Source organism: Onychomys torridus, chromosome 6 (assembly GCF_903995425.1).
Source record: "Onychomys torridus chromosome 6, mOncTor1.1, whole genome shotgun sequence".
In the NCBI taxonomy this organism is placed as follows: Eukaryota; Metazoa; Chordata; class Mammalia; order Rodentia; family Cricetidae; genus Onychomys; species Onychomys torridus.
In genome coordinates, this window is record NC_050448.1 from 69,002,984 (window position 1) to 69,074,877 (window position 71,894).

The 71,894-nt window shown below is 44.2% G+C and overlaps 2 protein-coding genes across 2 annotated transcripts; both read left to right on the forward strand.

Annotated features, from left to right (window-relative positions):
• The first annotated feature begins 13,394 nt into the window (after positions 1–13,394).
• On the forward strand, positions 13,395–17,831 carry S100a11 (S100 calcium binding protein A11). Its single transcript, XM_036190841.1, has 3 exons — positions 13,395–13,465; positions 16,529–16,681; positions 17,538–17,831. The coding sequence occupies exons 2-3, from the start codon at positions 16,535–16,537 to the stop codon at positions 17,691–17,693; spliced, it is 303 nt and encodes a 100-aa protein (XP_036046734.1). The 5' UTR covers positions 13,395–13,465; positions 16,529–16,534; the 3' UTR covers positions 17,694–17,831.
• A 19,459-nt stretch (positions 17,832–37,290) lies between these two features.
• S100a10 (S100 calcium binding protein A10) lies at positions 37,291–47,211 on the forward strand. The gene is made up of 3 exons (XM_036190714.1): positions 37,291–37,487; positions 43,666–43,818; positions 46,803–47,211. Exons 2-3 carry the CDS (start codon positions 43,687–43,689, stop codon positions 46,962–46,964), a joined length of 294 nt encoding a protein of 97 aa, XP_036046607.1. The 5' UTR covers positions 37,291–37,487; positions 43,666–43,686; the 3' UTR covers positions 46,965–47,211.
• Positions 47,212–71,894: the final 24,683 nt, after the last annotated feature.

The window sequence follows — 71,894 nt, forward strand, 5'->3', positions numbered from 1 at the left end:
GAATGTGAGGAAGACAAGGTTTTTATAGCTCAAGGGTAGAGGGGTTTCCAAATGGGGGATTTGGTGGGAAAAATAGGTGGGGTTATAGGAGCAGAACATCATAACAAGCTAATCCTAAGGACCTCCTGAAACTAAGACATGGTTTCAAGATAGCTGTAACAAGGTAGTCATAACTATCTTTTTAAACAAAGGTAGGGTTGCCAGATGGTTATTAACTTTTTGAAACATAGACATGATTGCCATTCCTGGAACAGGCAGTACCAGGATCATTTGTAGTTAAGGTTACAGGTGGGGCATCGCCCAATCCTTGAGAAACAGGTTTAATCATAAAGAGGAGTGGACCTAGTTTGTCTTTACTATAAGATGACTTTTAAGCCTAAAATGGAGGCAGGCTGGTTCTTCAAAGCCTTGAAGTAATAAAAAGCCAGAGCAGGCAAAGCAACAGCAACACCCAGCCTTGATATACAAGAGTAACTAAAGTCATCTCAACACTTGATCCTTAGAAGATGGAGATTCTTGCGGAGTGGTGGTGGAACATACCTTTAATCCCAGCACTCAGGAGGCAAAGCCAGGCAGGTCTCTGTGAGTTCGAGGCCAGCCTGGTGTTGAGAGCAAGATCCAGGACAGGCACCAAAGCTACACAGAGAAACCCTGTCTCAAAATCCACCCCCCCACACCCAAAAAGAAGATGGAGATTCTTCCTTAACTCTGGATCTGGAAGCTCTCTTCCTGCTATCAGCTGGACTGTACTACATCTGCCTGTGTGTTGCCAGATTTCTGGGTAAAGGATGTGAAGAGACAGCAGGGCCATTTCCAGGAAGAGGTACGTACCTCTGCAGACTTTGTAAAAAGCACTCTGTGTGGAGCGACATCTGTGTTTGAACAGTGTGTAAGCCTGCAGCTATAAGTAGTTGACAACAGGACTCAGGGTTTAAAGTTTAGGGACTCATAGATACACCTAGACTTCTCTGCAGAAATTGCTTTGAATAGAAGGAAGGGAGGGATCTGTAGCAAATGATGGGGGAACAGCATGCCAGGGAGAGAGGTCAGGGAACAAAGCCAGGATGATAAAGCAGAGGACCTAGAAAGCAGCGATTCCTTCAGCCACACTGAGTTTGGGAGCTTAGTCAGATCCCTAAGGATTGTTTTATTACTATTATTTTTATAGATTTTTCTTAAATGTATATTCTCTACTTCAAATAAAATAAATACAACAGCCCATGTGAGAAATGTTTACTACAATTATGTGGAAACTTGTGACATCCACACTCATGATCTTTGTTTCTAGAATAAGCAAAAATGGATAGGGAACCCTGCTGAGAGAGAAGTGTATCTTAGAAATGCTCCTCCTTCCAGGGTTATTGCAGTTAAGGTTTAAAGAGTACATATTCATCATGCCTGTTTTCCTTGGATTCCAGACATTTAAATTATGAACAGTCACCTTGCACTGAAACTTGTCAAGGAAAATGTACAAAATGTTATAAAGTTGATGACACCCCTTACCCCCAAACCCCGTGAGGATCTAAGAAAGTCCTGAATGTGTAAGAAGCAGATGAAGTCCTGAGTGAATATGTGTTGCTGATATGAACCCGGCCATGTCGAGGACCCAATGCCTCAGACCCATGGGAATGGCAAAACCTTCCCACTGGTCCACATGCAAACATTGACAGTATGTGCAGAAAATGTCAATCACAGTTTCCTCCTCTCAGATATAGACTGCTTTCCTACAGAGACCTCCTACCAAGAGTAAGCAAACCTGCCTCCTTGTTCAGCTGTATACAATAAACCTGCCTCTTGGATTCAGATATATAAAATAAAGCATCATGTTTCGAGGTTGCTGCTGGTGGCATGTCTCCATCAGAGCATACAACCCACCTAATCACAGCTTTTCTGTATGTGTGTCTCTTTCTTCATCCCTGGTTACCTCAGTTAGATCAACCTAAAAGCTGTGCAGGTCACAACACTCCTAATTTCTACAGTCAGTGAATAACTCAAGCTTAATGACACAATTTCAGACTCCTCCTGGACATCTAACCCAATGACAGAGTGAGAAACACGAGGAGGCACTGAGGATTTCTACACTGCACCTCCATTCCCACTGTCTACAGCTACATAACAAACCAGCTTGTAACTGTGGCATAAAGCGGCATCTCTCGGCCTCACATGGTCTCAGCAGATATACAGTAGGACTGGGGCTGGAGGATCTATGGCTGAGTTGGCAATCAGTCCTCTCCCTGTGGGGCTGTCTTTCAGACAGCATGAGAGAGTGCCCTGAGAGAGTGAGCCTGGAGAGACTAAATCACACTTTTATATCACATCTCAGAAATCGGGAAGCAACACTTACAAACCCACCCAGATTCAAGGAGAAGAAATAGAAGGGGCTGCAGAGATGGCTCAGAGGTTAAGAGCACTGGCTGCTCTTCCAGAGGTCCTGAGTTCAATTCCCACCAACAACCATCCATAATGAGATCTGGTGCCCTCTTCTGGACTGCAGCTGTATATGCAGACAGAACACTGTAAACATAATAAATAAATCTTTCAAAAAAAAAAAAAAGAAAGAAAGAAAAAAAGAAAAGAAAGAAAGGAAGGAAGAAAAAAAAGAAAGAAAGAAAATAGCCGGGCATTGGTGGTGCACACCTTTAATCCCAGCACTCAGGAGGCAGAGCCAGGCGGAGCTCTGTGAGTTCGAGGCCAGCCTGGGCTACCAAGTGAGTTCCAGGAAAGGCACAAAGGTACACAGAGAAACCCTGTGTCAAAAAACCAAAAAAAAAAAAAAAAAAAAAAAAAAAAAGAAAGAAAGAAAGAAACAGAGGCCCCCCTCTCTGTTTGTTGTTGTTTTTTCTTTTTGTTTGTTTGTTTGTTTGAGACATGAAGCCCAGGCTAGCCTGAAACTGATAATGTAGGGGAGGATGACTTCAAACTCCTGATGCCCCTGCCTCCACTTCTTCAGTCAAGCTGAGATCTTTAGGCGTGTGTGACTAGAGCACACTGTAGGTCCCACCTCTTGATGGGAAGAATTTGAAGTTTCGCTGGAAGAAGAGCGTGTGAGAGGCAGGTAGTATTGCAGCTACTTTTTTAATTTTTGTTTTTGTTTTGTTTTTCTCTGCGTAACCGTCCTGGCTATCCTGGAACTTGCTTTGTAGACCAGGCTGACCTCGAACTCACAGAGATCCACCTGCCTCTGCCTCCAGAGCGCTGGGATTAAAGGTGTGTGCCACCATCGCCTGGCTATTGTAGCTACTTTAAAACTACAATCTTCTATAGCTTCCCAGCATCCATTCGACCCCTAACAAATGGTCGCAGCTAATTAAAGGGATTCTGTCCCTCTGGCCAGCGATTAGTCCAGGGACAGGCATCCCTAAGCCATTTAGACAGCGTCTCTGACAGAAATTTGTACCATGCATTTCTGGAGGCTGAGAAGTCTAAGGCCAAGGAGCCGACAGGCAAGTATCACCGAGGCCTGTTTGCTGGCTCACAATTAGAAGCTTCTAGTTGTCTCCCCACCTGGTGAAAAAAGTGAAGAGAGGCCTGCACAGGGCTTCTGGGAAAGAGAAGCAAAGCTTCACTGGACATGAAGGAAGTATGCCTACCTCTGAGGTGCCCCTGCTACTGATGGCCATTCAGTGATTGTAAGGTAATGTAGACCAGAGTGTGGAATAGAGAAATGCCTGATGCTGGTGTTATTACTAAATCTAAGAGCCCTGGAGACTGTCATTTCTGGAGATAATAAATGATAATTTCAGTAATTTTTAAGGGGCCAGAGAGATGGCCCAGTGGTTAAGAGCACTAGATGCTCTTCCAGAGGACCTGGGTTCAATTCCCAATACCCACATGGCAGCACAAAACCATCTGTAACTCCAGTTCCAGTGGACCCAATGCCCTCTTCTGGCCTCTGAAGGCACCAAACGTGAATACCATGCACAGACATACATGCATGCAAAATATCCATACACATAAAAAGAAATAAAAATAAATGTTTAAAAGAAAAATTTTAAGTCAGCTCGAGTCAAGTTCCCATAACTTGCACCCACATGCCCTCTAATAGTTCCTTCTTGCTGTCTTGATGTCTTTCTGTATGCTGTGACTATGTGTTGCTATGATTGGTTAATAAAGAAGCTGCTCTGGCCTATGGTGAGTCAGGTTACAGCCAGGCAGAAAATCCAAGAGACAGGAAGAAGAAAGGAGAGGCAGAGGAGATGACAGCCTGCTGCCCGAGGAACAGCATGCCGGCAGACTGACTAGTAGCACATGGTCACATGCAATACATAGATTAATAGAAATGGGTTAATTTAAGATGAAAGAGCTAGCTAGCAAAAATCCTTAGCCATAGGCCATACAGTTTGTAACTAATACTAAGCCTCTGAGTGATTATTTTATAAGTGGTTGTGGGACTGCAGGTGGGAGAGATTTGTCCCAACCACAGGCCGGCAGGACACAGGAAATCTTTCAACTACACCTTCTAAAGACTAGGAACAGCTGACCAAGCCTATCCTCCCCTAACTGCGTCTAACCGTGGCAGGAAAGGGTTAGTGCCGAAGAGATGAGGCCAGAGGACAAGTGTTAACTAACTGGTTTCCTGTTCCATATAAGGACTTTGTCCTCTGGAGTGTGTCCTGAAGGAGCTGACAGCCTAGTTAGGAAAGATGGTTAGCTGTCAAGATTGACTGTATCTCAAGGCACAAGAAAAGTACAGATAAAGGGCACAGCAGTGACATATCGGGAGAGAGAGAGAGAGAGAGAGAGAGAGAGAGAGAGAGAGAAAGAGAAAGAGACAGAGAGAGAGACAGAGACAGAGACAGAGAGAGAGACAGAGAGACAGAGAGAGACAGAGAGAGACAGAGAGACAGAGAGAGACAGAGAGAGAGAGAGACAGAGAGACAGAGAGATTCCTCAGTTAGAAGATGAGTGAAGGCTTCCTAGAGAAGGTGGTTTTATATTGTCATGTTTTCATTTTTAAATTACACGTGTGTGTGTGTGTGTGTGTGTGTTTAGGGAAATGTTTGACTGTGCCATGGTGTGGAGGTCAGAGGACAACTTGTGAGACTTTGTTCTCCCCATCCACTATGGGGGTCCTGGGAATTGAACTCAGGATATCATGCTTGGCAACAAGAAGCTTTCCCTGCTGAGCCATCTCACCCACCTGGGAAGGTGTTTTGGTTAAGTCACTGTGTAAGTACTGTGTCAGCTTTCTAACGCTGAACAAGTGCCCCATAGAATCAATTAGCAGAGAACATCGGCTGGGACAATTGTTTTGGGAGTTTCAGTCCTTGCTCAGTTGGTCCTGCTACACTGGGGCCTATGGCAGGTAGCACAGCATGCCAGAGAGCATGTGGTAAGCAAGTTGCTCTCAGCTTATGGCCAGGATACACAAGCACACACACATACCACATACACAAATATACACACACAACCAACATACATGCAAATATATACACACAACACACATACAAAAATATACACACATATACACACAACATATATACAATTATATACAAACAACACATACAAATATATGCACATACCACACACATATATACACACAACACACATACAGCTATATACACACAACACACATACTAATATATACACACATACTAATATATACACACAACACATATACAATTATATACACACAACACATACACACAATACAAACACACACACACACACATACCAAAATATGCATTTCTTCAGGAACCTCCTGATAGGAGCCAAAATGGCTGAAGCCCTGAGGGTGTCCATAGGGGGAACTTGTCTCCAGGGAAAAGATTTATAGCTGTCAGATGGCCTTGCAAGACAGACTGAGTTGAGACAGGTGGACAGGGGGAAATCATACCTTGAAATCCACTAGTTTCATGTATCTCTTGCTTTCTGTTTAAGCCCTACCCTTGTGAGAAATGGTTTTGTTTTCTATTAAAGGTGACTAGTCCATGAAGGGCTGATATTTTATAAACACCCCATCCTGTAAAATTTTGCTGTATGTGCATGTCTGCACAGCCTTGGGACTGGACTCTCTATTACTCCCTTCCCCTTTGCACCAATTATGAATTAGTCAATAGCATCAGATTGTGAAGCCCAGCTCTGGCCAGTGGGGTAAGACACAGTTACTGTCTGAGTTAGACTAAAAGCCAGGTGAACTTCCTGCTGTGGTGTGCTTGCTAGCCTGCCTTAGGTTGTGCCTTGCTGGGTTATTTTCACTTAGTTGGTGTATTGACACTAAGAATATTTTTTTATGATGACCTCATGTCAGGACCCTTGAAGATGGACTTGTGGGTTTCAGGGGTTGGGGGTAGGGTGTGTCACTGGATCTTTTTGCCCCTCTTCCTAATGTTCCTCTTCCACATTGAATAAATCTCCTTTCTCTGCTTTGCACTGTAATTTGGATCCCTGAGGATATAGACTGTGACCCCTAAGTCCATGAACATTGATTAGCATGGCTAGAAACCAGTGATAACTGGTTCTTAACAGTGAATAGTAGTTGGAAAGTCAACCCTGCCTACAGGTAGCAGAAATTAAACTTGACTAGAGCTCATAGTGAGCAAAAAGAAAACAACAACAACAGAAATAGTTGAAATTGAGCCACAAAAGAGTTTGAATTCCAAGATGAAGAAACCAGATTTTAAAAAATAATTAAGCAATATAGAGACCCTCTGAAAATAATTCACTAGCATTGTTAGGTCACAATTGAGTGGACATGTGTCTTTTATGTCCTTGGAGTATATGTATGTCACAATTTTCTGTCGATCATTGTGAAAGAGCAAATGTCTCAATTTTGCCAACAGCAGTTGAAGACCTAACAGTAGTTTTAAAGGGACAGTGTAATGGCCTCTAACCACCAGCAGGAAAGAGGTCTGTAAAAATAGGAAGGAATATAACTGTGCAGGCAGGAGAGGAGGAAAGCACACACTTAGCTCTCACCAATGTGGATAAGAATGCTGATACTGCCCTAGAGATGTCTCTGCAACAAGATGAGGGAGAATTATGGGTGCCAACAATTAAGGCAGCGGCTGTAGGAAGTGAGAGTCAGGAAGAGTCAGGAAGAGCAACAGTAAGGATACCCTAAGTCTGCAAAGTGGTTACAAAGGACATTTTCATTTAATCCACACAGCAATAGTGTGAGTAGCGATTAACATTTGCATAACACCACCCCATTTAAAGAGCCCTTTTATATTAGTTATCTTCCTAATTATTAGTCCCATTTAAAACATAAAAAGCCTGAAGCTCAGAATTGGAGAACAGCTGCAACTCACTAAGACCTTTGCTTTCCTTGTGCAGCATGTCCATTTCCGCCATAGTGACATCAGAGACCCTGGGTCATTTCTCAGCTTTGCTGATGTGGCCTTAGTGCTTGAGGGAGCAGGTAGGTCTCATCTTTAAGCGGTAAAATTCTAGCTGAGGAGAGAGCCCCACCCTGAAGACTGGGTCAACACCTCCTGACTCCGGCGGCTGTTTTTTAAAAGGTCTATTCTTGTTGTATTAACCAGATTACACTTGAGTATCTTCCAAGTGTATACTCTGAATCCTACCTATCCAATAAATACTTGTTAAATAATTTGATGAATAAAAGAACAAAAATTTAAGACCTTCGAAACATCTTGAGAGTCTTCCTTTAAAAAAATATGAAGAAGCAAACAGTTATTGGGAGTGAGTTATTTAACATTGCCATGAACTTTAAATGGCACATCCCTTTCAATCCCATGGACAACCATTGTGTCTTCCCATGTGCAAGTTGCTACAAATAACACAAAGATGAGCATAATTCTATGAGCTCAAGGAATTCAGGTGGTGACTGAAAAGATAAAGCTCTAACATCAGTTCTATAAACATATAACAGAACATTATAAATTCTTGGGGTACAAAGGAGAGGGCATATGGATCAGCAAAGATTCATAATGGAAGAGAGTGGTTGAAGGAGCCATTGAATTTCACTGCAGGGAACTAACACTAGATCTGCCTAAAATGGAGACAACACAAGGAATGGCAGAGATGTACAGAGGATCAGGGGTTCCACTTGATTAAAGCATTGATACCTGAAAGAAAATGGCAGGTGACATTTTGACACCCTCAGCACCAAACTATGAATGCCACACATGAGGCCCCTGAGATGCTGTAATCTGAACACATCCATCAGTGCAGATGGCCCACTCAAGCCCCTTTCTCCCAGCTGCTGACTCCTTTCTGTTCCTTCCAGCTCTTCCTTTCCATCTCTGTGGAGTAAGTCCAGCTGCCACCAACTCCTCTGGGACTTTGTCACTTTTTTCCTGTGCATTTGGAGTCTTATTCTGATACCTTTGCCACCATAGATAAACTTACTTGAGTGTGTTTTTATGCAATGTCTGACTTGTCACATGGGTGGAAGGATCTGAACTCTGGTCCTCATAATTGCACACTGAGCACTCTTAAACAGTGGGCCATCTCTCCAGCCCTTCCCATAAGTTTTTAAATTGCCACTTCATCCTCAATTCTCTCTGGCTGCCTCTCCCTCCCTCCTTCTTTCATACTCAATGAGTTCATGAACACTCTACACTTCCCATCCCCACTCTTCACTTACCAATTGTTCCTCAGTCCACTGCCATCTGTCATTCTCCTTATCCTATGCCACATCTGTTCCATCAAAGGCCTCTAAGGATAGAATTGCCAAATCCATTGGATGTGTATCACCTTGTATTGTTCTCTGGCTCTGCGAAGTCTTTCTCCTTGTGAACCTCTCCTGTGCCTTTGATGACACCAGAAGGTCTCCTAGTCTCTGGTCATTTTTCTCCTTACTTCTGTGCTGGCACATCTTCCCACACTTGCTCTTTAGTTGCTGTTTACTCACCTGTGTTACACCTATAGAACAGAGCCTTTTCTGGCCTTGCTAATCACTGTCACCTCAGTGACACAGAGACCTTCCTGCCAGAACTGCTAAATGTTGGAAACGTAGTAATCAGGGCACCATCTCGGTCCTTCCTCTAGGAAGGAAGATAAAGTGAATAGAAGATGTGAACAAAGTGTAGAAATAACGATGATACCAGAGGCTGTGGGAGCATGAGCTGGATATAGGACTTGCTTAAGCCCATCCACAATGAATTGTCCTGCTGGTCTCAGCTTCATATGGAAGCCAGGTGCCAGTATGGAACCATGATCTTCTACCCATCCCCAAATGTCACACACTTTGTATTCTGTCCCTCCTCCATGCCCAGTTACCAGCTGAATACCCAGCAGAATCCTTGATTCTTCTCTGTCTCTCACACACATCCAAATAACAGCCAAGGGTCCTAGTTTGGTTTTTATCATTTTGATAAACAGCAACTTTGAGGAAAGCATTTATTTCAGCTTACAGTCCATTATGAAAAGATGCTAGGGCAGGAACTTAAGGCAGAAGGTGAAGCAGAGGCCATGTAGGAATTCTTCTCACTGGCTTGCTTCTCCCGACTTGCTTAGTTTACTTTCTTACACACCCCAAGACCACCTTCCCAGTGATGACTGACCATGGTAGGCTGGACCCTTCCACATCGATCATCAATCAAGAAAACACCCCTGCAGGCTTGTCTACAGGATAATTTGATGGGGACATTTTCTCATCTGAGGTTTCTTCTTTTTAGATGACTCCATATTGTGTCAAGTTGAAAACAACAAAACAAAACAAAACAAAACCTAGCCATCATGCTGAGCAAGGCTGAGAGTGCCTTCTCAGTGTTTGGCAATATCCTGTCCACATCACCATGGCCATCCCACTGTGGCTAGTACAATGCCCTACTATGTTTTTAGCCTCTAGTCTCTCCTCTCTACTACCTTTTTTATACTTATAAGAGTGAAAAAAGATCACCTCACTCTCCTGCTTAAAAATCTTTGGTTAGAATCCAAATTCCCAGGCATAGTACTTAATGACCTGCACCTGTATTTACCATCATCTCATCTCAGGAAATCCAGTGCTACTGAAACACCGCATCTACTGATAACAGACATCAGGTCCCATTCTTCTTTATAGTTGCACCAATTATTAAAACTTCTTCTGGAGATACTGATCAAATCCTTAAGCATTCTACACGAGTAACTCTGAATCTATATATCATTATGCCTCCTGTATAGATGAGAGCAGGCAAATTAGTGTAGCCAACATATCACAAGCACAGATGATTGAACCCTAGCCTAAGTGCCACAGTCTGTAACCCTAAAATGTTCCTATATGGCCTGGCCTCACCTTGCTTCACAGTGGTGCCCATTAACTGGTGACTTCTTATCCATTTTTGAATGCCCAACTCAAAATTGACTTTTCCCATGATACTTCCATTACTACGCCAGAGTTGGTTACTCACCCCTTCCCAGCAATGTCATGGTAGCTGGCCATGATCCTGTCAGCACATTCATTACACTCTTGTATGCCCATTAGGGATGTGCTCAACCCTATACAGGAATCAACTTATATATGAGAATTATTCTGGACCGTGGAAACTCCCACATTTATTTCCTGATCTGCCCTTTCAATCACCTGTGTTACCTCATTTTTTTTCTTGCTACCAACTTACCAGTTCTCACGCACCCCCAACTTCTTAGCCCTTTTGATTGACTGATTGGTGGCCAATCTTGCCAAACACACTTTTTCCACAAATCTTCCACCTTGGTCACACAAGAGCCCTTTTTTAAATTTTCAGTTACCAATTGACTTATTTTCTTCTCTCTGTCACGTACTTTTTCTAAATCTCACAGCTTGCACTTACTCTTAGTGTCCTGTTCATAATTTCACTTTCTCCTGACTTCCTAGTTCTCTTTGTGCCTCAGCTTCTCTAACTGCCAAATTCTGCATGTGTTTCTAATTGCAGCTTGCAAGGATAAAGGACTGATTTGTCCCAGCTTATTTTAGGATGAAGCCTTTACCACCTGCAGGCCTTGAATCCAATCAGTTGTGACAATGGACACAAGGTCAAATCACATGCAAACCTTGTACACCAAGTCTGTTCCTTCAGCAGAAGCTGTAAGGGAAGCATTTTCTCCCTAAAAAAGATTATGATATGGGCATGTCCATGATTGGGGTACATAGTAATTTAGACTAATGGCTCTTTGGTAACTTTTATTATAGATTTTTTTGAGAATCTGATAAAAAGCTATATATCTTTCTTTGGGAGAGGGGAAAATCTCTTATGCAGAAAACTGCTGTTGAATATTATTTTAAGACGGGTGAAATTTGTTTATTCTGTATTATTCTTTTGTTTTAATGATACAAAGATATGTTGCATTCTTTTATGTTGCATTTGTTTAACTCTGTGAAGGTGTGTTACTTTGCCTGTCTAAACACACGATTGGTCTAATAAAGAGCTGACGGGCAGAAAGCAAGGCAGGAGAAAGGATAGGTGGGGCTGGCAGGCAGAGAGAATAAATAGAAGAAAGTAAAAGAGAGGAAGAAGACTGAAAAGCAAGAGAGATCAAGGAAAGAGAAAAGCAGGGGCCAGCCACCCAGCCACCCAGCCACCCAGCCACCCAGCCACCCAGCCACACAGCCACACAGCCACACAGCCACCCAGCCACCCAGCCACACAGCCACACAGCCACACAGCCACCCAGCCACACAGCCACACAGCCAGCCACGGAGTAAGACTGAAAGTGAGATTATAGAAGTAAGAAAAGGGAAAAAAAAAAAAAAAAGCCCAGAGGCAAAAGGTAGATGGGACAATTTAAGTTAAAAAAAAGTTGGCTAGAAATAAGTAAAGCTAATTTCGGGTACTATAAGAAAGAATAAGCCTCCATGTATTTGTTTGGGAGCTGGGTGGTGGGCCCTCCAACTACAGCAAACCTCACACATACCTTTAGGATTTTAAAGAAGCCTAGCAGCCACCTTCAATGGCCCGCCCCGTCTGTGTGAAGTCCATCCCTGGAGATCCTCAAAGGCAGGCACTATATCACACACTGTTGGTGTTTGCAGAGCCCAGAACAATGTTTGGCACATAGTAGGTTCTCAGATGGAATCAAAAGAATACGTTGACACTTTAATTTATTCGTTAGGGCTGAATGGGTTATTCAGAGCCAAAAGGGGCTAAGAAATTTAGATTTTAAAAAGTTATTTATTTTGTTATTAATTATTGTGTGTGTGGTGGACTCATCATAGCTCACATGTGGAGGTCAAAGGCCAAGGAGGTGGCTCTCTTTTTCCATCATGTGGGTTCCCATGATCAAGCTTAGGCTACTGGCTTGGAGGATGTACCCTTACCCTCTCAGCCAGCTCACTGACCCTGGAAATTTTGTTGATATAAAGGTACTAGAAAGTCACTTTGTTACTTTTAGTATATCGTGTGTTCCTTGGAAGTAAGCAGTTAATCAGAATTGCACATCAGGAAAATGTGTTTTTTATTGATTAATTTTTTTTTATTGGAGGGCAAGGGCAGAGTTATGAAATCAAAGGAAAAGGGGAGTGAGAATGTAAACTAGATCACTGGGAGTGTGGTAGAAAAATGATGGGTGGGTTCAAGTACAATAAAGCTGACATTACAAGGGCTTTGATTTAAAAAAATGTGTAAGAAAGACTTTAAAAAAAACATGGTGGTAACGCTTTCAAGTAAAGAAAATGGAAAAATGGCCACATCATTGGCAGAAATGGAGAAATGGAGGGAGGTATTGGGAGATCTAATTATTTCTTGAATTTTTGAGTTTGAAACACAAATGGGATTTTTGAGTGTGTTTCTTTTGGTTTGGATTTTAGTTTTCTTTTGAGACATGGTCCTACTCTGTAACCTCGGCTGGTCTGGAACTCACTATGTAGCCCTTAGGTTGGCCTCAAACTTGGGGCAGTCCTCCTGCCTCAGCCTTGAATGTGCTCAGATTACAGGCAAGAGCCACCATGTTTAATGGGGTCCTAAAGCGCGCTAGGAACTGTGAGTCGGAGGTAAGGATGAATTTGGAGAAGAGGGTTTGGCCATCATATACCCAGGAGTCAATAGCAGAAGCTGGCAGCCGACCCTAGGACACATTCACACAATGCTCCACTCGCATCTACTCTGCAGCTTTTGGGGTCCCCTCGAAAGCATCACTCTCCGTGACAGTCCTACAAGTCTTACTAAATAGTAAAGGCGACAGGACTTGTTTCTAGATGAGGAAATGGAAGCTCAGAGAGGTGAGGGTTCTTGACAAAAAGTACTGCAGTGATGTTATGGATCTAGAATTAGGAGCCAGAAGTGCTTCATACAATCCCCAGGCACGGAAATGACCTAGGAGTGTGGACAGACTTCCCCCAAAGGCAACGATCTTCGAGATTACAGGGGAGAGAGGCCTGTTATGTCTCAGGAACGACACTGGCTGTGCCTGTGCCTGAGTCTAGGCAAAGCGAGTTGGGAAGCAGCGGGGACAGGCCGAGGCCTGCGGAGGGGCGGGGGCGGGGGCGGGGACCGGCCCAGCCTGAGTCAGGCTGAGGGGCGGGACCAGAACCCGGGTCGCCACTCCTGTCCCCGCTGCCATCAGCTGCAGTCGCCGCCGGACCCCGCTCCTCACCAACTTGGTAAGCCTAACTTTTGAACTTTTAGATGTTTTCCCCTTCCTTTTCAAAGAAAAGAGCAAAGGGCAAAGCTACGCGTGCTCTTGGCCGGGTGTATCTTGAACTAACGTGTGGACGTGGCCGAACATAGATCAGGAAGAAGAAACCGTGTAGGAGGCAATTTGAAAAGAGTGGAGGGCACGACTAAGTACTCAAATTACACCCTAATGACAGCCCGGGGGAAGAAACGGGGATCTTTCAGTTCTCTCGGGCGAGATGCGGTCTAGGACTGGGTGCGGTCGCCTGAACGGCCCCGGAGCCCGGGTGGGTGCGGCCGCCGGAGTCCCCGGGCCGTGCGCCCCTGTACTCAGCGGGCATGGGGGACCTCGGCCGAAGCCACCGATTCCGGGAAGGCCAGGAACTCCGCCTGAGAGCTGGAGACGTGGGGGAATTCTGGGCGGTGTCTCCAGGCGTTCGTGCAGACCAGAGAGTGAGCGTTTCGGAACTTAAGTCTTGCCGAGTTCTGGGGAAATCAGCTGCGGGAAGCCGCGGGCAAAGGGCCAAGGCACAGAAACTGCAGCCTGTTGCAGCCCGCGGAAGCGCGGGCAAGAATGTGGGAGGAAACCAGTCCCTCCCAGCCCGCTCTTTTCCTCTCCCCTTTCCTCCCCTCCCTGCCGTCTCTTTTAGCCACTCCCTGCATCACCTGCCTGTCTCCTCATTTTTTTCCGACTTTCCCATTAGTTCACCCCTAAAGTCTACTTCCCTTTGTCTCTCCAATGAAGAGGCTCAGCAAACTTTGGAGAGCAGCCCAAGTGGGTTTCTGCCCTAGACCCAAGCTAAGCATAGGTTTTGTTTTTAAATGGTTGGAAGACAGTCAAAGGCAAATGATCCCTTGTGATACATGAAAATTATATGAAAATCAAATGTATAAAGTTGACAGGCACCGCCACACCCTTATGCTGTATGCATTGTCGCCAGGCTACTACGGTGTAAGAGTGACAGGAGCATAGAGAGCTAAAAATATTCACAGCTGCCCCTTGATTTAAAAGGAGAAAAACATGCAGACCCTGCTTTGGTGTGTCAATGCCTTATCACTTCCTACTTATGCTTTCCTTCTTCCCCTTTTTATCACACAGGGTGCCTTGGGCCCAGCACCAACGGGTTGTGAGGTGGAGGGAGATGGATGAGACCCTGAACGCCGCCGGGGAGGAAGGGCGTTGGGGTTGGTTAAGAATGAAATACTACACTGGTGTATGTCACGTGTCCCCGTTAAGGGGTGTTGAGTGTTTAGGGTGCATTTTAAGAAATTCTTTCACCGTGTGTTTTCTCTCTGCTCCTACTCTTCCCATCACACAAAGGGCTGCTGGTGTGGAGAATGTCCTTTCTTTCAGCCACTGTGCCACACGGGGAGAACCTTCCCACCCTGGCAATCTGTTCTACCAGGGAAGGGGAAGGAAGCATCTGTCAGTGTGGAAGACAGTCATATAGCTGGGCCCATCAGCCTGGAGCCTTCTCCCCAATCCAAGTCAAACCCTTCAGCTATCGTGTGACACACTAATAATAAGGCAGGGAGATTTTCGTTCCAATAGGAGGAGCATGTTGTGCAAATTCTTGTTTCTAGGCTGTGGTGTTTTGTTTTGTCTCCAGGCCATGAACCTACCAACGCTTTTCTCTCCTTTAGTAAAAGTTCCCCATAGGGCAGTTTAAGTTCTTCAACATGTGACTGTTTAAAAGAATTTATCTGGTTCAGGTGCTCTGAACAGTTCCTAGGTGCAGCGGGCCACAGCAGTGCAACTTTGAAGTTCCTAGAGACAGGAGGAGGTGCCAGGAAGGGAAACCAGGGGCTATGGGGCCGCTCGCTTTCGTCATCTTTTGCACGTGTTATTGCACAGTCTGAAGGCTTTCATCCTTTGTACCCAGGGAGTGCATCTGAGAGAGAAATCAAAGGCTAAATCCTAAGTTGTAATTGTTAACATCCATCCAAATTGTAGTTAATTAATATCAAGCAAGAAAGCTTCAGGGTGTGGCCAGGAGGGTTCCAAGGGATCCTGCAGTTGTACTCTTATCCACCAGGGGGAGCACAACCCAGTTCTGGGTTCTGGGCTTAGATTTCTGAAGAATGACTCAACCCAGTAGAATTTCCTTTAGGAATTCTGCGGTGAGAAAAGCAGAGTCCTGCACAGGATTTGAACTGATGTTCTTCCTGGTACAGCCACAGCTTTGGTTCAGCTCTGCAATAAGAAATTCCAGCTACCATTCTTGTGGAAATGAGTGGCACTTGGATGAAGCCAAGGCAGATGTCAGCAGAAAGAAACCAAGAGCCTAGGGGTGATCTGCCATGGTAGTTCCCCTCTCATGCCTCAGTTCTGTACAAGTAAAGTTAATGGTGTATAGCTGTCTGCTTTACAAGCCCCCCCCCCCCACACACACAAAGTACATGTATGGTTTCACTAGGTAGGCCAGGTTAACCCAAACTCTTGATCCTCCAAGTATATGCATCCCCACACCTAGCTGAATATACTTCTGCACATCTAAAATGTCCTCTCTCCATCTTGGTGCACAATTACAGACATGCTGTTCATTTTTCTTCAAAGAAATGCACGGGTTTCAAGAGTTTGGTGTTACTTTAATGGCATCTCGATCATCACAGCAGCCTCTCCATGTTCTTGGGGAGCAGGTCACTGTAATCTCCCTCCAAAGTTCAGTGTGTGGGGGCGGGTGTACAGGTTATACATGTATTTACTTACACTGTCTAAGTGTGTGTGGGTGTACAGGCTATGCATGTCTTTACCCACACTGTCTGAGAATATTAGAAAAGTTTCTCCCTCGTCTGAACCATCTAGTGTTTTCAAACACTCGGACTTCCATGTGGAATGCCTTACCGCACCAGCAACACATACAGTGGAGCTACAAGGAAAAAGCTCACAGAGTGTCGCTTTCTGTGGTGTCTGCATTCCTGTGGCCCCCTATAAATGGGCCAGACTTTAAGAAACTGCTTCAACTGGAAACGAGGTACTGTGATCCTCCAGCACTCTCCATTCTCTAGCTATATATTTAATGAGCTCTGCATTTTTGTTTTCTTCAAAGGCAAAAATGTCCAAACCTACAGAGACTGAGCGATGCATCGAGTCCCTGATTGCTGTTTTCCAAAAGTACAGTGGGAAGGATGGGAAAAGCTGCACACTCTCCAAAACTGAGTTCCTCACCTTCATGAACATAGAGCTGGCCGCCTTCACCAAGGTACCTGTCCCAGCCCCCATACACTGATTGCTCGCCGAACAAAACAGGAGCCTGGCAGAATGGCCAAGCATGAAGGTTCAGTATCTGCCTCCTTCTCCCTAGCTCCAGGCCCAGGGTCCATTTCTCAGCCCTTGCTGAGTCCCTGGATCTTGGGGTGGGCCCCATGCGAGCCATAGCAATTGCCTGGCACTGAGACTGGCATGTGTAATGGCATGTGCCATAATAGAAGCACTTCAGATTTTCTTCCTCCACCCCAAAGAGCGTAGGGCAACCCTGTCCAATCAGGTTTTCTGCAATGATGGAAATAATATTCTATCATCACACGATTGATGTAGTAGCCGCCAGTCACTGGTTATGACAGAAATTCATTCTACTTGAAATATGGACTTTCTAAATGAATCTAGATGCAAATATAGATAGTGGTGATTATGTGTGTGTGTGTGTGTGTGTGTGTGTGTGTGTGTATGTGTTGGAGATCCCTCAGGTGGGGTATGGGGGAGGAGGCTTCTTAGGCAGGACTTACCTTAGGTAAGTTATCTAAGGTAACTTTCTACCTGAAACCACTCATTTCCATATTGTTTACATGTGGGACTTGCATGCAACACTTTTACTAAGTTGAATAACCCTTAAAGTCACAGAAAAAAACACAGGACAAGGAGCAAGGAAGTCTGGGTTCATGTCCAGGTCTGCTGCTAAAGCAGACACCTTCACCTCTTGGAATCTGTTACTTCATGTTGAAAAAGGGGATTATTAATAACTCCTTTCCTGGACCTTATACTCTATTGAGAATAAGATGTGGCAGCGTATTTGAAAGTGCTGTAGAAAGTGAAATATAAAGATGGCCTTGTCTTTACAGAACCAGAAGGACCCGGGTGTCCTGGACCGCATGATGAAGAAGTTGGATCTTAACAGCGATGGGCAACTAGATTTCCAAGAGTTTCTCAACCTTATTGGTGGCTTGGCTGTCGCATGCCATGATTCCTTCCTCAAGGCTTCCCAGAAGTGTATTTAATCCTCCCATTTCCCTTCCAGCCACCAAGTCATCACATCTTCCCCCATCTACACCTGCACTGAGCCCACCACACCCACCATAACATGCAGCTCATTCCTGCTAGCAGAAATAAAAACAATGCCATTTTTTTTTAATGCATGCTGAGAGTCAGTAGGTTTATGTGGGGGAGGGTGACTTATAGGAGGAATGTAATGGAAGCCATTACCAGAAACTGCCTAGAAAACAGTGAAGCTGTCTCTTGGGTGTGCACAAAATCATGACCATTGAGTGACCATTGACAACCAGAGTCAGCTCATATTTCTAAGGTTGCTGGACAGAGGCCATTTGTTGCCATCATTCACTTATTAAACGTCTATGTCACAGGTCCTGAGAATACAGTCAGACAGCCAAGCTCCTGCCTTTGATTTCTAGTGGGGAAGAGAACTAGAACCAAGGATTTTCCTGTGAGGACAGATGTCCCAGGAAGGAAAAGTAATGGACATGTCACGGTAGCTGGATAGTGAGTGCACTGCTGACATATGAAAGACAGAAGAAGCAAGCATTTCGAGGCTGAAGAGGACATTTCAGGAGAAGGAGCTGGGAAGGTTAAGGGACAGAATGGGGCAAGAGCTGGCAGTGCTTTGTGTTTGGTGTGGACTTCCTCACCTATGACTGGCGCTAGCTAATAGAATGTCTTCAGTCTCCCCCCCACCCCCTGCAAGCTGCACAGAGAAAGGATGGTGAGGAGCCTGTAGATAACAGATTAGAGAGAAATGAGGCAAGAGAAGCAGGTTTCAGCAGTGCCTTATCCTTCCCAAGGAGTTAAGCAAAATGGACCACACTGTGAGGTTGTTTTAGCCTGTGAAGATCCAAAATGAAAGTCAGTGCCTCAGGCTAACTAGTACCATGCTTTTTAGGTGTAAGTATAGCTTCCTCTAAAGGACTTCCTTAATTGGCTGGGGGCACATAAGTAGGGGGGATGTTTGTAACCTCTAAAGGTCTCCATATTCCTTTTGCAGGTGCACCCTGTATTTAAAAAAATAACAATAACAAAACCCTAACATTACCCCCAGTGAAGAGATGGAAAAGTACCAAGCATATTAACGTTATACTGGTCTGTTGACCTACAAGAAATCAGTGACTCCCATTTGAGACATCAGGGTCCAAGGGGACTAACTGGGAGATCTTTACTTGCCTGGTGACACCAGATTCTGGTAAGAAGTAAGACCAATTAGTGTCAAGCTGTTAACTGAAAATTCCAACGAGACACCCGTATGGAGTGCCTGCTCCCTGCAAAGAGAATGCATGGTAGAGAGATGCTAGGAGAAGGGGTTGGTTTGACAGAGCTGTGCTAAGCTGTACTAAGCTGTGCTAAGTTGGTTTGACAGAGAGAGTGCTGTGCTAAGTGTGCCATTGGAAGGTCTAGGTGCCAGGGACACTTACATCTCCTTACCTGGTTCTGCCGCCTGAGCTTCAAAACAGCCTCCTACACCCCTTTACACTAGGAGCTTTTGTTTCGTGTATTCATGAATTAAGCAACTACTAATTTGAACAGTAAGTAAGACTGTTCATAGCATCTCCCACGGAGTAATGAAAAAGGCAGAGCAGATTCTTGTTCTTGAGAACCTTGCCCTCTCAGGTTCAACCTGTCCCAGGCTGAACTTAACTATCTTCCCTACCTGCAGCCCATCCTCTCTACTGGTCTCATCTCAGACAATGACACATAGCGGTCCCACCGAAGAACACAGAAATCAGCTTCAAACTCTTTTCTTCCATGCCTTACTTCCCCATCTGCAGGCAGCCAGTAACCATGTCAGAGGAACAGCAGGTGGCAATTGGGGTTTAAGATGTCAGCCCACCAGTAGAAAATCTCTCTGATAGGAATAACCTCATTAGGCAAGGCCACGAGACTGTAGACGCCAGAATGTCTTTTGGTTCTGTTGTCCCTCTATATGTTTGCTGCTGTAGTCTCTTCTATGGTATTTGACATGGTATATATGGCTGTGGTGAGTCTCCCACTGCCTGTGTTGTAATAAGTTTATCTCATAACATTCTGATCTACTGGGCACTTATATCTGTGGATTGTCAGAAAGATGATTCCTCTTTAAGCTGTATTGTCTGACACAGAGTTTTGATGAATAAAGATAAATACAGGGGTGTTTCATAGCTAAGGCCTATAAGCTCCATGAGGCTTACAGTCACATTTAGGAGCTGTTTTAGATCACAGCCCAGATTTATGATTTAGGAAATCATTTGAATCCAGGAGACAGACTAGCTCAAATTCCTTCAATCTTAAAAGCTGAGAATTGCAGTCACAGGTTTCTTGTGCACCATTAGGTGATACTAGCCTCAAAATATCTTTGGACTAGACCAGATGCCTTGCTAGTGGTTTTTAAGATAAACAATCCCAGATAAGCAATCTTTAGTTCACAAGGATATAGCTGAGCTGTCTGGCTAGGTCGTAAATACAAAACAGCCCAATTATTGCTAATGGGCAAATGATTAATTTTTTGCACCCATTCCTTACCTCAATTTGGTCAGGGCCCCAGAAAACGATTTGACTCTGTAGCCCTAAAATAAGGGCTATAGACTTCTTTCAAGAGTCACACACAGGACAAAAAGTACCTTTTGAGATTTAAAGCAAAGTACATTTTGAGATCTAAAGCATCACAGAATCTTCAAAGTGCAGACTTGAGCTGATACTAAAAGATATATGGTACCTGAGCCTGAACTAGAGAATCTATGACACCCTTAATGTCTTGTTGCAGCACTCACCAGGCAACTCTGAGATCTAGGAGAATTCAGAATTCATGACTTCTAATTACAGAGTGTTTGTTCAAATTATTCACATAGTCATTGGTTAGTATGATTTGCCTTTCCCCTTCCTGGGACATTTTTTTTTAAAACCTATAATCATTCACTTGAGAAGTAGTACATAACTTCTTTATGACTCCTGTATTGTCTGAAAGAGTTGGGGTATATAAGTTGTAAAAAGACATGAGAGAGGGGAGCAACGAAGGAGAACAACATGTGAGAGAATAAAGAAAGGAACCATCAAGAGAGTGCATGAGAGTCCTGATTTTCCCCAACCCCTCAGGTAGACAAGTCATAGCAATCTGCAAGAATTTTAGTATGTAAATGATTAAAAGTCCAAATAAGTAGAACAACAACAAAAAAATATCAAATGCATAGAAAATGAGAACAAGACACATGAAGAAAAAAGAAACAAATAAAGATGCTATAAGTTAAATCATTATGCAAATATATAAAGGCTCCTGAACTGAGTGTTCCACCTCCAGTTCATGGCCCAGCTCCAGAGACAAGGAGAGGACTTCTTCCTCTCCACTGAGCCCCAGGAAGACTTGAGTGACTCACTGCACCTGCCCACCTCACAAGGCCACTATTGTACTGCCCAGTAACGGTGAGAGAAGCAGTGGGAAAGAGGACCACACCCGAGTAGTAACTGTGATCATGCATACTTTGATCCTGACTCTTCTGAATCTCATAAGCCTCGCCCAATCACCACTAAGGGCATTCCTGGATGGCCACAGTCAAGGAGGACTGTTGGGAGGGAGAAGCAAGTCTGCACTGGCTGGGATGGCCTCCTGAATGACCTCAGCAGCCTGGGAACACAGCCAGCTGGGGGAGAAAGGAGCATCAGCTCGCCTCTCTGCACAACCTCCCCAGTTGGGAACAAAACCAAAGATGAGAAATGTTCCTGTTCCACAGTCACTGCCTCCCCCCTCACCCGCTCCCCAGCAGCTTACTGATGGCCCTGTCATGACGCCTCGCCTAGAAGTTGCCATGGCTTCTAGTAAGAATGCAGCAAAACAGAAAGGACAAGGACTCAGGAATGCTGCAAGTCCACGAGCTGATTAATTTTCAGCAGAGGAAGAACCCCAGTGTGAACCTTGGGAAAGGTTAAATTAACACCACCTTGGCAGCAGAGGTTGCAGGGTGGTCAATGCTGGCTCCCCCTTCTCACCCCTTCTCATCCACATGCTGCATTCTTCCAGGAGCCAGAACCCCTGTCCCCAGGAACCAACAGCCTATTCTCAGCCTTTATCATCCTAAATTAACAGAACTGCGGGAGACACTGTCTATGGAACCCTGACATCACCATTATTCCTACAACCCTACAATTCCAGGCGGCACTCATCCTTACACTCTAGAAAGCCTGCCATCCATCCATCCCACTGGTTGTGTGATAATGGGCAAGTTCTGAGTCCCCTCTTCCTTCCTTAACTGGAAAATGGAGATAAAATAGACACAGTTTGTTGACTGATTCTTATTTTTTCATTATTTTTATTTCATGTATATGGGTATTTTGCCTGCATGTATGTGAGCACATTATATGCATGCAACACCTGCAGATGCCAGAAGATATCAGATCCCTTGGAAGTGGAATTACATATGGTTGTGAGTCCACATGAGGGTGCAGGTCCTCTGGAAGAGTGCTCTTAAATGCTGAGCCATCTCCCCAGCCTCCCTAGCTGGTTGTTTTTAAATCTCCTGTCCCCTTTTATTTTTGTCATAGAAATTTAAAAGTGTAGTCTGGATCACAGGTCTCCCCTGCATGCTTCCTGTTGATATTAATGGTAAAAATGGTCATAGCTAATAACTTACTGATCGTTCACAGTACAACAGAGGAACTTTCTATCATTATCTGTTACTCCTCTTGACAGTCCTATAGTATAAGGTCCACCACTAACAGCTGTTTACAAGTGGGGAAACAGAGGCACCAGGAGTCAGGACTTTCCCCAGGTCTCACAGCAAATAAGATGCAAGATCAAGCCAATCTGACTGTGCAGCCTGACTGGAACCAGCAAACTCCTCTTCCCTGCTCTCTTCTCTGTTTGCCCCATCCCACAGATTCTCCTATGTTTACCTTGGTTTGTTTGTTTGTTTTTTTTTTTCTTTTCTCTTTTTTTGATGCTGTTCATTTTGTTTTGTTTTCTTTAAGAACGCTCTTCCTACCCTGATCAGGCAGCAATGCCTCTGCCCTAAATTCTTTCAGCATGGTCTGAGGAACACTTCAGGGTTCACTGACATGATGGTTTGGTCCTTTCAGCAGTAGACCCAGATCTCTGAGTCTAGGTGAGGCCTGAGACACTCTATTTCTGTCAACTGTGAGGCAGTTGTGAGTTCTCTGCTGCCTGTCATGAGCCACACTGTTGAAGCCGGGATCCATAGATACACACATATACTTTTACCAAGTATATTTACCAAAATACAGACAATAATGATCTCTGAAGACCCCCTTTTTCCCTTGATGTTTCTATACTGTACATTTTCACTAAATGAAAACTCCCACACCCCTTGGCTGTGTGTGTGTGTGTGTGTGTGTGTGTGTGTGCAAACCATTGTTTCACTGTGTTATTTAGAGAATAGTGACATCTTCATGTTCAACACTGATGCAGGTTTTTAAACTTTTTTTTTTTTGCATATTTACCATCTACGGTTAGTTGAATATGTACCTTTAAAGCTCATGGACTCAAAGGGTCAGCTTTATTGGTTATTGTCTGCTGTGGATATCGCTCTGTGTAAATAAAGTTCTGATTGGCCCAGTGGCCAGGCATGAAGTATAGGCGGGACAAGAGAGAAGAGAATTCTGGGAAGTAGAAGACTGGAGAGAGACACCGCCAGCCGCCGCCATGAAAAGCAACATGTAAAGACACTGGTAAGCCACAAGCCATGTGGCAAAGTATAGACTAACAGAAATGGGTTAATTTAAGATAGAAAAGGTACATAACAAGCAGCCTGCCACGGCCACACAGTTTGTAAGCAATATAAGTTTTTGTGTGCTTTCTTGGTTGGGTCTGAGCGACTGTGGGACTGGCGGGTAAGAGAGATTTGTCCTGACTGGGCCAGGCAGGAAAACTCTAACTACAATTGTCCTCAAATTCATGATAAAGAAAGAGAAGTTATGTGACTTTTCCTAAGTTACAGAGCTAATGAATGGGAACCTCTGAACTCAAATCCCAAATATCTAGTCTCCTATTTTACCGAAGCTTACCCGTTGAGTATGAGTGAGAAAAAATATTTTGTCTTGTGTTGGGTCAAGGCGATGGACAGATGTCTCATAATGGGAAACCACTTTGTCCTTAGCAGACCTTGACAAAGCTCAGGCTAGTGTGTCCACTGCTACCTTTAGAAACTGATGGAGTCAAGAATATGAACATCTTTTAAAAAGGGTCAGGCATTAACTTATTTGGTTGTTAGAATAGGTCATATACTTTAGAAATGGAAATGGGGAAAGAGAGGGAGGGGAGGAAGGAGGGAGGGAGAGATGGAAGGAGGAGACAGACAGCATTCAGACTGAGACAGAATGCAGTATATAGGAAGAATCCATACATCCATTCTTGCTCTCCTCAGATGCCGATTGGACTTGTCACAGTGTGCCGGGTCACTCTCCTCAATCACCCTGTAGTCCTCTGGTGTCCACTCTCCATCAGTCTCCACTTAGAGACTGCACTGTCCTCTAAGACAAGCCTCCCGTCCCCCAGGAATCTTCAAGCACTGAGGGAGCAAAGCTGTGCACAGGTGGTGACAAGGGGCAGGAATCAAGGGACCACACCCAACTCTAGGCTAGGGGATTCTGTAGAACTTCAGGGGAAATAAATGCCTTCTACTCAGAACACTAAGACCATGTACTCCTACTGCCAGTTGGCATGTCAATCTTTGGTTCCCTTCACCACCTTCCTTAAATGCAAGGAATGCATCACTTTTGTCTGTCCATACCCTGCAGCTCCCAGCTCAGTGTCTGCACCCAACTCCCCACCATGCTTGTAGACAGATGGCTGAGCCTGTCATCCTGCCTAATCCCACCCAAGAAAAGTGTGCCAGGGGCCGGGTTTTTCCCAGGGAAATGGTTCTCTAAGAAGTGGCAGTTGGGAAAGTCCCAATCTACACCACTAGGATTGGATTTAAGGCCAACCTCAAGAGATGGAACCCATGCCTGACACTACTAGGGTGGCCAGGAACCTGAGACTAGATAGGCCAAAGATCTAGAGGAAAACCAAGTACTATTGCCCTGCTAAGAGAACATAACAATAAAATGAGTTCTAATGACATTTTGATACACTCACAGAGAGAGCAATGTCTCACTCAGCCATCACCAGAGAAGCTTCCTCCTGCAGTAGATGGGAGGTAACACAGAGACCCACAACTGGACAATGTGCAGAGTGAGAGATTTTGGAGCACCCAGTCCTAAATGAAATGTCTTCATCAAACCCTTCGCCTCAGGGCTCAGCAAGTTATACACAGGAGGAGGTGGGGGTGGGGGAGAGGAGGAGGAGGAGGAGGAGGAGGAGGAGGAGGAGGAGGAGGAGGAGGAGAGAATGTAAGAGCTAGAGGGAATGACTCCAAGGAAACAGTGCTCTCCAGCACAATAAGATTGACATAGGTATGAATTCACAGAGAACCGTGTCATCAAGCCCAGAGCCTATACAGATTCAAGCCAGAAGGAATCCCAGCAGGGAGACTGGGTAGTGGACACAGGCACCCACCCCTAACCAAGAACTATCTGTAAAGGATACCACTTGTGAAGGAAAAATTAGTTTTCTCCAATGGGGTCTCACTGGGTATATTCACCAAATTTTCAGGATAACTCCATGCCCAGAAGTAATTGACCAGCAAAACCCAAACTCAGTGGTGTTTTTTGTAGGCTTTTTGTCTCATATTGCTTTGTTTGGGCTTTTTTTTTTTTTTTTTTTTTTTTTTTTTTTTTTTTTTTTTTTTTTTTGTCTTATTGGTCTTTTGCTTATATATTTTAGTTTCTAATGTTGTACTTTTGTTGGGAGGTTTTGCATTTGTTTTAGGGGGTTTGGGTTTTTGTTTGTCTTTGAAAGAGAAAGGACATGGAGTTGTGTGATTGGGAAGGCAGGAGGGTCTGGAGGAGGTGAGGGAGGGAAAGTATGACCAGAATATACTGTACGAAAACATTTTCTTCAATATAAAAACAAATCGAACTCAGTAGGCTATTATTTTTGGTGGAAATTTTAAAAAAAGAGGACATGAAGTCTAGAGGGGTAGGGGTGGATCTGGGAGAAGTTGAGAAGAATAGGGTATTTGATCAATGTGCACTATATGCATTCATAAAACTCTCAAAGTCTTAATAAAATATGTTTAAAATAAAGATGCCTAAGATACAACGCATTATTACTAGAATAACAACACTAATCAACCAAAAATGATGTTTTTTATTCTGGGGTTGAATCCAGGGTCCCAAGCCTGCTAAGCCTGAGTTCTACTGCTGAGCTACACCACCAGCCCCTAGAATACCTCTTTAGATAATGCTACAAAACAGAACACGATGAACTATAAAATCATTTGGCGTCTTGAAACAAACAAACAAAAAACTAAAACAAAAAACAAAAAACAAAAAAACCCCCAAACCCTAAAATCATTGTGACGTTTTATCAGGAGAGACATCGACTACTCTTTGGCTCTTGTATGACACGACCAAGATGCACCTCTGCAGTTCCCCATGGATTACCAACCGCTAGAGCTTCAGCAGCTAGGTTCTAGACTGTCAGAGAACCTGTGCTCTGTGGGATCGGAATGAATTTAATGAATTTATTTAGAAGTCCACCAACAAAACTGAATTTTATGCCAAAACTCAGTTTTGACACATCTGGAACCGAACAGAGTTCAATCAAACATCTCTCTGTTCACCTCCCCCCCCCCCCCAGTTCCGCACCCTCCCCGCCCCCGCCCCCCCCCCAGCTGAGGCCCAAACCCAGGGCCTTGCGCTTGCTAAGCAAGCGCTCTATCTCTGTGCTAAACCCCCAACCCTCTGTTCACCTTTTTAAAAAAGCCCCCAGCGCATACAGGATTCCTTTCCCTGCTGCTCTGAAAAGTTACCAAAGACAACAGCACACAAGGCAGGATGCAGACCTCCATCAGCCTGTGCTCAGCCAAGGAGGTCATCTTCTCAGCTCTGTATTGGATTTTCGGAATACAAACACTGTCTCCGCTTGAGCCACTGAAGATCACACGAACCCCACTGAGGAGCTATTCTCTCTGTGGCCACCAGAGGGTCCCACAGCATTAACTAGAAGACAAGGTCACACCCATTCCCAGTACAACACCCAATTTCCAGCCAACAGGAGACTGGGAGGCCAGTCTTGAAGGCTTTTACTTTTGAGGAGTCAGCCAACATTTTACAAGAGGTTTGGGCCACTGGAGTTGCAAGGAGTCCTATTTCTGTGAGTCTGAACATTGCCAGGCACATTCCAATTTCACTAATTAACAAAAGAGTAGCTATAGTTCAAGTAACTATTTCCCTCTGATGCGGTCCCCAGGGTTTCTGCCAGTGGCGCCCTTTGTGTTAAGGAAGGGAAAGCTTCTAGACTGGCAGTTGGCAGTCACGAGGAGCACGCTGTGTCTCTCGGGTCTTCCCTCAGTGCCAAGCACTGGATTTGGGCACGCTGGCATTCCATTCCAGCCTAATTACTCAAACCAGGGTGCAAGGGTGTGTTTTCTCCTCCTTGGAAGAAAGTCGTGGTAATAACCGGGAAATCAGTTTTGCTGAGGACTAGAAAACCATAGAAAATTCCATCTTCCCTTGGCCAGCTATTATTCTAGCAAACTCAAATGTTAGAATTGATTATCATTCTGGTTCTAAATCTTCCCCCCTCCCCTGGCTTATTAACAAACTGGAAAGGAGGGCTGGAGAGAGAGAGAGAGAGAGAGAGAGAGAGAGAGAGAGAGAGAGAGAGAGGGAGGGAGGGAGGGAGGGAGGGAGGGGGGGAGGGAGGGAGGGGGGGAGGGAGGGAGGGAAGCTCATTTGTTAAGAGCATTGGTTATTCTTCCAGAGGATCTGGTTTTGATTCCCACAGAGTGGCTCTATAACTCCAATCTTAGGGATCCAAAGTCCTCTTCTGACCTTTTCAGGAACTGCATGCCTGTGGTGCAGAGCTGTACATGCAGCCAAACACACACACACACACACACACACACACACACACACACACATACACACACTGAAAGTTAAAAGTTTTTAAAGAGACTGGAAATATTCAGGAAAATATTTTTAAATGACCAAAAGGTTTATTTAAAGGATTATTTCAAAATACAAGGCAGGGATGACTCCTTCAGGATGGCTGCAGGGTAGGAATTTGAAATCCAAAGCACAGGGGAAGAAAATATGCAGCAGAGCCTTCTCTTTGCACAATGCACTCACACCACAGAAGCATCAACAGAGGTCTGCCTGGCTGTCTCCCATGCTCTACCTATTAGTAAAAGCCGTATCTAACTCGAGAGGAGTACTTACTAGATGACAGCACTCTTCCAAGTGTTCACATGCATTTTCTTATTTATATTCATAAAATACCTGTGAGGTGGGGCGTGTCTGCTATCAAGTCTCTTTCCAGAAGAGAAAGCTGGGCCTCAGGAGCTTGGGCAACATATTCAAGATCTCATAGATAATGAAGGGCAGAGAAAATATGATTCACTCCCAAGGTTATCTTAATTTGCTGCGTCTGCTCCAGTTGGTAGCTGGTTGTTTGTTCTAGTGCCAGCAAAATATTTGAACAGGTCCCTGTAAATGCTACCTTTGTAGGCTCCTCTCTTGTCATGGCCCCCCTTATTCAGGGTGCTTCAGATACAGTGGTGATTTTTCAGTTCTGTTACCAGACTAACATTCACACCACCTTTCTTCCTTCCCTTTGGAGACCTCCCATCTCTGCTAGCAACCCTAGTGCCTCTACTGCCTCTAAATCTGAGTTTCAATGTCCTCAACTCAAAGCAGTCTTCTCTGACTTTCTACCTAAAACAGGATCTGTCCATTATTCTCATAGAATCTTATTTTTTTTTTTCCATGATGGCACTCATTGCAACTAACAGATTTTAGTTTTCATCTTAATTTGCATTTCATTTACACTATGAAAGGCTGATGTCTTAGTTGGAGTTAGTATTGTTGTAATGAAACACCATGGCCAAAAACAGATTGGGGAGGAAAGGGTTTATTCGGCTTATGCTTCTATACCATTGTTCATCACTGAAGGAAGTCATGGCAGAAACCTGGAGGCAGTTGCTGATGCAGAGGCCATGAAAGAATGCTGCTTACTGGCTTATTCTTCATATGCTCAGCCTGATTTCTTATACCAAGGACCACCAGCCCAGGGAATGGCACCACCCACAATGGCTATCCTCCAACAATCACTAATTAAGAAAATGCCCTACAGGTTTGCCTACAGCCCAATCTTATGGAGGCATTTTCTTAGTTGAGGTTCCCTCCTCTCAGAAGACACTAGCTTGTGTCAAGTTGACATAAAACTATCTAGCACAGCTCATCGGGCCAATAATTTTCTGTCTTGGTCATCAGCATATTTCCAGTAGCCATCACTATGGGAATTAATAGGTAACTCTGTAAATATTTCACAGATTATAATCATTTATACTTGCGTTTTTCTTGCAGAAGGAAGTGGTGATTTCCAGTACTGAGCTAAGGAGACTTCTGGAGGACTGGCAACATGGCTCAGTAGTAATTTCAGTAATAGAATTGTTGCTCTTTCAGAGAACATGAGTTCAATCCCCAGCACTCACATCAGGCAGCTCACAACTGCCTGTACCTCCAGCCTCAGGGGATCCAACACATCCTCTTTTAGCCTGTGTGGGGACCTGCACACATATGACATACACTCACAATGGCACAAATACACATGAAAAATAAATCTTTTTAAAATGACAACCTCTGTAGGCTAAAAAAACAAAACAAAACAAAAACAAAAACAATAACACTAGTCTTTTGAATTCTGCTACTTTAAGGTAGAGGTAAGTTATGAAGCCTTGGCTGAGTCCCGCTCCCCCCTCCCCCCACCTTTGGTAGTGGCCAACAGTCCAGCCTTATTTTTCTAAAGCTACTTCTCTTGCAAAGTAGAAGATTACACAGAAGAGGTGGGACCTGCTTGTAGTGGGTAGCCATCCCAGCCTTGTCCTGGAAGTTCCAACCCCTATTGAGGCTTCGGTAATAGTCACGCCCACAAGGCAGAGCTGAGGGAGGAAGCTGAAGACCCAGGATCGAGAGGAGAGCTCTCTCTTGGTTCTGGGACCCTGGACGCTGGAGGCAGACCAAGCAGAGTTCTCCAGAGAACACCGCTGGACTGCGCCATACCTTTGCCAGACCCTACAACCTATCCCTTCATTTGTAAGTTACCCCACAAAATAAACCTCCCTTTTAACTAGGTGGAGTGGCCTTAATAATTTCACCAATACCTGCTGGCACTGAACTGGACAACTTCATGTTCATTAGACGGCTTGGTCCTCTCCTGTGCACTAGAAGATGAATCCACTCCCATTTTACCCACAAGGAAACTGGCTGGCTGTGGTGATGTGCCTAGAGCATAGGGCTGAGTAGGAGAGTTGCTCACTTCCTGTTTACATTCTGCAGTGGCTTCTCATTACCTTAGAAACAAGCTCCCACTTCCTAAGCAGGTGCCAACAAAGGCACCAGTGCCAGGACTCTGAGCTTTAAGAATTTTGCATCTTCCCCATGCCACTGGGGCAGTTTCTGGAATCAGAACACTCCTGAGCCCATACCAACACCTGCTTATTCTTCCTATCTATCCCCACAAAAACACGTTTGCTACTTGTCTTTTAAGAGCCACATAAGCAAACTCACAAAAAGATGCATTTCCTTGTAGGAATTCACATAAAGCAAGCATGTGGCCAAGATATTGGTTCAAAATTGGTCCTTTTATATATTATGAGATTTGTTATTTATGGTAGTATAATAGTCAGAAACAACTTAAATGTTCGACTCTCACTATTTTGGTATACACTGGTACAGTCATGTTTATTGAGATCAGTTTCTTTTCTTTTCCTTTTCGTGTTGCCAGCACTAAGAAATCTTGACCAGATCAACATAACTGAAGTCCCTGCAGGACCGTCATGACTCCTCCAAGAGTATTGAAAGTGACCAATAAAGTTTCTTCAGCTATGATTGATGTGTACCTAGTCTCTGGGTAGACAGAATGGTAAAGTAGGCTGTTCAGATTTCTGCATGGTACCACACATAGAGAAACAGTAGAATTTCCAGGACCCATGAACTCTTCACCCCATCAGTGTTTAGGACAGATTGGTCAATGATCTTGTATAGCTGCAGTTTTCCTGGTCCTGCCTGACCCACCATCAGGACAAATCTCTCTCACGCGCTAGTTTCGAAGCCACTCAGACCCAACCAAGTAAACACACAGAACTTATATTACTTATAAACTGTATAGCCGTGGCAGGCTTCTTGTTATCTAGTTCTTCTATCTTCAATCAATCCATTTCTATTCATCTATAAGTTGCCACATAGCTCGTGGCTTACCAGTATCTTATCATCTGCTTCTCATCATGGCGGCTGGCAGCGTCTCGCTGACTCAGCCTTCCTGTTCCCAGAATTCTCTTCTCTGCTTGTCCTGCCTATACATCCTGCCTGGCTACTGGCCAATCAGCATTTTATTTATACAGAGTGATATCCACAGCACTTCCACTTTTATTTTTTTTAAAGGAAGGTTTTAAATTTCACATAGTAAAATTACATTTAACAATACAATTATCAAGCAAGAATTACAGTTACAATATCTAGTCTATTTGTATTTGGCAAAATTAAAGAAGATATCCTATCTATCCTATATTTGTGAGTCTAAGGTTTTATATCTAATTTATCTTTAGTCATAACTAAAGAAAAGTATAACTATCTAGTCTTCAACTACATCAAAGACCTCAGAAGGATATAATATTGCCTGAGAAATGGGAGAAGGACACATGCAACTTTCAGGAGTCTCACAAGAGTAGACAGAGACAGCTGGCAGCCTGGACAGTCACCTAATGTTCCTTTGTAAAGTTGGGGAATCTGTCTTCAGCCCATAGGCTTAGAGTCTCTCAGTCACATTCTCCTGTAGAATGTCTGGCAGTTTCTTCTGTGAAGCAGGAACCTGAAGGACCATTTTGCCAAGCAAAGTTCAGTGGTCACCTTCCTGTGGGTCCTGCATGTCCAGTTGATCAAGCAGTCCAGGCAAGAACAGTTTCTTGCCCAAATGGCTATTTTTGCCAAGGTGAAGATAAACTCCACATGGAGTGTCTTCGATGCCCATCCTCCTCTCTGAAGTAAATTCGTGCTGCCAGGAGCAGACATGTCTCATTTTCCAGAAAGTCTAAATTTTTAAAATATTTTATATGCCATAGTCTGTAGGTCTTTGAAGTATTTGAAGATTACCTACCTAATTGAATTATATCTATGTATACCTAGAAAACTTAACATGACTATAAGTTTGACTGTCATAGAATCTACTTCAGAGAAAATATGGGCATTGAATAAACTGCATATGGAGTTAACTTTCATTGCGGCAAAAGTTAGCCAGTGGACAATAAAGTATCCTCGAATCAACTGCTGACAAAATGGACAGATAGGACATGAAACAAAGGACTACTGGTTCTTGCCAAGACAAGTGTGGTTGTGGCTTTATCAAAAGGCATCTTCTGAGTCCAGGACAATATGGCACCATCCCTGAAGTGGTCTTTGCAATCCAGAAAAGGTACAGTGCCCTTTTCTTCGAAGGCAGCTGAATAGGCAGTAGGCCGATGGCTTCTGATGTGCAGTGGAACAGCAGCTGAAACAGTTATTCTTGAAGAGTAACTAAGCTCACACCTCTCAATAGTAGACTGGCATTTGATAGAGGGATGTGGAGAAGAATGGGATGCCAAGATGAAGCCACACACACATACAGCCAAAAAGAATGGATAGCTGAATTAAAAAAAAAATCAACAATTTCCAGAATTTAAAATCCTGAATCATGACATGACGCTAATGGAATTCAGGTGTTTCTGGTACATGGACTGCTCTCACCAAATGTGAGGTAGAGCTGTAGGCCTTGTGTACATCCTACTTCCCAAATGAGTCTGTCAGATATGCTAAGCCTATAGGCTGAAGATGATGCCCCAACACTGCAGAGAAACCTCAGGTGACTGTCCAGGCAGCTGGCTGTTTCTGTCAGCTCACATTTTTTTGGAAGCTGCTTACATGCACTTCCTGTTTTTATTTTTTATTAGGTAATATTATTTCCTTCTTGGGTCTCTGAAGGAGCTGAAGATTAGTTAGTTATAGTTTTCCTTGTTAAGAATTTCAGAAAAGAAACTCACTAAAGAGGTGTAAGTGTATAAATTTGAAGACATTATAAGACAGTTCTGTTAGTAATATAAGTTAGGATAGAAAGTGAATCAGGTACATTTTGGACTTACCAAATTAAGATAGGTAATGGAATTATTTTCTCTGAATTTGTCAAATAAAAATGGACTAGACAGTGTCTAGGTATTTATTGCTTGTATATATGGTATATAGTTATTGTACTTTTGAATATAGTTTTTCTTATATTAGTTACAACTTTTTTCCTTTTTTCTTTTTATTAAAATAGAAAAGGGGAAATATGGTGATATTTTATTTGTACTGAAATGTGATTTTATTTGCATGTTAATAAATAAAATTGCCTGGGGGTCAGAGCTAATAGCAAGCCATAGCAGAAGTTGGGCAGTGGTGGTGCACGTCTTTAATCCCAGCACTTGGGAGGCAGAGATAGGCAGATCTCTGTGTGTTCAAGGATACAGCTAGCATGGAGACACACACCTTTAATTTCAATACCAACCATAGAAGACCTGGAGGTCTGTATAGACAGGCAGTGATGAGGAGGTTATGTGGTTGAGTTTGCAACCAATGAGAAGGTAGAACAGAAAGTCAATAAAAGGACAGACACACAGGAAGTAGGCCTCTTGCTGAGGGGAAGGACAGCAGCGGCAGTGAGTGTAAGAAAGGGTTTTTAGCTCTTAGCTATTGCTCTGACCTCTTGGGCTTTTAACTCTGCATTTGGCTCTCTGTTTCTTATTTAATAAGAGTGTTCATCTACAACCTTGTACTGCCAAAAATACTAGCACTCCAAAAGAATGTCTCTCTGTTCACTCAGGTTATGTTGTAGCAAATAACCCCCCCCCCCCCAATTCTTAGGTCTTTCTTATCCACATAACTGGCCCAGTGATGGATTCCTGGTCAACAAGTAATTTTCTGCCATATAGTGATTTGGGGACCTATGCTCTTCCCAACCATGGCTCTTCTGTCTTTAGATCCATGGAGTCCAGCAGACGTAAACAAAAAATATGGGGAAGTCAACTATGCTGCCTGAGTCTAGAAATGACTCACATCATTTGCAATCTCATTCTGTGGATGATTAGTCACATAGTCCCAGTTGGATGCAAGAGGAGCTAGAAACATAACCCCTGGATAAGCGGCCACTTCCCAGAAACAGTTCTGTGGAAGAAAAACAGACATTTCTAGTGAATAGCCCACACCTCTTTGCTCCAGCTACAAATTCAAAATGGCTGAGAGCCACTGGTAATGGAGTTTTATTGCTATGCCTCATAGAGAAGGAGGAAGAATCTCTAGTATCACCTACTAGATGGTACCTCAAGCCTGGTGGGCAACTTGTAAATCGCTTCCTTTCATTCCAGGGACCATACCGCATCCAACCCCGGTCCTCCAGTGCCGTTCAGTTTGCTGCTGTTAGTTATTTTGTGGTGCTCTTACCCTGCGAGGAAATGTCATGAAACATGACAGAATCCACTAACAAAAGTTTTATTAAGATAGAAAGAGAGAGACAGATGTGAACAGGCCTGCGGAAAGACACATGAATAAAGAGAGAGGAGCCGGGGAATATGGTGCCGGCTTATAAAGGCTGGGTCAGGGGCCCAGGGGTTGGGCATTTAGCTCAGTGGTAGAGCGCTTGCCTAGCAAGCGCAAGGCCCTGGGTTCGGTCCTCAGCTCTGGGAAAAGTAAAATAAAATAAAATAAAATAAAGGCTGGGCTGCCTGTGCACACAGGCTCCTGTGGCTACTCCACACATGTGCGTAGATCACATGGTTGCACTGCGCACTTTACGCAACCACGCAAAGCCACAGGGTCCTGGTCACGCGAGAGGTTTTGATCAGGAAATGGCTAGGCAGAAGGGTCTAGGTCTGCGGGGCATGCACAACCATGGGGGCGTACTGTGACTCTCTATCAGCTGCTCTTTGCACATCTTCCCTTCATTGCTTGCTCCAACTCTATCCTTTACAGAACAGCTCCAGCTCAGAAGCTGGTCTCTGTTCCAGTCAACTGTTACTAGGGAAGCAGGGCTGGCCTCACTTAATCCATGTGGGTGACAAGGCATAGCCATCTTCCCCAGAAAGAACTTGGCTGGGATCACTTTTCCTGGAGAGGAGGGCTTTGCTTTTGGTTTGTTTTTGACCACCTCACTATGTAGCCCAGGCAGGCCTCAAAGGCATAATCTTCTTGCCTCCCACATGCTAGGATTATAAACATGCATCACCATACCTGGCTTCCTAAAGATTCATAAGCATTGGAAGCTTCGTGGACCTATCAGTACACAGAGCAGCTTAAGAGGCTCCATGGGGAGTTAGTGAGAGAGACTTGCTATAGTCTCCATCTTCATGGAGGTACCCTCAGCAGGTTCAGCAGATACCCTCAGCATTTGCACGGTGTTTTAAAAACTCAGCTTCTTAGTGGGACTGCACATACCAGGGCTTCATAATACTAGAAGCTTCTAGCAAACTGAAGAAAAACAGTAACTAATTGAACGAAAAGGGGGGAAATGAGTGAGTGAACATGATGATCTTGATACATAGTGACACAGAAAAGCAGAAGTGGACTAGAGATGTAACTCAGTAGTAGAGGGCTTAGCTAGCATGTGAGAAGCCCCCCATTTAATCTCTAGTACCTCAAAAACAGAGAAGGGGCAGGGAGAGAAATGAACACTGTGGAGCAGAAAGAGAATGCTACCAATTTTAAAAATCAGCTTAATCATAATTGTGTAAATATATGTATAAGACTAGAAAGAAATATACACATGTGTTTATCCTTTGGTTTGTGCATTATAAATACATTTATTTATTGTTTTAGTTGCTATGTTTTCTAAGCCCTCCACAACAGGAATATGATGCTTGAGTAGGCAGGATGGCTCAGAGAGTAAAGGTGTTTGCTGTGCAAGCCTGATGGCCTGAGTTCAATCTCCCAATCCCACAGTACTGGGAAAGAACCGATTCCTAAAAACTGTTCTCTGACCTCCACATATGTGCTCTGGCATACATGCATGTGAGGGTGCGGGCAGGTACACAGACACAGGCACATAATAATTTCAAAAAACATTCATTCAGACACAGTGGGTACCCACAGACATTTTCTTAAAGGTTGTAACATTTTTACAGATTAAATAGTTACAGTGACAGCTAGATTATTTGTTGAGTTTTCTTCAAATATTGCCTCCTCCATGAAGCCTCTCTCCAACATTCTTGTACTGCTCACCAATCACTGGGAATCCCATAATCTGTTTACTATCTCCCCAGAAAACTTGGGGTTCTTTGAGAGAAGAGACGGATTCCTGCATCTCTGAATCCCCAGGGCCTAGCACACACTAAACATCCTCTAAGGCTTGTGGCCCATCGAAAAAAAGCCTGTGAGTAGGACTATCCTAAATCCAACTGCATCTTCCCTGGGACCAAAGCGAAGGGGCAGGATTTCCTCCCTGAGTGCTGATTGACCTGGGGCCTGGAAGCCTGAAGGAAGATTTGGAAGAAACGCCCCCTTGAAGAGCTAGAGCTGAGGTTTAGGAGACCCTGGAGAGAAGAGAGCTGATCCAAGTTGGGTTTTCCTGACCCCTGCCAAGACTGTCACGTGGTGGCACTTGGAGGATTCCCCAATTCTCTTCATTCCTTTGGAATCTCTCAGCCCTCCAGGACTTCCTCCTGGGAGCAGGGGAAACCCCTGTGCTAGGGGCTGGGCTGTGTCACCAATTAAAATAAGTATGGGGGCCAGTGAACGTCAGTTAGGAGAAACTTCGATGTCTTCCAAGGAGCTTTTTAGGGTCAAGAAGCGTCAAGAAGGAGGCCGTGAAACTGCTTTTAGCAATACTGGCAACAACTGAAACTCCACTATAGACCAAGCAAAGACACAAGCTGTAGCAGGAAAGATGAACCCTTTTCCAAGAGATCTGAGATGGCCCTGAAACTGACGAGCAAATAGTACACACCAGGGCTAGGCAGGAGCATAGCTTCTGCGCTTAACCTTGGAGACCCCAGGACCGACGACCTCCAGGACCAGATCCAAGAGCAAACTAGGTGGCCTGTTTTGAAAGCCGCCCAGGTCTTCAGGAATCCACACGTTCCTCCTTGCCATCTAGAAAATGATTTCCAAACCTGTAGGTTCTGGTAGAACCGCTTGGCTCTGGGTCTGGGCCAGTGTGCCCCGCCCGCAGGACCGCTGGATTCCTGTTTCTACACTCACCCGCTTTCTAAAACCAAACCCGAGAGGAAGGGCACGGCCCTGGGTGGGGATGCCCTGAAATATTCGAGACTAAGAGCATTCCTGCTCTCGGGGACGTTTACAATAGGTCTGTCCCTGGGGACGGGCGAGGTTCCTCTGTCAGCAGAGCAGAGTGGGAAGGGTGTGTGACCAGCGTGTGTGTGTGTGTGTGTGTGTGTGTGTGTGTGTGTGTGTGTGTGTGTGTGTGTAAGAGAGGGAGAGGAAGGGAAGAGAGAGAGAGAGAGAGAGAGAGAGAGAGAGAGAGAGAGAGAGAGAGAGAGAGAGAGAGAATTTGCTTGGGCGGGGTGGGAGGCAGGAAGGGAGGAGCTGGTGGGGAGCGCAGCTGCCTGCCCTCCAGGCTCCTCCCGCTCCGGGGCGCCTCCGCCCTTTGCACCCGCCCCGCGTACAAAGACGCCCAGCAGTCCACGATCGCCTCACCTCTGTGTGTCCAGCTCTCCCAACGACTGCTGCGCCTCGGGGCCCAGGTGAGTCCCGCACCCTACACCTACCCGGGGTGAACCTTATACCCTCTTGATCGGGACTCCAGCCCGGCTTTGTGAGGTGCTGCGCCCTGTGGGCCTGGGTGGGGCCACTCTCTCGCTCGTAGACACCCCCAGACCCGCTAGGGCGGAGGCGACGCTTGTCTGCAGCTACCCTACCCTGGCGCTGGGGCCGCTGTTCCTCTGACATCCTCCCTTTAGCTATGCTGTTCTTCACTCTCACCTTTCCTGCTTTGCAACTAGTCTTAAGAGTTAGCTAGAGTTAAGCAGACCCTGCTCTCGCTCCATCCCAGCTGGCACGTTCCTTGCAGCTTTGGACTGCAGGCAGACCTCAGTCCAGATGTTCCTAGCCTCCTCTTCGCAGGAGGGCTGCCTGAGCCAATCTGGGCCAGGGAGGACTGGTGGCTAGGCAGCTGGAGGATTCCCTTCCTAAAGGGTCCTGCTCTGCCTTACACCAGTACAAGTTGCAGGTTGGTGGGGAAGGATCTTAGGGCTAAGACCGGGTCTTCTGTTTGTTGTCTTATGAAGAAGCACTGCGGTGAGAGGGAGTGAGGCGACTTTTGTCTACTAAGTTTCCCTTTTGGAATCGAATTAAATTAAGGGAACCAGAAAGAGGTGGAGTGAGAACAAGCTTGGTGAAGAATCTTCAGTCCCAGATTAACTTGATATGGCGCTGTGAGACGGATGTCCACTGGTACCTGCTTCACCGCCTGAGCTTGGCTACAGGCATGACCTCCTTTCCTAACCTGTCTGGGAGGACTCTGGAGAACTGTTAAGAGGATGGCAAGGCAAACAGAGAAGTAACAGACCAGCAAAGGGCCCAGAGACAAATTCTGAGATTCACTAACCCACCTTCCTTCTCCCGCGCCCACCCCAGGGAAGCTAGATTCTGCAGGGTGGGGTTAGCACAAAGAGTTCCAGGTTTCTCCTAGTGATCTGAGGCCTGTGACTCAGCTGTGAGACCATGGGTGCGGCCTGGCTGGTTGATACTCTGAGGATGGTTTGGACAGAATACTCCCTGAAGGAAAAGAGGAACTGTGCCATCTTCCAGGGCAGATTCCAAGAGGAAGTGAGTCACACTCGAACTGGCCACCAACCTGAAGGAGGGGTTTCTTGACTGAGCTGCCTGGGAGGGTAGTAATTAGACTGGCAGGACCATGACAAGACCGTTGATAGTTGCCATTAGGTGACTGCTCTATGGCGGCGGGCCTCAGCTTCACTGGGGTTTGCTTCTCCAATTGAAGTTGGTGCTGCATGTTTTTCCTCCTGAAGCTTGAGTTTCAGCTTCCAGGAGTGGATATTTACCTCTTGTACTCCAAGCGGGATGGAAACACCCCATCGTAGAGCTTGGCCTTCAATGTGTTTCAGCAAACTGTAAACGATAGTGCCAGAGTTGGAGCAGGGGCGAGTTCATGTAACTCCCCGAGATTTCTTTGCCCTAGTCCTCCTCCACAGATTCCCAGCAATGTCTATTAATCATCCTTTCTACATGGCATCGATGCTCCTGGCAGTCAGAGAGGACTTCCTCATTGGTAACCTTTGATCCACCACTTAGAGCCTGCATTTCAGCTCCCTGCCATTCTTGGTCTGCTTGGCATAGAGCAGTTATTTGGATTCAGTCTGATTTCTGGGCGATCTGTTCCCTGTCTTTTCCTGGACACAACATGAGAGGGGCCCTTGTCCTCCTATGCCTGGCCTCTGAGCAGTCACCCCAGTGTGGTCAGATTCTGGGCTGGGTGGGGCTAAGGCTGGATGCCTCTCTTCTTTCCACTGACAGCTCAAGAGAGAGAGAGAGAGAGAGAGAGAGAGAGAGAGAGAGAGAGAGAGAGAGAGAGAGATATTTTTTTGAGCACTAAGCTGATATGCCCTTGGACACAATCCATCCATTTAAGCATAGCTAAGGGAAACAATGGGATTCTTTCAGAATTATAAAGTATAAATTAGTGTTCACAGTGCTGGGAAAAGCTGGACTAAAATATGGGCGCTATCTTAAGCTTCCCATTTTCTCAGGCCTGGCAACTTAGGAATCATACATCAAAAGCAAAAGGAAGTAGCATGCTTAGCCTGTGTGAGGCTCTGGTTCTCCAGGACTGCCGCCATTCCTCAAAGAGAGGAAGGGAAGAAGGGAGGGGGGATGGGTAGAGAGATGGGTGGATTTGCTTTTAAAGACAATGTTCAGGATTTTCCACCCCTTCAACTAAATAATTCCCACCTGTCACCATAGCTATTGTTAGTTGGTTTTGGCTAACACATGACACTTCTCATGGGAAAACGGGTGTTCTTGGTTGGGTTCGAGTAGGTTTCTCAGTTCTTTATTCCCATTGCATTGCATCTGGAACTTTCTTTACTCATGTCTGTAGTAAGCAAGTTTTATTTGGTGAGAGAACCTGAGCCCAGCTCCAATATTTTAAAACTCACTCCTCTTTCAAACATTCTTTTTTATTTTGTTTTTTTGCCAGAGCTGAGGATCGAACCCAGGGCCTTGTGCTTGCTAAGCAAGTGCTCTACCACTGAGCTAAATCCCCAGCCCCCAAAATATTCTTTTAGGGTCAAATTCAAGAATGTCCTCTGGGTTCAATTAAAAAAAAAAAAAAAAAGAAAAAAGGTTCTTCAAATTCCTCTAAGCAAAAGAACAGAAACTCTAATTGTTTTTAAATAATTAATGTTTATGTTCACCAACACCCTAATGAATTCTGGGTGGCTTCAAGAAAAGTAGAATATAGACATAATACAGATGAACAAAGTAAATTAGGCCTCTAGCTTCTGAGATTTATAGCCTAGACCTGGGCATAGGTCCAGGACAGGCATTTGGGATTGCTCAGGAAGAGGGACTCCCTCCCATGTTCTGCCTCTCCCAGAAAGACCAACGGAGAGAATGAGAACATTGTTGGTACCTAACCTCATAAGTGAGGTGTGCATGGTAGGTGTTCAGTGTAAGAGAAACAAAAACCAGAATTGTTTTCTGCAGAGAAAGAGGCAGTTGAGACCCATTGCTCAGGCTAATGTGTGAAGGGCATAAACAGACATCAGAATAAAATGGTTCCAGGAAGGGTGAGTGGGCCAGCCTGGGGAGCCAGTGAGGCAGTGGAAGGTGTGATGAATGAAAATAAGAGAAAGAGCAGGAGTGAGAAGCCTGGCCATCCTACCCAACCTGCTTAGCAGAACACATTTTTCCCCCCTTCGTGACTGGAATGTGCTCTTTGTACTCTGCCTTGCCATTCATAGGTGAACCCTGTTGAGGCCCCTTTCCCCACCCTTCCCAGAACTCATCTCCCCTAGCTGCTGAGCTCTGAGCTGCAATGCTGTCAGCTATCTAAGGATAATCTCATCTGTAGCTCAGCTACTTTGAGCTATTCATTTAACAAATAGTATTTAGTCATCTCTCAAAGCAAAATGATATGGGGTTCTTGACCAAGGCAGCTGTAGGGGCCAAGGCGGATTGGGTGGACGATCGTAGCAGATTGTGTAGACCAGGTATGGGATGGGGTGTCAGGGACACTGAACAGATTCCCCTACCTCTCAGACCAAGTCCCAAGGCTCTCGTGACAAAGCGTTGCCCAACCAGAAGGGGAAGACCCAACCCATCCGGAGTGGACTTTGTGGGGTGTTCAGTGGAGTCGGAGTGCCAGATTCAAGTTCCTGAAAAGCTTGTACTCTAGTAACTGACTATTCAGCTGCAAGCCCCACCAAGCAGTGGAGGCTAGGCTGGGACCACTTCACCTGAGAAGGACGGCATCATTCATTCAAGAGAACAGCATTATTACATTTCCCTTTGTCTTACTTTTTCAGTTTGTTGTTTTGATTCTTGAGACAGGGTTTAGACAGTCCAGACTGGCGTAGAACACTATTTTTCCTGTCTCAGCCCCATGCCACCCCTGAGTGTTGGGTTCATAGTTCTTGGGACTGCCCCTACCACACCTGGATCCTTTGCTTTATTTTAAAACTTTCTCCAGAATGTTTGTAGGCCTGGCCTATGAATCAAGCGAATCTCCTGTGAAGTTCAACTGTTTTCACTTTCCGGCCAGCCCCTGTCTCTCTGTCTTCTCACTGCAGGTCTCTTGAACAAGCAGGAAGTCAGTCGGCTGCTCTGTTCACTGGTGTGTGGACTGAAACAGCTAGGGAGTCAGGGAGGGAGGACCAAAGGGCAGATATGAAGCTTCAGGGAGGCACTCTGCCACTTCATAACCAGCGGGGAAGAGGGAAGGAGTGGCCCGACCTCAGACCTGAGCACCTGCTCTTGGCTAGGGCAGCCTGACCTCACCCTCCTGAAGAGGGCATTCAAGTGAGCCCAGGGCTTCCTTGGCTTTCAACTTGCATTTCTGGGGAGTACTAAGTTGACCTGTTTTTCTATTTGGCGGATCTCTATCCTGTCCGTTCCTCTTTCTTCTCTAGCCCTGCAGTATACTTTCCCGATGCCTATGTGGAAAGTACAATGGGTTTCCACGTAGTTTTAACATCTGGGATGTCATCTGGAATCTTGGCTTTCAAAAGAGGTTAGAGAGCCCTGTGGCTCCAAATGTGGACACAGACTTTTAAATTTTCTCTGATGTCTGGCTCCTTTCCTGGACTGTTGAAGGGCTGAGGCAGTATCCCATGTCCTTCTTGAGGTGACTCACTCAGTTCAGTTCTCTTGAATTGCTGCACTTCCAAAGCAATCCAGGCAATGCAGACTCCCTCTGAGCCCTCTGCCTCCACCAGAAGCCCATATCCGGGAGTGGGGAGGTGGGGCAGATCTGAGCAGTATGGGAAGAGAGGAAAAAGGAGTGGCTGTTCTGCATTTCACAGCACCACACACCTTGAAGTGTAAACTTGTTGCTGTCCAAGTCATGCAGATGAATCATGCTAGATCCTGATTGACAGTATTCTCAGAAGTGGCATTTTCTGTAACTGGTTCTTGTACTTTATTGGAGATGAAGAGGTAGACATTACAATCCTTAAATCTAACTTCAATGCTAGTGTGCAGCACTACACCTTTGAATCTGTAAAGGCTAATACGTAGAAGGCAGGCCTAGTGGCTCAGACCTGCAATACCAGCTACTCGGGAGGCAGAGGTAGGAGGATCTCGAATTAAGGCTATCCTAGGTAACTCAGTGAGATCCTGTCTCAAAATAAAAAGTGAAAAGAGAGCCAGAGAATAGTTCAGTGAGTGAGGTTCTAGGGTTCAGGGTGTGTGTGTGTGTGTGTTAGTTAGGGTGAATTATAGAATTTAGGGCTCTGTACTGAACAGGCCTCTGCCAGCAGCAGGAATCAGACCAAAGCACCCCAAATTCCCATTGTTGCTGTGCAATGGGGGGAGGCTCCAACCTCTCCCTTCATCTGTAGTCAAAACTCTGTGTGGACACTCAGCTCCATTAGGCACTGGGTCTTCATGAAACATTTGCCCCCGTTCACTGTTCCAGAATACAGTGACCTAACATTTCCTTTTCTTTCTTTAAACTTTTCATGAGGAAAGGCCCTTGGTCTCTCACTGCACCCCAGCTTGTGAGGAAAGCACTTTTCATAGTCCTACCAAATATATATCCAGCTCCCAAAGGAGTCTGTGTAAACTCTTCCCTATTCCTTCTCTGCTGAACTTGGTAATGAACTTTATGAAGCCTGTTCTCGGGGGCGGCGGGAGTAGGGGGGGGCACTGCATTTACTGCCAGAGAGTAGGTCCAAAATGTTAGGAGAGTACACATTTCTAGCAGATACCTTCATCCATCTGTAAGCACATTTCTGATCTCTGGAGTCACATTGGTCCAGGTTCCTAAGTCATGCATGGAGGGATGAAGTTTGCGTGTTACCAGATAAGACATGTGGCTTGTTGGTGTTCCACCATTTCTAAGAGTCACACTTTTAGCACCAAGGGAAATAAGGAAACATCTCTTTCATCTGGTGCTTTCCAGTCAAAAGGAGCAGCTCTTGTCTTGCTTCTCCAGAAAGTTAGACCTTCTTATTTTGATTAGGAACCTTACAGAGTAGCTGACATCCAGGCAAATCCTGTGCTCTGAGGTCCAATACCTGAAGTGTCTGTTGCCACCAGCAAAAGCCCCCAAACAGAGCCTGAGATTGAATTTTATTAGAAAGGTGATTAGAGCATCTACTTCTTCTTTCCCAGTCACCTTCTACAGACATCAGTACATGTAGGTTAATGAAAACTTTGTTTCTTTATGTCCTTTAACAGGTTTAAACAGGCCTCTTCAAGATGCCGTCTCAGATGGAGCATGCCATGGAAACCATGATGCTTACATTTCACAGATTTGCAGGGGACAAAGACTACTTAACAAAGGAAGACCTGCGAGTGCTCATGGAAAGGGAGTTCCCTGGGTTCTTGGAAGTAAGTGTTGCAAGTCTCAAAACCAGATGTAGAAATCAAAGTGACCTTCCCTTGTTCTTCTATCCCCACCCCCCCATGGTCACTACTTGGAAGTGTTTCATTTGCTCACTTAGTAGACAGTGTTAGGATATCACAGGGGCAGCAAAGTGGAAAAGACTCCACCCCTGCTCTTAATCTGCAGATGAGAATATCCACGCCCCCTGAAACAACATGAGGGGAAAAGACTCTTCACAAGGGTATAATAGATCAAGGAATGTCACACGTGAGGTCTATCATGACAGAGGTTCCACATTCTGGTCATATGGTACTTGGAACAACTTTCATCTCTTTTATGTGTGGGTGTGAGAGGCAGTTTGAGCCCAGAGTCTTGTTCATGCAAACCTGGGGCTCTACTGGAGAACCTTCCTCTACGCAAAACTTCTTAAATCCCTATGGACAAAAATAATTTTCTTCTTTTTCCAGCTGTAAGCCGTAAAGGGATTGTGTTCATTGTTGGCTAAATAAGAGCAAAATGTCACTCTGGAACTATTGCTTTTTACAATGAAAAGGTCAACTTAGGAGCCTAGAAGCATAGTCTAGGTTATACCTCCATTTGGTCAGACTGAACAAGCCCTGAAGACCAGGACTCTTCAGATATGCCACTCAAGACATTAAGTCAGCTAGGCATAGTTGTCTTTTGACTTTGCGGGCCAAGAGACAGTTGTTGAATGTTCACCCAAGACAAAACATTGCTGGACACAATAGCAGACTGTAGTGCAATCTCATCTTTTCCTGGAAAGAAAGGATGGTTCTTGTACTGGGTGTTCAATAGTGCATTAGTCTCTGAAGGGTAAAGGGAAGTGATGGTAAAGGGCTGGGTCCTACCTCTTATCATCTGCCTGCTAAATAGCATGTTACCTAAGGCCCTGACTCTTACACTAATAAACACAGGGCTTTGCAGGAGACTGCTTTTTACACATCAATATCAGTTATAAGTGGCATGGCCTGGCTCCTCCCTCTGAGCTGCAGTCACCCCAGTGCCATCTCAGTGAGCAGGAATACACAGTTCCTCTGTCAGCATAAGGTGCTGAGATGCAGTCCTGGACAAGGGCTCAGAAGATCTAGCTGTGGGCTAACAATAGTGAGCTGCTTCTACACTCTAGTTCTGGTCCCCTCCTTCCTAAATGGAGAGCACTGAACACGATTATTTGCATGCCCACTTTAACTTGTTATGATCCTACTAGACAAGCATGAAATGTAAGCCAGCGCATCACAGCAACAGAGGCATTCTCAACGCTGAAACACCCATTAATCGTGTGTGACACAAGACACAGACCCTTCCATACTCAAGGCTTTGTGACATGAGAAACATAAAGGATGTTTGCAACGGGGTGTGCTAAACACAGCAGAACAGTTTATTCCAGGCACAGACAGGGTCATAATTCTAGACATGCACTCACTGCATTAACAGCATTTGTTTCTAAAGTAGATGGCTTATGTCATCCAAATTTCACTCATTCTGACCACAGCCAGGAAGCAGGGGGTGAGGCCAGAATTAGCTACATAGAGAAGGTTTCAGTTGCTAGCTAGGAGTTTGTAGCCTCAAGTAGACAAGATGAATCCTTTACCGTAAGAGATCTCTGAGTGCGATTTGTAAGCAACCAGCACACTTAACACATTGCACATCAGTTCCCCCACTAATTATGCAGTCATTGAAATTCATAAGTACTTTGTGCCTTTTAACAGCCCCTAATGCATTAGAGGTTATTTCCCTCTCTGAGATAGCAGGGACCTATAGGAGGAACCACACTTTTGCACTTCTACCCACCGTGGCAGCAAGAGGGATAATCAAGCTAATCACCAGTGAAACAAGATGAAAGTCAAGATATCTGCCTGTCTCTTCCTGCCCCACACATTCATGCTATGCACTGAGGAGTTTATGAGTCTATCTTACATACTCATTTGAGTGTGTGTGTGTGTGTGTGTGTGTGTGTGTGTGTGTGTAGGCCAAAATTTGATATTAGGTATCACCCCTCAATCACTCTCTGCCTTAATTTTTTTTTTTTTACATTTATTTGTTTATTTTGTATGTGTCTCTGTGTGTGTACCATAGCATGCATATGAAGGGCAGAGCAAACCTTGGAGAAGTAGGATCTCTTTCCTTCATGTGGGCTACAGGGATCTAGCTTCAGTCATGAGACACAGCAGCAAGTACCCTTACCTACTGAGCTATCTCACAGGCCTATCACATTTTTGAAATAAGCGCTCTCACTGAACCTTGCCCTGGTCAATTTGGCTAGACTGGCTGGCCAGCTAGCTTCATGAATCTTTCTGTCTCTGCCTCCCTGTTGCTGAGGTTCCAGGAGCACGCTGCTGCACCAGCTTTTATGTGGGTGCTATGGATCCCAGCTCAGGTTCTTGTGCTGGCACCTTACCAACTGGGTCATCCTCCCAGCCATACACACTTGTATAACATCCAGTGACGAGAATAAGATGGCATAGGTTTACCAACTCAAAGAATGCTGGGTCCCAGCTGTGGAAAGGAAAAAAGAGCTCTCTACATTTTCTCTAAAGCTAGAACCCAGTGTCCTCATTAGCATCTGCTTAGAACAGATACAATAGTGACCTGAAACTTACTCCTTAAGTAATCTGAGGTGGCTTCTTCATGAAGAGTTCCCCTTTTATGGATCTGATCATGGTATCAGGAATGAAAATTTGTTTAAAAAAAATCAAAGTTTGAAGTAGAAAATGGTGAGTATGGTTCTTAGGCACAATCTAAATATGATGTTACTAAAAGTGGATTCCCAAGAAAAACAAAAACATGCTGATGAGTTACAAAGGTCACTTAGGACCTAAGACAAGAGCTTAAGTTCTTGAGAGATTATGCTTATGCACACAGTTGTCAGCAGTTTGGATCAGATAACATTAAGTCACCTATGTCATTAACTGATATTGGTCTCCTTTGTCTCTCCTTTTTCTTTTCTTCTTTTTTTTTTTTTTTTTAGAATCAAAAGGACCCCCTGGCTGTGGACAAAATAATGAAGGACCTGGACCAGTGCCGAGATGGCAAAGTTGGCTTCCAGAGCTTTTTATCACTAGTTGCAGGGCTCATCATTGCATGCAATGACTATTTTGTAGTACACATGAAGCAGAAGGGAAAGAAATAGACCAAATGGAGCCCTGATACACCCTCCCCAGTGTGTGCTCTCCTACAGGGCCACTTGAGGACTCTGCCTCACTGCTTCTCAAGAGCAGATCAGGACCCTTAGGAAATGTGCAAATAACATCCAACTCCAATTGACAAGCAGAGAAAGAAAAGTTAATTCCGTGACAGAGAAGCTTTTGATTTTTATATTGTTTGCACCCTGCTGCCCTCAATAAAGAGAGTCCTTTTTTTTTTAGTTCTGAATTTGAGGTGGTGTGTTTGTTGCTTCTTCTGAAATGCTTACTCCCTGCGTCTTTGGCTCTTGAAGAGTCAGCATGGCCTTGGGCAGCCAGCACGCAACAGGGCTCTCTTCATAGAACCAGCGCAGTGAGAACACACTCTCCATTCAGGCTTGGTGTTCGACTTTTCTATTTGCTCTTGAAGCTATGTCTGTGTGAAGGACCAGAACTCAAAGTGTTGCAAGAGGGCTCTTCAAGAACTTATTCCAATTGTGTAACTCCTCAGCAAAGTCTTACCCAGTTAAATGAGTGCCTTTGTAGCCAGCACCTTGGATGCCTGAGATGTTGAACCTATTTTTCCATTGCAAAACTACAGCAAAATCTAGGGCCAGAATAAAGCCCATCAGAAAATGAGCCAAAAGAGGAAAAGATATAATGACATTTTAGTGATAAGGTCCCAACAACTGTGATTTAGTTAATTCCCAGATGTCCAGAAATTTGCTAGGCATGGCATAGATAGACTGCATGGATTTTGGATGAAAATCAAGTAATAGTACTGATGCTGACAAATATCAGAATGCTTCCTCCAGTCTTTTGCATGCCTGTTATGAGCTTCAAGACACGTATATTGCATATTATGTGCTTATTAATGAAGAGACAATATATGAATTCCATGAATTGACACACTTAACTGTTCCAGTTAACTAGGTCAACAACAATGGTAACACTTAAAACAATTTTTTTTTCCCTGAAACAGATCTCACATTTCTGGGCTGGCCTTAAATGTGTTATTTGAAGTGTTATGTAGCTGAGAGTGACCTTGATCCTCCTGCCTCTCCTTCCTAATTGCTGAGATTGTAGGTGTACACCACCGTGACCAGCAAAGCAGTCACTTTTAGGACTGGAGACATCAATGTCATTCCAGGGAAAACTTTCAATGTAATTCTAGGAGGAAGTTCAGTAAAAACTCATCCACTGTTGTATGGAAAAATTGGTAAAAGGGAACAGGATAGTTCAAAGCTAGCTTTAGAGAAAATCTATAGTAAAGACAAGAGGGAAATTTCAAACATTTTGTCCCCATCATTGGGTAAACAAGGTGCAGAAAAATCACAGCTTTGCAACCTTAGGATTCTATCAGCAGGCTTACCAAGGCACTGATTAAATGGAGGATTGGAGACAGCTGGCTAAAAAGTTGAAATTGAACCCAGAAATGATTCCCAAATCCATGTTCTAGAGCTAGACCACTAAGGTTGCTACTGGTTCAGTAAACTGCCTACTGAACTGAGAAGCCATTGTTACACCAGGATGTAGCACAAATCTTAAAAGGTCTTATTATTATTAAAAACAAACCCAGGGCCAGATATTGGGGTGAACGCTGAAAGATCAGAGAGACAGAACAGGCCACAGCTAACCTCACCTGGCCAACTTCTCAGCCAATCCTGTTTCCTCAAATTGGACACCTCTAAGTCCTCATCTGGAATGAATCTCACCTGAACTGCTGCTTAACCAGGCTCTAGTTCCTGGTCCTCATACCTTTATACCTTTCTGCTTTCTGCCATCACTTCCTGGGATTAAAGGTGTGTGTCACTATGCCTGGCTGTTTCCAGTGTGGCTTTGAACTCACAGAGATCTGATCTCTGTCTCTAGATTGCTAGGATTAAAGGCATGAGTGCCACCATTTTCTGACCTCTGTGTCTATCTAGCAGCTGTTCTGTTCTCTGACCCCAGATAAGTTTATTAGGGTGCACAATATTTTGGAGAACACAATACCACCACACCAGGCAACTCCAGAATCTTACCACCTGTGGCACAGTCCACACAGACAAGAGATGCCTATTGCCCTGCCTCCTTCCAAACACGACTTGGTCCCACATCCAAGCTTCAATCAACAAAGTTCTAACTTCGAGGGAATCAGAAATAGAGTTTGATCTTTATCAGACTCTGCACACCTGCGCTGGCATGTAGATCCATCCTGTCACAGTGAAAGAAATAAAACCTAATGTAATGGTTGATCTTCCAAGTTCCTTGAGTCCATTTAGGTCTAGCTACAGATGAGAGCGCCAGACCCCTGCTAATGTTTGCTATCCTAGTTACCCCTACCTAAACTAGAAATTTAGAGTAAAAACTATTTTACTTTGTTTTTATTTATTTACTTATTCTTTTACATCCCTAACCCCAGTTATCCCTCCCTCCTCTCCTCCCAATTCCTCCCCCACCCCACCTCCATCTACTCCTCCTCTGTTTCTTTTCAGAAAAGGGCAGGCCTCCCATGGATATCAATAAGCCATAGCATCAAGTTGCAGTGAGACTAGGCACCTCCTTTCCTATTGAGGCTGGACAAGGCAACCCAGTAGAAGGAAAAGATCTCAAAAGCCAGCAAAAGAGTCAGAGACAGCCCCTGCTCCCACTGTTATGAATCCCACAAGAAGACCAAGCTACACAACTATAACATACGTGCAAAGGGCCAAACATTAGGCTGAGCTCAGGGAATCCTGAGCTGAAGAGGGGGAGGAAGGATTGTAGGAGGCAGAGAGGTCAAGAACATCACAAGAAAATCCACAGAATCAACTAATCTAGGCTCATAGGGGCTCACAGAGACTGAACCAACAACCAGGGAGCCTGCATAGATGAAAAAATTATTAATGACCAAACTTGCCTAACAACCTGGAAACGTGACAAGTTCATGCCTCCAACAAGCTTCAAAATAAGTAGAATGTAAAAGAGAGAGATAAAGCCAGCATGGCCTTTGTCCAGAAATAGACAAAGCAAGGGGCAGATAATAATAAGATTGCACATTCCAGATTGCTCAGACAATGGGAAACACGGGGGAGAGACCTGTGTTCAGGGATTAAGAACTGTTCTTTGCCCTTCTGTGGAACATCCCGCCAGTTTATCTCTGTTGGAGGCACCCAACTTTGTAGGGTAGTAAACTAAACTGCCTCACATTTGCTACTCTGAGTCTCCAGTGCTCATTACTAGGTGGTGTGTTGCAGGGGGAGGGCTATCTTTATTCCTCATAATAATGAGCAGTTTTAGAAAGATTTATTTATTTTTATCCTATATATTTATGATGTTTGGATATGTTTTTATGCACCACGTGTATGCTCCTGGAGGCCAGAAGAAGGCATCAGATCTCCTGGAACTAGAGTTGTGAGCGGATATGTGGATGCTGGGAATCGAACCAGGGTTATCTAGAAAAGCATCAAGCACTCTTAAACACTGAACCATCTCTCCAGCCCCAGTGATTCCTAATTTGAAGAGAGCTTTCAATGTGGAAATTAAAGAAACTGGCTTTGAAGAGAAGAGACCTTAAGAAGTAAGGTCTTTGATGACCACAGAGATTAGAGAAATCAACTAGTCCATCATAGTGGAGAAAGGCTCTCCCTTCCATGGGAACATGTGCCAGTATAGACTTCCCAATTAGGTTTTCCTGCCTCTTGGGAGAAGTGCTTTCACTGAGTATGGTTAGTGGTCAATCCACAAGTGGGAAGGTAAAATTAACACAAGATGGTGAGCATAAGCCCAGATACCCCAATCCATGAAAACATGCACATTTCCAGGGGTGTCCAACCTTTTGACATTGCCACATGACACTGCTGTCATCTACAGAGTTTATACTTAAGAACGGTGCAATCAAGGTTTTAAAAAGTCACAAAATTTCCTCAATGTTTATAATGTTGTATTGGGCTGCACTCACAGTCCTCCTGGGCTGCACTCACTCACAGTCCTCCTGGGCTGCACTCACTCATAGTCCTCCTGGGCTGCACTCATAGTCCTCCTGGGCTGCACTCATAGTCCTCCTGGGCTGCACTCATAGTCCTCCTGGGCTGTACTCATAGTCCTCCTGGGCTGCACTCATAGTCCTCCTGGGCTGCATGTGGCCAATGGTTGGACCACCCTGCCCATGAAGGCTTTTTCCTTACAACAGAACAAGAACTATCCCAGCAGGAGAAAGAGGTCCAGATGAGGAAAGGAATCCTAACATCTGCTCTTCACAGTGGATATGTAGACTTGGGGAAGCAGTGTGTTCTTCCCAGCAGATTCCCCCAGACTCTGGCTTTTAGAGAGGTTCCTGTTGCCAGGGAATCTGATTTCAGGATGGGTGTGCCCATGTGTGTTGGGGGAGGGCTGCAACACCTTCCTGGATTTAGCCCCATTGGTCAATGTGTTTATTGGGAAGGAGTATGAGCAGCATTTATGGTGTGAAATCCTCCGTGGCTGTTTGTGCCAACTAAAACAGAGTTCCCACAATCTGACCTGCTGAAACAGCCTGCTGAGCTCTGGGGCTCAAGGCCTGCCAACTCCCAGAAGGCAAAGCTGTAGCTCTGCCAAGCACCAAGGAGAGGAACCAGCTGGAAAATTCCACTCATTCTACTACATGACTGAGTTGTAAACTGGATCTCATTTTCTCCACACCCAGTTGTGAGGAAGGAACAGACAGCAGTGTAGAGAGTTTTTTCTGAACACATTGGGGGAGCTGATCCTGTCAACCAGTCAGCTAATGTTCTCTCTCAGACCGGCTCCCTTGTGAACCCCCTGAATACCAGCCAGAAATCTGTGATTCAGTCTTTTCTTTCCCAGTCTGGAATACTGAGGACAAGACTATAAACTTCACTCTCAAATTGACTAAGGACTTTATCCAGCTCTTAACCCCAGGGAGACAGTAGAGGGTAGAAATGCACACACTTGGCACTACATGAGTGACATTAGGCAAACCTCTGTGGCAGAGACAGACAGCAGATGGCCACAGCAGCTGCCCAAGATGGTAATCTAAGTTGCAAGATAGTAGATAAAGAAGACAAAAAGTTTAATAACACTCAACAGAAACTGGCAACCATGACACATGGTGGGTACTCTGGGTCATTGTTGACAGGAATATAATCTATACAGCCTTTGAACATGCAAAAGTTGACAAAACGGGGTCCTTTAATGCTGTGGCCCTTTGATGCACTGTCTTTGATCCAGTATTTCTAATCTGGGGACTTTATCTTAATAAAGCAAGCAAAGACACAAAGTTCGCAAAGATATTTGATCCAACATGACTTAGAATAGGCACAAACTGATTTATGGTATGACTTGATTTATGGTGAAACCACTTTATGCAATTATACACACAACAGTGAGAACCATGACTTTGGAAATATTAAATGAAATGGAGACATGTCTATACCAAGTAAAGCAGGCTGCAAAATTAGTATATAATAGGATTCCTTTAATTTAAAAGTGTGTGCTTATTCTTGCATATGCCCACATGAACAGCAAAGACTAGAGGAAGCACAGCTACCTAGATTTTGTTTCCAGGGTAGGAGTTGCTGGGGGAGGGGATTGCTGTATCCATAAATATGTTTGGTATTATTTTAATTTTCTTTCTATATTTGCTGTGATGTCATCTAATTTTGCTGCAATAATTCTTCTTTTCTAATCTGGAAAGCAAAACCTCCAAATAATGTATTTTGAATAGTGTGTGCTGCAGGCATAATTTTATATGCCTGAAATTTCAACACTCTGGGAGGCTAATGTAGGAGCATTGCCATGAGTTCAAGGTCAGCCTGAGTATGTGGTGAGACCCTGTCTCCAAAATAAACAAACAAACAGGAGCTGGAGCTTGATGTGGTTGGGACAGGCCTGTCATCTCAGCCCTAGCGGGAGTAGAGTAAGAGGATTGCTGTGGATATCGCTCTGTGTAAATAAAGTTCTGATTGGCCAGTGGCCAGGCAGGAAGTATAGGCGGGACAAGAGAGAAGAGAATTCTGGGAAGGAGAAGGCTGGGGAGAGACACCGCCAGCCGCTGCCATGAAAAGCAACATGTAAAGACACTGGTAAGCCACAAGCCATGTGGCAAAGTATAGACTAACAGAAATGGGTTAATTTAAGAGAGAAGAAGTAGATAACAAGAAGCCTGCCACGGCCATACAGTTTCTAAACAATGTAAGTCTCTGTGTGCTTTCTTGGTTGGGTCTGAGCGACTGTGGGACTGGCGGGTAAGAGAGATTTGTCCTGACTGGGCCAGGCAGGAAAACTCTAGCTACAAATGGCGCCCAACGTGTTGGCAAGAATTTCCTTCTAAAACCTGAGAAAAAAGATTCTAAAACAGAGCTAAAAACAGCTTCCTAGCTGTCTCTCTCAAGTTAGCGGCAGCCTGCAGGTTTGAGCTACTATGGCGGGTTCCTGGCGTGTGCGTCTGACCTGCAGTGTGGCGGGAATGAGGAATCTACAAGTGACACTTTACTCTGCTGCGTGGTAGATTTAGCCTTTGCTAGATTAAAAAAAAAAAAAAAAAGTTTGTGGGCTATGCACTGCTTTGATAGAACTGCTTCTGATAGTTGATGGTACACATGGCTCCAGACCCAAAGCTGGCGGTAAACTGTACCACCGCCATGTTGGGAAGCTGAGGTGGGCGGAGCCAGCAGCCACAGTGGCGTTTCAGTCTTACAAAGATGGATATTACACAGAGAATCTGGTTTATGTTGTCTTTGGGATTTTTAACTGCAGAAAAAGATTTGATCGTAAAAGCTGTTGAGTTAAACAAATATGTAAATTTTAAAGGTACCTTGACTTCAAAATTTGGATATAAGGATATGTTGCTTTGGAAGAGTCTCTGCTTTTGTTTCCACAGAAAGCCAGAGGCTGTGGATTTGTTCCAGGTTAAGATACATCAGGTTTGATCAGCCAAGACCACCTGAAAGGTCTCCAATGACACCATGGCCCAGATGATCCGACATCCAAAATGGTATCAAGGCAACTGGCTCAGAGGTTCACCCTAATGGACTACTCCATAATCCTAAAATTTTCTTTGTGTTCCCATAAGATACAGCGCCCCCCTCCAGCAGGAAGTAGTAAGAGAAACTACGCCCAAATTCCCAGCTGGCTTTGGAGATGGAATTGGCTCACTCCTTCTCTAAACCCAGACATATTGCTAAAAGAAAAGGTTAAGAGATTCTTGTGTCCCAAATCAGAAGAGCCCTCTGGTGTGGGACAGAGAAAAACCACTATTTTATTTAAAACAGGTTGATTATAATGCAATCTCTTTCTAAAAATAAAAAGGGGATATGATATAGATATGATAGGATGAAAGGGTAGATTAATGAACTTACTTCTAAAGAGGAACAACTCATTTAAAATGTTTTACATTGGTATAGATTTTAGTCTATTGATACAAACTTAAAGTTAATTTTGTTATACTGTGTGTATATTTCTAATCGTGTTTAAGGTATTATGTTTGTATAGCTCATTTTAAATTGAAATGGATAATTAAAAATAAATTAATAATTAGTCATCTATGATAATCATACTCGTAGCCATGTTAGTTAAGTCTTCTAGGTATACAAGAGATATTTCAGATAGATAGGTAATCTTCAAATACTTCAAAGACCTACAGAATATGGCATTTAAAATACTTTTAAAATTTAGACTTTCTGGACAGTGAGACATGTCTGCTCCTGGCAGCACCGATTTACTTCAGAGAGGAGGATGGGCATTGAAGACACTTCATAAGGAGTTTATCTTCACCTTTGCAAAAATAGCCATTTGGGCAAGAAACTGTTCTTGCCTGGACTGCTCCATCAACTGGACATGCAGGACCCATAGAAAGGTGACCACTGAACTTTGCTTGACAAAATGGTCCTTCAGGTTCCTGCTTCGCAGGGGAAACTGCCAGACATTCTACAAGACACTGAGAGAAGTGACCTAGAGACTCTATCCCTGGGCTAAAGACAAATGCCCCAACTTTACAAAGGAACATTAGGTGACTGTCCAGGCTGCCAGCTGTCTCTGTCTACTCTTGCAAGACTCCTGAAAAATGCTTACATCCTTCTCCCGGTTCTCAGGTAATATTATATCCTTCTGAGGTCTTTGATGTGGTTGAAGAATAGGTAGTTATAATTTCCTCAGTTATGATAAAAGATAAGTTAGATATAAAACCTTAGACTCACAAATATAAGATAGGATATCTTCTTTAATATTGTACTTGTAATTCTTGCTTGATAATTGTTTTGTTATATGTAATTTCACTATGTAAAAGTTAAAACCGTCCTTAAAAAAAAAAAAAAAAAAGAAAAGGGGAAGTGCTGTGGATATCGCTCTGTGTAAATAAAGTTCTGATTGGCCAGTGGCCAGGCAGGAAGTATAGGTGGGACAAGAGAGAAGAGAATTCTGGGGAGAGACACCGCCAGCCGCCGCCATGAAAAGCAACATGTAAAGACACTGGTAAGCCACAAGCCATGTGGCAAAGTATAGACTAACAGAAATGGGTTAATTTAAGAGAGAAGAAGTAGATAACAAGAAGCCTGCCACGGCCATACAGTTTCTAAACAATGTAAGTCTCTGTGTGCTTTCTTGGTTGGGTCTGAGCGACTGTGGGACTGGCGGGTAAGAGAGATTTGTCCTGACTGGGCCAGGCAGGAAAACTCTAGCTACAGAGGATCAGGAGTTCAAAGTCATCCTGGCCTACAGATGTGGACCAGGGCCAATTTCACCTATGTAAGAACCTGCTACATGTAACCCTGCCTTAAAAAAATAAAAGTATGTGTATTTATGACAAGCTACTATGAATCAGAATCTGCCTAAACTACTTCCTAACTGTAAACAAACCAACCCTAATTTTTTTTTTTTTTAAGTAAGAATTGCTATGGTCATGGTATCTTTTCATAGCAATAAAAACTTTAACTAAGGCTGGCTGGTGGTGGCACAGTAATCCCAGCACCTGGGAGGCAAAGCCAGGCAGATCTCTGTGAGTTCGAGGCCGGCCTGGTCTACAGAGCGAGATCCAGGAAAGGCACCAAAACTACACAGAGAAACCCTGTCTTGGAAAAAACCAAAACCAAAACCAAAACTCCCCCCCAGAAAACCCCAACAATAACAACAAAAAAGACCCCAAACTCTAAGACAGAAGGGTACGTGATCCTAAAGGAACGGTAAACAGTGGGGAAAAAACAGGTATGTGGGCTGTGTATTGGGGCCCCTCAGGTGAAAACACTACAGATCCAAAGTCAGAGATGACTTGCGCACATGCTCTTCGGTGTCCCCGCGCATTCCCATTTCAATCTCACTCCAGCTACAAATGATAGAGCACGGTGAAGATTCATATTTATTTGTTTTCTGAGATGTTCTAGGAACTGAAGAAGAAGAAGAGTGGAAAACTAACCTAGATAAGCCATGACAAATTTAAGAAGGAAAAACTCAAGAAGATAGAACCTTTGGGTCTGGGTGAGAAAGACCCCAGACTGTGAAACATTCAGCCTTTTTATTTTATTTTTTGAGACAGAGGATTTTTTTTTAAATTTAATTAATTAATTTATTTATTTTATTTATATTTTTAACAGCTCTGGATGTCCTGGAACTCACTCTGTGGACCAGGCTGGCATTGAACTTATAGAGATCCTCCTGTCTCTGCGTCCCAAGTACTGGGATTAAAGGCGTGCACTACCACTGCCTGACACTCATCTGATTTTTATTAAGACCTTCAGATTGACCTGCAAAGTAGCCTGCCCACTGGACTATAGCTACTGAACAGTGTTTCTGATGTGTGAATGTGAGCAAAATCTGAAAGAGGTTGTGTAAAAGTCAGACTGGTCACATTCACAATGGATTTTCTTAAATACTGTGGCATCACCCTGTCAATGAAGTAGAAATTACTTCCATTAGGTCTCTGGACTCAGAACTTGGAGAGGTCGGTGTAAAATCTTATTTGCCTTGTTATTCAGAGCCACGCAGGGATGAGAAGTCCTTTCATACCTGCTGCTTTCCAACCTCCATGGCTCCACCCTTTGGCCTTTCTTAATGTTGTCCTCACAGCCTAGTGAGCAGCAGAGTGTTTTTTAGCCTCCAGCCTGTTGTTCTAGAAGAGGTAGATGATTCAGTTTTGGATGCTGCTCTGTGATTTGCCACTATGGGATGCCAGGGTGAGTCAGTCTTGGCCTTTTGAAACTCTTGTGGAATTGATGTTTTCATCCAATGGTGAGTTTGAAAGCACCATAGAACACAGATGACGTGACCGCCGTCCTACAACTTTCCAGTCTGGTGGAACAAGAGGCGTGTGTTTCACAGCAGTAATACTCAATAGTATGTGGCACACAGAAACACCATGGGGCGTGGTGAATACGGGTATTAGCTCTGAGAGTTGGGATATGATGGAAGGGTTCCTGTGGAACAGAACAAAGAGGAAGATGCACTTTGGGCGGGCTAAGTGGGGGAAGGGCGAACAAATGGAGGCACTGGGTCTGGTGGGGACTGAGCCCTATTAGACAAGGGGTGGGCATAGGTTTGAGTTGTATCTAAGATGTGTGAGAGAGAGAGGGGCTCCCCAACTGAACTGACATGGGAGAGGCCAGGCTCAGGGTACATCTTTGTAAACAACTGAGGAAGAGCTAGCTATACATGTAGACTGGTCTTCAAGACAAGTTTGAGTGAAAGAGCAACTGATATATTTGTGTCTGTCTATTAAACAACCAGTTGAAGAAAACGACAATATATGCATAATTACTTTGACATGCAAAAAAAAAGAAATCTCCAGAGGAATGGATATGAAACTGGGAAAACTGAATGTCCCCCAAAAGAAGCAATGTAGCTGGGGTGAGAAGCAGCAGGGGAGAGAACTTCCATGTTCTCTTGTACCATTAGAATTTGAATCCATGTATATAAGAAATGAATAAAATTACAGTTTTAAAAATGTAGCATGAATCTTAAAAGTTCTTATTAATAAAATCAAACCTGAGGCCAGTTATTGGGGTGAATGCTGGAAGATCAGAGAAGCAGAACAAGCCACGGTTATCTCACCTTGCTAGTTCCTCAGGTGATCCTGTTTCCTCAGGCTGGAAGCTTCTGAGTCCTCCTCCACATGAATCTCAGCTGAACTGTGTTGCTCCAAAGCCTGAACGCTTAATCAACCAAATGCTTAACTAACTACATGATTTACTGACTTAGTTCCTGGTCCTCATGCCTTATATGCCTTTCTGTTTCTGCCCCCACTCCCTGGGATTAAAGGCTGGGTTTCTGGGATTAAAGGCATGGATCACCATGATTAGCTGTTTCTAAAGTGGCCTTGAACATACAGAGATCCACCTGGCTCTGCTTCCCAAGTGCTGGGATTAAAGGCGTGCACCACCACCGCCCAACTTCTGCTCTGGTTTGCTCTGACCCATTTTCTAGCCACCATTTTTGGCTTTGTTTTAGTGGCTGTCTGCTCTCTGACCCCAGATAAGTTTATTTCGGGGTACACACAATATTTCAGGCAACACAATACCCACCACATAAAAATAATTCACAGCTCGTGAATATTTACGTATTAAGTATAAATATATTCTTTGAAGATTTAATGCATGTATACAATAAAATATGATCATATCACTTCCCATTTAGTCTTTTCAACTCCCACTCATATCACTCTCAATACATGCCTCTTCCAACTTCATGTCTTCTTAAAAAAATTCATCATTCCAATGACTGCAGTCTGTATGTGCATGGACATAGGCACGATGCCCTCTACTAGAGCATGGGAACCTATCAGTGGCCACATTCTCAAAAAAGGATGATGCTCCTTCCCCCACAGCTATTAAGATTCCTCAGTAGAAAGCAGGACCTGGACAGTATCTCCCCCATCTATGTGAGAATTTGGGGTAGCTGATCTTGTCCAGGTCATACATAGGTAGGCACAGCTATTGTGATTCCATGAGTACAATAGCTGTGTTGTGTCCAGAAGACAGCATTCTACAGCACTCCTCCCTATTATCCAGCTTAGATTCTCTCAGCCTGCTACTCCTCCATGTTCCTTGAGTCTTAGGGCTGAGCACTCAGTCTCATATTCTCAGTACTTTGACCAGTTTTGCATCTTTGCATTGACTGCTATCCATTATAAAAGGAAGTTTTTCTTGGAGCTGGTGAGATGGCTTGGTAGTTAAGAACATGTGTTGCTCTTGCTGAGGACTGGGTAGAGACTTAAGTCATCTGTAACTTCAGTTGCTAGGGACCTGATGCCTTCTTTTGGCCCTACACAGGTACCAGGCAATGTACATAGTGCACACACATCTGCAGCCCAAACACTCATACACATAAAATAATAAAGCAAACAAATCTCTCTCTCTCTCTCTCTCTCTCTGTTTTTTTTTTTTTTAAAGAAGCTTCTCTGGCCAAGGTTTAAAGCAGCTCAGGTCTATGAGTGTATACATAAATAAATATTTAGAAGGCACTTGACAGTATGAGCATTTAGTGAAATACCAGTAACAGTTTTCTACCCTGGAGTCTGTGATCTTCACAAGGATCTTTTATGTATTTTAAAGAACTTTCCTGTCCTTAGTGAACATGTGTTTGTGCATTAGTTCAACAAGTTATTGTTTTAAGTGTGTGTAGTGATTATACAAATTAAGTCTAAGCTAGAGTACTAAAGCCAGGATGTGAGTGAGGAAGATATAAAATATCCCATCGCCAGCATCTCGGAGTTTATGCTTTGCAGGGTGTTGGGCGAGAGAACAGCAATGTCAATCCAAGTTACATTTTGAAGGATCACTTTTCTAGACCATCCTCTTTACCTGATGAGGTCATCTGAAATATATTAAAACAGGACTTGTGTGCAAAACAAGGGCCTTCAAATAAAATGCCGTTCTGGAGGGATTTTCCTTTTGGCTGCACTCCCTCCATAAAACACAGACACAGACACAGACACACACAGACACACACAGGAGAGAGAAAAAGATAGATAGATAGACAGACAGATAGATAGATAGATAGATAGATAGATAGATAGATAGAGATAGACGACAGATAGAGATAGATGATAGAGATAGATGGATGGATGGATAGATAGATAGATAGATTTGCTTTCCTCTGCTAAGAACAACACTTTGGTGGTGGCCAAGCTCACTTCCTGTGAATCGGCCTGCCTAGCAAGCTTCTGACATCTCTCATCATCTACTCTGTCCCCATAGACTCTTTACTATCTTGCCAGAACCCTTCCTAGGCTCTGACTTCTCTATGTCTACTCGGGTATGCCTGTGTTTCACTTTAGGACATAAAGTTCACCCCTAGTTTGTATGTTAACGGTCTTGTCTTCTTTTGTTAACACTGATTCTCCCCAGTCTGTTTTCTTAGACCACCCTGAGAATTCTAGAAATGTTCACACTAATGCAGTCTCCTAAGGAGCAGAATTCCCAATAGCATTCTCAGGTCACATACACACACACACACACACACACACACACACACACACACACACACACCCTATTGCCCACATTCAGTACACCAACTGTACTCCTTACCTATTAGCATACTCCTTCTCACCCACACAGGAAGAACTGAATATTTTTATTATCCCAACATCTCTGAAGAAGAAACTGAGTTGCAAGAAGTTTTGAACTCTGATTAAGGCTACACAATTTTTTGAGCAGTAGAGCTATGATATAAACCCAGCTCTGACTCCAAATTCTCAGCCTTTAGCCAAATAATTGAGTAGATTGGAAAATCAGGAAATCAGGGAAGTCTAGTCATTCTCCAAATCAGAGACTGTCAATCTCTGCCTGAGACATAGCAGCATAATAATCATTCAGAAACCCAGACGTAGGAGCCAGTATTTCTGGGGAGTTTTGGTACCTGAAGGCTCCATGCATAACCCTGAGCAAAGTACTCAGTCTCTCTGTGCCTTTTTTTTTTTTTTCTCTTCAAGATGGGATTTCTCTGTGTACCTCTGGATGTCCTGGAACTTGCTCTGTAGACCAGGCTGGCCTCGAACTCAAGAGTCTCACCTGCCTCTGCCTCCCAAGTGCTGGGATCAAAGGCGTACACCATCACTGCCCAACTCATGTGCCTCTTTTTTATTTCCTCTGTAAATGGAGATAATAGAACCTACTTCAGAAAGTTAATCTAGGATTGTGTCATTATTCCTCTAACACCTGGAACAATGATTGGCACTATATAAATATTTGCTATGGTTAGTCCTACAACTCTTTTTAAGTTTAGGTTCAAAAGGTTGAAGGAAGAAAGACAAAATCCTGGGAAGCAAGTTAGGTGCCAGCAACAATTACAAAGCATAATAATGCATGCTCCAACCAGCAGGTCCATCCCTTCCTGTCTCCAACTGACATAATAATATTTCGTTGAGAAGGCAAGGGCTTTGGAGTCATGAAGACTTAATTTCAGATTCTTGCTTCATCACCTTTTCTGTGGCCTCTGGCAAGATTCTTGACCTCTTTGAGCTTCCACTTTCTCCTTTGTAATACAGACGAGAGTAGCCACGTGGCAGGGCTGTTGGGAGGAGGACAAGGTGATTCTGTAAGGTGTGTCACATGTGGAGGAAGAGCAAGGTTGCTTGTTCTAGTCAGACCTTTGGTACGGAGCTGGTCAAACATTAATGAAGGGCAAGCTCTGCTAGATCTCCTCCAAATGGCACCATGTGCTGGTTCTGGCAGAAGCTCTTTGCATACTGGCTTATCAAGTCATAAAACAAGGACTCAAGAACAGTTTGGTCAGTTTCAGGACACTTGCCGCAGGGAACTTGAACTCAAAGAACACTGCAGGCAAGTAAGTGTTGATTTTGGGTCAGGCCCAGGTTCTCCTGTGAAAGTGCTTTCAGTTTTTATTCTCTCAGACTTCCACAAAGCATCCTCAACAGGCATTTTTATTTTTATTTGTCTGTAACTAATCTGGCCATCCACAAAGTCTGTTCGTGTTGGTCATGTCCTGTTTTAAAACACTCTTCCTTGGGTTCCCTAACATCTCAAGCCACTGATTTTCCTCCCGCCTCTCAGTTTTGTTCTTATTCTTCCTGTTAGTATGTCCCTTTCTTCCTTATATGTTGTCTTTCTCAATGACAATGCATAGGTCCCCTTTTCTTCTCACCTTGAATCTACTCCTGGGTGGATCCGAGAAATCCCATCTCAACGACAGCATAATCACAGCCCTCCTGCACATTCCACAGGCCTCTCACACTCATCATAGATACACTGCTCACCTTCACACCATACCTCTCTCGACAGATGGGAAAGCAGACCTCAGGGTTCAGGAAAACTCACACAGGCTTGCAGACAGGAAATTATAACATAATAACTCTCAATTCACTTTCCTACTTTGCTTCATTCCATCCCAATCTATCTTGTTCATGGGGCCAAACTGAACTTTCTGAAATACATCCTTGAATATGTTGCAATGGATCCCACACGTCCTCTGGAAGAGGCTGCCAGTGCTTTGCCCTCATGTCTGCACAAGCTACCACCACCCACTGCTCCCTTGCACGGTGGCTTTCTATGCTGCTCTGCCTAAGGCCTTCTCTCAGGAGCTCAAGGCAGACCAACAGTGCCAGGAAGTGGAGCTCCAGGAGTAATCCCAACCAGCAAGGGGTGAGAGTGTGGGACCAATACCCCCATTCCTCAGCTCAACATCACTGTTAGAGGCCTGTTCTACACAGCCATTCAGTGACTGAGCTTTAAGTCTTCGGAGCAGCAATCTGCTAACACAGCCTTTATGGGCTTTCTTCCTTTCCTTCTTATTTCTCTGACTCTTCATTTGCATTTATTGAGAATTACCTTTCAAATAAACCACCTGGACCAGGCAATGAGACAGTCTTGTTGTTCCTGCTACTAGGGAGGTTGAAGCAGGTGGATCATTCCATCCAGGAATTCAGTGACAGACTAGGCAACGTATTGAGACCCTTGTCTAAGATATAAATACACACATAGATTAACAAATTAGTTAATAAGTGATTGAAACTCTTGGCTCCATTTCTCCTTTTGGGATCCTCCACTCTGAGACAGTCTCTGGATGCAGTTTAAAAGTCCTTCCATCATCAGGCTTCAGAGAGTCTTTTCTCAACATCATCCTTGCATTTGCCAACCTGCACTCTATCCCGTGATCCACAGACTTCTTTCAGCTACTCATGTTTTCCTTCCTCAAGGCCTTTGCCTACAGTCTTTCTAGGACACTATCGGCTATCATCATCTGACTGATTCAAACCTGAATCATCCACTTAAATATCACCTCTGGGCTAGGTTCATAGCTCAGTGGTACAGTAGTACTAGAGAGCAAAGGCAGAGCATGTGTGTAGTTAGAGTTTTCCTGCCTGGCCCACAGTCAGGACAAATCTCTTACCAGCCAGTCCCACAGTTGCTCAGACCCAACCAAGAAAGCACACAGAGACTTATATTGTCTACAAACTGTATGGCTGTGGCAGGCTTCTTGTTATCTACTTCTATCTTAAATTAACCAATTTCTATAAATCTATACTTTGCCACGTGACTCCTGGCTTACCATTACCTTATATCTTTCTTGCCATGGCGGCAGCTGGCGGTGTCTCTCTCCAGCCTTCTACTTTCCAAAATTCTCTCTTGTCCTGCCTATACTTCCTGCCTGGCCACTGGCCAATCAGAACTTTATTTACACAGAGCGATATCCACAACACATGTGCTCAGCCCTGGGTCCTAGCCTCAGGACTGATGAAAGAAGACATTCCCAACTCCAGGTTCCAGTTCTGTGATCTATTTATCTGCTCCAAGAGTGTACTGTTGTTTTCTGAAATGCATAGCTCTTCTTCTAAAATGTCTTTGATTATTTGCTTCTACAAGTACTGTGCACATTTCAGAGTTCAGACCATCTTTCTGATGCTCATCATGGCACCAGAGAAACCTACCACATTTCCAGGTACAATGTAAAGCTTTGTAAACAAGCCTGGAACTTATCAGGCACCAGAAGTGTTTTATGTGCATGCAAAAAGCCAGGCCCATGCTCAAACAAGTTACACATAACACAGCCACCGAACCAGAATGACGTGGTTCAGAGGACATGAGATTCTGTGACCCGCTTCCTTCCAATCCCCACCTGAGTTACTCTGTGAGCATAGACCTCCACCTTAGGAAAGTATACAACAGCTTTCAACAAAAATGACAGAAACCATGTTGTCTTTGAAGAGGCATCACTATCAAAATTATTCATAATTTTTTTTTTTTTAGGTCTTGATCTCAGAGTCAGCTTTCTTTTTTTTAAAATTATATTTGTGTTTTAATTTCACACATCAGCCATGGGTTCCCCTGTTCTCTCCCCCTCCTGCCCCCACCCCCACCTTCCCCCCAGTCCCTCCCCTCCATTCCCATCTCCTCCAGGGCAAAGACTCCCCTGGGGATTCAGCTCAACCTGGTAGATTCAGTCCAGGCAGGGCCAGTCCCCTCCTTCCAGGATGAGCAAAGTGTCCCTGTGTAAGCCCAAAGTTCCAAACAGCCAGCTTATGCACTAAGGATAAGTGTAGTGGGTAGCCATCCCAGCATTGGCCTGGAAGTTCCAACCCCCATTGAGGCTTCAGTAATGATCACGCCCACAAGGCGGGGCAGAGGAGGGAGCAGAAGACCGAGGATCAGGAGGAGGTTGCTCTCTTGGTTCGGGGACACTGGACGCTGGAGGTAGACCGAGCAGAGTTCTCCAGAGAACACCGCCACACTGCGCTATACCTTTGCCAGACCCTGCAACCTACCCCTTCATTTGTAAGTTACCCCACAAAATAAACCTCCCTTTTAACTACGTGGAGTGGCCTAAATAATTTCACCAATAGATAAGTCTGGGTCCCACTGCTTGGGTGCCTCCCAAACAGTTCAAGCTATTCAATTGTCTCACTTATCCAGAGGGCCTGATCCAGTTGGGGGATCCACAGATTTTGGTTCATAATTCATGTGTTTCCATTAGTTTGGCTATTTGTCCCTGTGCTTTTCCAATCTTGGTCTCAACAATTCACACTTTTACAATCCCTCCTCTTTCTCGACAATTGGACTCCTGGAGCTCCACCTGGGGCCTGGCTGAGGATCTCTGCATCCACTTCCATCAGTTATTGGATGAGAGTTCTAGCATGACAGTTAGGGTGTTTGGCCATCTGATCTCCAGACTAGGTCAGTTCAGGCTCTCTCTCGACCATTGCCAGTAGTCTACAGTGGAGGTATCTTTGTGGATTTCTGGGGATCTCTCTAGCACTTTGCTTCTTCTTGTTCTCATGTGGTCTTCATTTCTCATGGTCTGTTATTCCTTGTTCTCCCTCTCTGTCCTTGATCCAGCTGGGATCTTCTGCTCTCCTAAGCTCTCTTTCCCTCGAACCTTGCCCTTCATTACTCCCACTCTCGTCCAGGTTGTTCATGCATATCTCATTCATTTCTCTGTCATTGGGCGATCCCTGTGTCTTTCTTAGGGTTCTGTTTTCTAGGTAGTCTCCCTGGAGTTATGAGTGGCAGTCTAGTCATCTTTGTTTTACATCTAGTATCCTCCTATGAGTGAGTACATACCATGTTTGTCTTTCTGAGTCTGGATTACCTCACTCAGGATGATTTTCTTCTAGATCCATCCATTTGCCTGCAAACCTCATGATGTTATTGTTTTTCTCTGCTGAGTAGTACTCCATTGTGTATATGCACCACATTTTATTTATCCATTCTTCAGTTGAAGGGCATCTAGGTTGTTTCCAGGTTCTGGCTATTACAAACAATGCTGATATGAACATCATAATTTTGAACTGATCTACATGTAGGCTTGATAATTGAGCAACAAATTCCCAAAGTCTGCTAACAACTTCTACAATTTGACAACAGAAGAGGCAGGCATATGAGTAGGGCAACCACTGAGTCAACCGACAGCTTGCCTTCCAGTGGTGACTGCCAGTCAGAAGAGGTGGGGGAGGTCATGAGTGGGGACAAGAAGAATGAGAAAGCCTACATATGCATACATATCATGCTCACTCAGTTTGCTCCTGTTCCTTCCTTCCATTTACTTGCCTCTGCTGAGAATGGGTACCAGAGCCCCACTAGGATGCAAGATAATACATTTCTGGGTAGGGCATCAGAGTCCCAACAGCTCTCTAGTGTGGAAGGGAAGCCTTGGTGGTCATCAGCCCCCTCTGCCACTCTGCTAAAGTATGACTTCACTTCTAGGAGCTATGTAAGGTGATGAGAAGTAGTTCTATATGAGTACAGCTATAGGTCTTATTCTGACGTTCCCAAAAGCACAGGACGATCTGTGCCTTCCTGACAGTGCACATGCCACGCCTCCCTCAGGGGGACACCTCTTCCTAGGCAACCCTTCCTTTTCCCTTCCTGATTATGCTAGTCTTTCCCTCTGTTTCCTTCTTCAAGCCACCCCTTTAGTTTGTATGTACACCAGTTACCACACTTGTCACATTATGTCACAGCTGCTCACTTATACGTTACCCGGTGTTCTGTGAACAACTTAAATACAGGGATCATCACTGTTTTCATGGCCTCACATGATATTCAAGATGTACTGGGAACTCAGCAAACATGTGATGGCTGGATTAATGAGTATGCTCATGTAGGAAGGAGTTGCAAATAATGCCAAGTGAACCTTGAGTGGTGACATTCTTTTGGTGCTCATGGAAGCCAGCAGATAATATTTCTAAGCCAAATGTATGCCTCCAGGACATCTAATTCCAGTGTACTTTGTGATTAGAAAAATCATGTGCATTTCATTTAAGTTCATTTAGGGATCTAGTAATTTCTCGTTTCTATTGAATGTTTTACTTATGTTCACGAGTTCAAAGCAAACATGCACATGGAAGAGCAGGCAGCAATGAGCTAGTGTCTTAGGAGAAATCAGTACAACTTAGGACCAGTTTGAAGAATTTCTAGAAACAAAAGGGGATTCAGACTTTGCTTGGTTTCTCCTTTACTTCATTATATATATAAAATAAGAAACAGGTTTTAAAAACTAGGAAAACTAAGTCTTTTTATTTTTAAAAAGAGTTCATTGGGGGAAGGTTTTCATGTTCTTGCTCTTTTCAATTAAAATATCAATGACTTTACCAAACATAAACATTTTTAAATACTGGAAAACAATGACTTAATATAGCCCTTTTTTAGCTTGGCTTGAAATCAATATGCATCTTGATTTCAAAGCTTAACTTTAGCTATATATTCTTCATGACATGTCCTGTTTACTAATCAGAAGTACCCTGGAAAATAGTGTGTATTGACTATAATAGAAGCTAGCAATTATATTAAATGCTCTGTGTGTGTGTGTGTGTGTGTGTGTGTGTGTGTGTGTGTGACCTTACTCACTATCTCTAAAAACCTCACCCAGAAGATGCCACAGGAAGATTTTAGGCTGCCAAGAACCTGAAGCTCCCTGACAGGTTTGTTCCGGTTGCCCGAGTCTGGGGATCCAAACTCAGGCACTTACCAACCGAACCTTCTCCCCAGCCCCTTCCTTTCTTTTTCATGTTGGCCTTGCTTCTTTCCTTTTTCTTTTCTTTCTGATTATGTTTCATATTTTTGTGTTTTATGTGTGTGGGTGTTTTGCCTGCATATATAGCTGTGCACCATTTGCATGCAGTGCCCTCAGAGTCCAGAAGAGGGCTTTGGCTCCCCTGGGACTTGAGCTATAAGGTGCCATGTGGGTACTGGGAATGAAACCTGGAACTTCTGGAAAAGCCACCAATGATCTTAACCACTAAGCTAACTCCCCCTACCCTTGCTCTGTGTGTGAGTGTGTGTGTGTGTGTGTGTGTGTGTGTGTGTGTGTGTGTGTTATCTAATGTTTCTTCTTTCCTTGTTTTTCTTCCCTCTCTCTCTCCCTTCCTTCTTTCCTTCCTTCCTCTTCCTTCCCTTCTTCCTGTCTTCCTTTTGGTGGTGATGGAGTGCTCTTGCCATCTGGGAGCTCCTTCCTATTTATAGAAAATTTCTAGTTTTAGGAGTTCCAATGGGCAGGAGGGTGAGAAGAATCCACTTTTTCCACAGAAACTGCAACACTGTGTACTCGCCTTCCCAAACTCCTTCACCGCTAGGGATTACCTAAGTTCATCAAACAGATGCATCCTGCTTATGTCAGGGACTTGGATGTGGGTACACTAAGAACACAGGGACTAGAGACCTACCACACTGGTTTACCTGAGCAGAGAGAGACAGTGCCAACCAGCATTTGTATTACCAGCAGCATTAACTCCTTCAGACTGGCTTTGTAACATGCTTCCGGTGTCCTTGCAGCTATGTGGCCTACTTTGTCCTATTCATCATCATTTTTACAGGGTCTAAAAGCAGCTCAGCAACCTCAGTGTGTGATACATGTGTGCTGGCTTCTGTTGTTGTGAACTATGGACCCTGCCTGTCTCAAGTGGCTATTGTCTCATTTCCGAGTTATGGACATTGAAGCCTTAATGTGAAGGTTAAGTTGACAGAGTAACTCTAGCTAAAGAGTGGTAGGATTGGGCTTAGAGCCCAGCCTGTTTGTCTCTTTCGTCTGGCCTCTCCTTAGTGTTTACTCACAACCAGAATTGAAATAGCTTTCTCTGTGAAGGAAAAACTGCCTAAGTCAATAATCAGTCCCAGTAATATTTAGAAAAGTTATGCACATTTTAACAGAAGACTATGAAAACCCCCTTTCCCAACAACAGTTCCCCAATTCTGCTTATCAGAATCAAACACCAGAGTGGAAAGCTTTGGAATGCAACATTCCCATCCTCTTCAAAACAAAATCTGTTTCCTTTCTGTGCCAGAGTGTGCAAGATAAAAATGCTGTTCCAAGACAATGCTAAGAAAAAAATTAAAGGACAGTGTCTATTTTTCTTGCTGCTGTAAAATGGGGACAATCTTTCAATAATTAATCAACCAGACATTACCCTAAGGAAACTTGGGTTCCTGTCTCATCACTGAACAATCATGGGAAGTGCACAAGTTCCAGTCCAGCATGGCCAAGCTGTTCACATGAGTGCAGAGCTGGCAGATGAGAGCCACAGGGACAACCTACCTCATCATCATCATTCAGGATTATATATTTATTGGACCGGTACCCAACAATTACTACATGAATACATTTCTACCACTCCTATAGGAAGTAGGGTTGGGGATGTAGCTTGGTGGCAGAGCATTTCTCTATCATTTATAAGGATTCAGGTGTTCAGTTCTTAGGGATAGAGGGACCAGGAAGAGTTAAAAACCATCTGTGTTAGTTTTCTTTAGAGTGCTGGGATAAAACTCCGACCAAAATCAATCGAGGGAGGAAGGGTTTATTGGGCTTATACTTCCCCATTGTAATCCACCATTGAGGGAATCCAGGGCAGAAGCTGAAGTAGGAACCAGGCGGCAGGAGCCGAAGCAGAGATCATGGAGAAACTCTGCTTAACGGCTCGGCTTGCTCAGCTTGCTCTTTCACATGCCAGGGGTGGCATGGCCCACAGTGAGCTGGGCCTTCCCACATCAAACATTAGCCGAAAACATACTTCACAGACACACATATGGGCTAATCTGACGGAGGCAGTTTCTCAGTGAAGCTTCCTCTTCCCTAGTGACTAGTTTGTGTCATGTTGACAAAAAGCTAGCAGCACACCACCTAATCCGGAGTTTACAGCATAAGCAGATGGAGAGCCTGAAAAATAGAAACTTCGATCTTTTATTTATGGTCTTATGTCAAAGAATTCATTCTTGTTAGTGCTGCAGATCCCGTTCCCAGGTGGTGCTAGTGCTGAAGGTGGAAACAAGCTAAGCCCTGGGGCAGGACCAGACTTTCTTCCTAAAAGATCCCTATAAACACAGAGAATTCCTTGGGGGCAGGAATGAAAAGCTCCAGGATACATTCAGCCACCGAGAAATTTTTTTCACCCACAGAATTAGGCATGGTATTTTTATATCTCTTGTAATAAAAAAGAAAAAAAAACCCAACAACAGAATTTTCAGTGTTTGGGATTCTGTCTATGCTACCCCATGTTCAACATTAATGATCGATAATATTTTCATCTCCCCAGGATAAATATTAAGTGACTCAGAAGACAACCTATGGCCTACCACATGCCACAAGAAGTGACTCTCCCCACCCTCCAAGATTTCATTATTTTTAATTATACTTGTGTCTATGTGTGGTATGTGCATGAGTGCCCACAGCGACTAGAGGCATCAGAGCCTTCTGGGCTTGTGGAGTTACAGGCAGTTGTGAACTGCCCAATGTGTGTACTGGGAACCAAGCTCTGGTCTTCTGAGAGAACAGTTCAGGCTTTTAACTGCTGAGCCATCTCTCCAGCCCCACAGTTCTTGCGGCTGCTTTGGCTATTGCCACTGATGACTCTCCTCCTCTCCTCCTCACAGCTTCATATGCAGACAGGCTTTCCTCAACTCACTAGTGTTGTGTCCAGGATGCACTTGAACTCTGGGTCCTTCTGCCCTTGGCCTCCTGATTACAGGAAAATAGGCATGTACCACTATGTCTATTCTTTCTTTCCTTCTTTCTTTCTTTCTTTCTTTCTTTCTTTCTTTCTTTCTTCCTTCCTTCCTTCCTTTCTTTCTTTTCTTTCTCTCTTTCTTTTTCTTTTTTTAACATATGTTTATTATGTATACGATGTTCTGTCTGTCTGTATGCCTGCAGGCTAGAAGACGGCACCAGCTCTCATTACAGATGGTTGAGAGTCACCATGTGGTTGCTGAGAATTGAACTCAGGACCTCTGGAAGAACAGCCAGTGTTCTTAACTGCTGAGCCATCTCTCCAGCCTTCTATTTATTTTCTTAACTTTAAAAAAAAATGTTGACCTGGAGGCAGAGGAGGGGTGAGGTGGTGGTGGTGGTGGAGGTAGGAACAATACTTCCCTCTCCCAAATATACCTACACGGAATCCTCAGAACCTGAGAATAGGTTATCTTGTTGTCTTGTGTGTCAAAGAGACTAACTATATGCATGCTCAATGGCCAAGGATGGTGAGATCGGAGGTTATGTTCTTTTCTGTGTAGCACCAATGTAATCATGTTAGTTTCTAAAAGCAGAAGAGCTTTTCTAGCTCCATTAGAAAAATGAGAAGGAAGAAGAAAGAGAGAGATGGAGGATGAGAACTGGCCACCAGGTCTTGGCTTTGAAAACAGAGCAAAGGGCTGGAGAGATGGCTCAGCAGTTAAGAGCACTGGCTGTTCTTCCAGAGGAGCAGGGTTTGATTCCTAGAACCCACACGGCAGCTTACAACCATTTGTAACTGCAGTTACAGGGGATATGATGCTCTTGTCTGATTTCATGGGCACCAAGCATGCACATAGCACATAGACATGCACACAGACAAAACATCCCCACATGAAAATAGATGCAAAGAGATTAATTCAACCAAAAATCAAAATAGGTAAGGAGACATCTTCTTTGAAGATAGGGATTAAATCTAAGGCCACACACATGCCAGGCTATTGATCTACCAGTAAACCATACTCTCTCTCTTTTTTTTTTAATTGTCTCAGGGTCAAAATAAAAGTTGCCTAAACGGACCTCAAATTCACTATCCAGCCCAGAGAGACCTGAAACTACCATTCCTTTTGCCTCAGCCTCCTGGGTATAGGCAGACCCTTCTTTAGAGCCTCAAGAAAATGGTGCAACAGGTGGACACCTGGATTCTAGCCCAATAAGACTATGGTGACTTCTGACCTATGGAACTGTAAGACAATATTTGTGTCAGCTAAGCTGATGAATTTTTGCTAATAATAGAAAACTAAGTTGGTTTTGAGCTCTGCATTTGGGAGGCAGAGGCAGGTAGATCTCTATTAGTTCTGGGTCTACTAGCCAGGGTTACCTGATGAGACCCTGTCTCAAAGAAGGAAAAAAAAAAAGGAAAAAGAATGAAAATACAAGCATGCACCTGAGTTGGAAGTTAGTGCCTCCTTGTTCAAGTTTACTTTAGGAACAACTTCAGGTAAACAAAGGGCGGGGAACTTGGTTCTGCTTTGCTGTTGTTGTTTTCCTGACCACCCAATAAAAGTTCCAGTCTGAGTCTGTCTATAGTGACAGGTAGTAGT

What these genes read in the sequence shown, in the direction of transcription:
- S100a11 (XM_036190841.1), top strand. Translation starts at nt 16,535, where the DNA reads ATGTCCAAACCTACAGAGACTGAGCGATGCATCGAGTCCCTGATTGCT. An exon ending in AGCTGGCCGCCTTCACCAAG is followed by an intron (nt 16,682 to 17,537) that starts GTACCTGTCCCA and finishes TTGTCTTTACAG; the next exon opens with AACCAGAAGGACCCGGGTGT.
- S100a10 (XM_036190714.1), top strand. Translation starts at nt 43,687, where the DNA reads ATGCCGTCTCAGATGGAGCATGCCATGGAAACCATGATGCTTACATTT. An exon ending in AGTTCCCTGGGTTCTTGGAA is followed by an intron (nt 43,819 to 46,802) that starts GTAAGTGTTGCA and finishes TTTTTTTTTTAG; the next exon opens with AATCAAAAGGACCCCCTGGC.